The 69,754-nt window shown below is 56.0% G+C and overlaps 2 protein-coding genes and 1 pseudogene across 3 annotated transcripts in view; 1 reads left to right on the top strand and 2 right to left on the bottom strand.

The window, feature by feature from the left end:
- MFNG (MFNG O-fucosylpeptide 3-beta-N-acetylglucosaminyltransferase) overlaps positions 1-20,265 on the bottom strand; it is a 22,651-nt gene extending 2,386 nt beyond the window's left edge. Inside the window, exons 1-6 of one of the 2 annotated variants that reach the window (XM_075550964.1) lie at positions 20,020-20,265; positions 10,821-10,869; positions 10,505-10,607; positions 9,486-9,639; positions 4,727-4,812; positions 2,268-2,433 (exon numbers count right to left, since the gene is read on the bottom strand). In XM_075550964.1, the coding sequence (XP_075407079.1) occupies positions 2,268-2,433; positions 4,727-4,812; positions 9,486-9,639; positions 10,505-10,607; positions 10,821-10,869; positions 20,020-20,265 (804 nt within the window). Of the gene's footprint in view, positions 1-2,267; positions 2,434-4,726; positions 4,813-9,485; positions 9,640-10,504; positions 10,608-10,820; positions 10,870-20,012 lie in introns of both variants that reach the window. The other variant, XM_075550965.1, reaches the window with a different exon arrangement.
- A 5,051-nt stretch (positions 20,266-25,316) lies between these two features.
- CARD10 (caspase recruitment domain family member 10) lies at positions 25,317-55,330 on the bottom strand. The gene is made up of 20 exons (XM_075550962.1): positions 54,987-55,330; positions 54,033-54,170; positions 52,095-52,420; positions 45,460-45,651; positions 44,353-44,508; positions 43,669-43,794; positions 42,962-43,153; positions 41,212-41,346; positions 40,897-41,012; positions 40,202-40,230; positions 39,713-39,836; positions 32,664-32,843; positions 32,170-32,261; positions 31,616-31,859; positions 31,381-31,450; positions 30,129-30,231; positions 27,489-27,647; positions 27,275-27,390; positions 26,657-26,769; positions 25,317-26,408 (listed from the first exon to the last, which is right to left on the bottom strand). The coding sequence occupies exons 1-20, from the start codon at positions 55,219-55,221 to the stop codon at positions 26,171-26,173; spliced, it is 3,084 nt and encodes a 1,027-aa protein (XP_075407077.1). The 5' UTR covers positions 55,222-55,330; the 3' UTR covers positions 25,317-26,170.
- LOC142450535 (U3 small nucleolar ribonucleoprotein IMP4 pseudogene) lies at positions 46,115-47,056 on the top strand (annotated as a pseudogene).
- Positions 55,331-69,754: the final 14,424 nt, after the last annotated feature.

Below are 69,754 nucleotides of genomic sequence, written 5' to 3'. Positions count from 1 at the left end.
ACCCGGGAGGCCCGGACAATACGCTCATCCTACGGATTAAGAAACCAAGGCTCAAAGCAGGTGAGGTCCCCTGTCGGGAACCTTAGACACCTGCGCTAGGACCACGGCTTTCTGCAGCTCACTGGGGGCCTTGGCTAATCCCTCTCCACCCGAGCCTCCACGGTCCCTCAGCTCTGCAGCCTGGCGTGGGGTGGGGAAGACACGGACGCCCCAGAGTACAGTGGTTAAGGAGCGTGGGCTCATGGGATGGCAGGACACGGGGACTGCTGATTTATGAGGTGGTGGGACAGAAGGGCCCTTGGCCTTTGAAGAAATGCTGAGTTAGTAAACCACCTTCCACGGACTGTGCATCAACAAAGGACCATCGGGGTGGTGGTGGTGGTGGTGGTGGTGGTGGTGGTGTGTGTGTGTGTGTGTGTATGATCTGTGGGCAAAAGTACCCTCACAGATGGCGTGCCCACATGCTCAGTGACTAAGCGCTGATTTTTGTCAACAAAAAAACAAACCAACAGTGGCCACCCAAAAGAGGCCACCCAAAGAGACCAACCACCATCAAGTCAGTTCTGACTCATAGCAGCCCTCAAGGGCCCTAGAAGGACGGAATAGAATGCTCCCTAAGGTGTCCCTGGCTCTCAGTCTTTACAGGAGCAGATAGCCTCATCTTACTTCCAAGGGGTGGCTGGTGGGCTTGAACTGCTGACCTTGGGGTTAGCAGTCCAAACGCATAACACACTACACCACCAGCGTCACTCTGAGGCCACCGGGCCAGGGTGTAATGTGCTGTGCCCTGGACTCTCTGTGGCCATGGTTGCTCACCTCCCTGGAGCTCTGTAAAATGAGCCCCATGTGAATGCTGCCTGGACCAGAGAGAGGGCTGGGGGAGCCCAGAGGGAAAGGGGGCTTCCCACCATCTGCCCCAGCCCTGGCTCGAGCCCCTCCTGCAGACTCTGTGGCTTTAATGGGACCAAGCTGTCCCCCTACTCCCACACCCGTTCCAAGCCTGGCTAATCAACACTGATACCAGACCCAGCCAACGAGGAGATGCACCAGCCCTGGGAGGGCCGGGGAGGAGGGTTCTCCTCCCCGGGCTGGGATTGGAGCCTGGAGCCGCCATCTTGGCAGCCTGCAGGGTGAGGATCGGTATGGAAGAGAGTACATAACGAGGACATGGTGTGCCCGAATGCCATCTGAGTGCCTACTGGGCCCAGGCAACCAGGGGAGGCCCGCCTCAGCAGTTCCATTAAGTGAGCAGCTGAACTTCCTTTTCTGGAGGCCCTCTGTGGGCTGTCAGGTGAGTGCGGCCAGCGGTTCAAACCCTGCAGCTGCTCCAAAGGACAGAGATGAGACCGTCTGCTCCCGGGGAGACGTACAGCCTCAGAAACTAGGTAGGGTCTCTGAGTCACCGTCGACTCAGTGGCAGGGAGGATGTTGAGTTTCTGTCCCTTGCCACCAAGGGCCTTCTGGCTCACACAGTCAGACGGAAGACCTCAGGGGGCTCCCAGGCTCACCCCTGGATGGGGCTGGACCCCTGAGTTAGGTGGTAGATGGATGGCCCAACTCCCCCCTCACCTGATATGGTGCCCGAGGGTCTCCATACAGGACAGGCTCCCAAGTAGCATGGGGTGCGAATGAAAAGCAGTGCGCAGTGGGCAGGGAAGCTTCGACGAAGGAGGGGATGTCCCCCTGCCAGAAGGACTGAGGGTGGGGGGCAGGAGGTCGAGGGATAGGACAGTTCTGGGAGCTTGAGGGCAAGCTTTGTCTGTCTCTGGGGGTCCTTCCAAGCTGATGGTGGGGCCAGATCCGGGACTTTAGTATCACAAATGTGGAGCCCTGTGGGTTGGACTGGGAGGGGCCTCCGTTTCTGTACCCACAGGGAGGGCCCAGCCTCACAGTGGAAGTTCACTTCCAGGCTGATTTCAGACACCGGGAAGGAGGGTGGGAGAGAACCTCTGTTCCTTTAGGGCAGTCGATCCCCATGTGGGCAAGACTCCCCCCTGGGGGCACTGGCATGATCCCCAAACCAAACTCGCTGCCACTGAGTTGATGCCAACTCACAGCAACCTCCCAGGACAGGTTTGCCTCACACCTGGGTGTTCCCCAGACTGTAACTCTTGGTAGGAGCAGAAAGCCTGTCTCCTCCTAGGGAGGCTGCAGAAGTAGATGCGGAAAAGTTGATCCACACCAGTGGAGCCCAGAGATGTTAGGGAGCCCTGTCTGCCTCCAACTCTGTTCCCTCCCCACTCCCATCCCTGAGGCTACCAGCTCACCTGCTCCCGGAGCTGGGCCACCCCCAGCAGCTGCAGGGTCTCCAGGTGGGAGTGGAAGAGGGGGCTTGGCTGCAGGTGGCCGCCTAGCTTACACTCGATGATGTAGCCCACCGTGCAGTCATCGGGCAGCTGGATGAGGGCAGAGGTGTCCACGAATCGGTGGCCGCTGAGGGACAGGCGTACTGTGGTCACAGCTCTGAGCCTCTCGACACCCAGAGTCACCCCCCACCCCCTCCCCATGGCTCCCAGAGGGCCTCCCCAGGGCTCAGGAGTCAAAGACCTCAGCAGCTTCGCACCACCACCTTTGAACCAGGGCTGATGATGGTCCTGCCCACCCAGAGCTGTTCATTCATTCATTCATCTGCTTTGAGACACCTATTGGGGTGTTAGGAAGAAACCACACCTGTCTGCAACCGCAGACCTCATTTCAGGCCAAGGGGGCACCTGAGCAGCCAGTTCAGAGGAGGGCTGGTACCAAGTCAGAGGGAGGGTAGGGAGGGGGAGGCGGGCTTCCCAGGGGTAGTGGCAGTTGGAAATGGGAATCTTAGCAGAGGTGCTGGAGTCAGCCAGGTGTCCTAGAGAGGGGGAGCCCAGCTTTCCAGGCCAGGGCCTGAACAGCCCTGATAAGGGAGGGCAGACTGTCCCCTGCACAGGACTCCTGGCCAACGGGACAGAAACCGGCTTCCTGTCCGAGCTGCCCTCAGGGATGCCCTCCGGCAGCCCCTGCCCAGCTGAGGTTGTTGTGGGCTGTGCAGTTGCTGCTGACTCCCAGCAGGCCCTAGAGGGCAGAGGGGACCGCACTCTGAAATCATCTGAAAGCCTAACAGTGCCCCCCCAAAACAGCCTCCCTGCCATGGCATTGGTGCCAACTCACAGCGACTCTACAGGACAGGGTCAAACTGCCCCTGTGGGTTTCTCAGACTGTAGCTCTGTGTGGGAGTAGACCATGCTGTCTTTCTCCCTGGGAAGGGCTGGTGGTTTCACATACTGACCATGAGGATCTCAGCACAACACATCACCCCTCTCCCCCCAGGGCTCCGGCCAGTGTCACAGTCATGTAACTGAACGTCTGCCAGGAGTACCAGCAACTCGAAGGGCTGGTCAGAAAGTAGGGCTTGGTGGCTGCCCAAAGTAAGGAAGGGGGTGCGCATCACTGCCTGGTGCACGGAGAAACGGTCAAACCGGTGCATGCCTTGCTTGTATCTTCTTAACAACAGAGCAAATAAAGAAGGCGATGAAATAACAACGGCCTGTCCAGGCGAGGCGGCCAGGCCCTCGCACTAGCTTTAAGAAGCCCGTGCCTCTCTGCAGCCTGATCTCACACTGAGGTCTCCTGCGGCCCTTGGAATGCCTTTGTCTGGGCCCCTTAGGAAACAGAAGTTTGGTCCTCCCCCAGTTCAAATGCCACCTCTTCCAGGAAGGCTACCAGCCTGTCCCCATCCTAAGGCACTTCTCCCTCCCCTGAGGGCCCCAGACTTGGCCTGCCCCTCCCCCTTGGCATGTAGAGCTGAGGAGGGCTGCAAACAGACCCACGTGCCAGTCCAGAGGTTTCCTCCCCAGCCCTTCCATCAGCCACAGCTGTCCTCGTGCCAGGTCCCTTCTACAGATGAGGGGACTGAGGTCTCAGGAGATTACATGCAGCAGGCTGCCCTAGACAGTGTGTTCCCTGAGACAGCGGGCACAGTCTGCCTGTTCACCACAAGCCCCCAGGTCTGTCTCTGTGGCACAGAAGCACAGTTTCTCCTGAGCTTGCTCCCCAACCCTTCCTGCTGAAAAGCACAACCCCCACATGCACACACAAACACACACACATACATATGCACACAATGACTGAGACACAATTTCTCCTGAGCTTGTACCCCAGCCCTTCCTGCTGAAAAGCCCCCCCCACACACACACACATGTGGCAGATACATAATCTCCTATCAATTTGCAAAGGGGTAGAATCTAGCCTGTCAATCAGGTCGTAGCTTAATGACCTCCTTCGGGGGCGCTAAGGAGATAAATAACTCGCTGGAGGCCAGATACACGGACTCCCTACATCCCTGTTGACAAGACACACACGGCGCTACACTGATGGCAGCCAGGGCCCTGGGGCTGAAGGAGCTACATGGAGACCCACGCCAGTGCTGAGATGCTTCCACTGCCACTGGATCCACAAGACTTCCCACCCAATGGCCTGTGATCTTTCTTCCTATGTTTGGCATCATTGAATGTGCTGCATGAGTCTGCAGAGGAATTTGTAGATTGGTAACGGACATATGGGCTAACAGCAGACTTATGGACATGACCTGGGATGTTTTCTTAATGTAAAATTGCCCTTTGATATAAAGTTCTCTCTTACACACACATGAGTGTCTATGAATTTGTTTCTCTAGTCCACCCATACTAACACAACACACACACACACACACCAGCAGCCGCCCCTGCCCGCCCGCCCACCATGGAACGCTGCCTACCTGGCCCATGGAGCCATCTTCAATGCCAGTTTGCGGTTGATGCAGAAGCCAGCGCCCCCAGTGGCGAACCAGAACTGCACCAGCCTCTAGAGGAGAGGAGGGTCACAGGGTTGGGGAGAGCCTAGGGATGGGGTTGGTCTGAGGTGACAGCCAAGCCACCTCTTATCCCCACCAGCCTGACTCAGAAAGCCCTAATTTCCCATCTTGCTAATTTTGCCTCCGGCCTGGCATCATTATGCCTGTGTTATAGACAAGACAACCGAGGCCAAAAGTCCAATAGCTAATGAAGTCATTGATCAGACTCAACCCTGCCTGCAGTCCAGCTAAAGAAGTGTCACTTTTGTCCCCTGATGGAATGTGGCTCTAGCCAAAGCCTATGACTCCCACCAAACGACCTGTCCCGATGTGGGTCTGGTAAGAAGGTGGGGAAGATACTGATAGGATTCACCTGGAGTAACTGCAAACGGGATTCCCCAGAGTGCCATCCTGCTGGGTATAAGATGAGCCCTTTGAGAAGCAGGAGGAGGAATCTCATTACAGCAAGAGCCAGGAGCGGAGCCTGTCTTCTGGACCCAAGATCCCTGTGCAGGGAGACTCCTGGATCCAGAAGACAGCTACACCATCAGAGAAGCAGCAACAGAACCAGGAGCCAGAGCATGGGACAGAGCGGTGGACGTCCCAACCCACGGAGCAAGATGAAGGCTTCCATGCAGGAGGCTGGCTTGTGGAGTGGGGGCCTCTGGGTGCTTCACTGGGGACGATGGGCTTGCTGACACACGGAAAGGGAGCTAAGTGCCTTCAGCTGAGGTTTACTGAAGGGGGGGGGCTCTAAGCCCTTAATTCAAGGAGCTGGGTTTGCTGACCCAAGGTGCTTGAGTTGCATGCCTTCGGATTGAGGCGTCCAGCAGAGTGCGCTGTCCCTTTGGGCATTTATTAGCAGACCTGAAACTTATGGCATGTCCCGGCAAACAACTAACCTGGGCATTTCTCACTGGCATGACCCCTTGTTAACTTCCTGAATAAACCATTTAGGCGTAGGTTTTGTCTGAGTTTCTATGTAGCTATTGCAATGGATGTTAGAATCCAGAAAGATCAACTGGATAACACTTTTTAAGACAGCACACCTGGAAAGGTCTGTGCCCCACCCCCACCCCACCCCATCCCAACCCAACCCAACCCAACCCAACCCACTGCCATCAAGTCGATGCAGACTCATAGCAAATGATTAGGGCAGGGCAGAACTGCCCTTGTGGCTGGTGAGACTGTTAACTCTCCACAGCAGTAGAAAGCGAGCCTCATCTTTCTCCAGAAGAGTGCCAGGTGGTTTCAAACTGCTGACCTTGCGATTAGCAGCCCAACTCGTAACCACTACGCCACCAGGGCTCCTCCAAGTACACAGTTGGCGCTTAATCAAAGCCTGTCACTTTAGGCCAGTGGTTCTCAGCCTTCCTAATGCTGCGACTCTTTAATATAGTTCCTCATGTTGTGGCGATCCCCCAACCAACCATAAAATTATGTTCACTGCTACTTCATCACTGTCATTTTGCTACTGTGATGAATTGGGCGACCCCTGTGAAAGGGTTGTTAGATCCCCAAAGGGATCTCGACTCACAGGATGAGACCGCTGCTTTAGGCTGAACTACCTTCTCTGGAGTCACAGTGAGAGAAGCGCTGGGCAGGGTGCTAGAATGCCCCCTCCTTTGTCCTGTGCAGCTGGGTAACCTGGACAAGTCACCCCCCTCCTCTCTCAGCCTCAGCCCGGCCACCTGTGAGCACAGACGGCTCTCCAGTTCGAAGCTGGCGGCTCTGCTGGTCAGGAGGCGGCTGGCAGGCAGACTCCACCTGCTTCCTTCTTTCTGAGAAAGGACAGGACTCAGCCAGGCAGGAATTCCAGGCTCCCCAAGGCCTGAAAGGAACCCTGGTGGGCAGTGGTGAGGTGTCGGGCTGCTAATAGAAAGGTCAAAGCCACCAGCCAGTCTGTAGGAGAAAGAAGCAGGTATCTGCGCTGGTAAAGACTTACAGGCTCAGACGCCCTAAACTGAACTCCCTAAGCACCAGCATGCTCGAGGCCATGGGTTTGCTTGGTCTGGGCTTGGGTTTGAGGATCCAACTCACAGACCCATCCAAACCCAGACCCACTGGAATCAGCCATCGACTCCGACTCATAACGATCCTATAGGACAGAGTAGAACCGTCCCCGTGGGTTTCTGAGACGGTCACTCTTTATGAGGAGTGGCTAGTGAGTTCGAACTGGGGACCTTGCCCACAGATAGCCAGGGCTCCTTGGACATGGCAGGAAGTGTCCCCAAAATGCATATTCAGTCAGTGGCTTCAGCTCACAGACAGTGGGACAGAGACAGCCGCACAGGTACACAGGCAGACCTCGCAGATACTGCGGCTTCAGCTCTGGACTTCCACCATGAAGCCGCTGTTGCGATAAAGCAAGCTACACCGGCGGTCTGGGATTCCGGGCCCATACAGAGGAGGCCTGGCGGCATAGTGGATTACACACTGGGCTGCTAACCATAAGGTCAGCAGTTCGAAACCACCAGCTGCTCCTCAGAAGATAAATAGGGCTTTCTACTCCCGTAAAGAGTTAGTCTCAGAAACGCACAGGGGCAGTTCTACCCTGTCCTATAGGGTTGCCATGAGTTGGCATCAACTCGATGGCAGTGAGTTTGGTTTTGTGGGGTTTTATTCTACTCCCTCAGAACCCCCCCGGGGGCAGGTCTACCCTGTCCTCCAAGGTAGCCCTGGGTCAGCGAGGACTCAATGACAGTGCGTGGGGTGCACATGCTATTTCATACTCCATTGCAGTCTTGTGCAGTGTGCAGTAGATTTCTGGAAAAGTGTTGAAGAAGTCCAAATTTCGTTCTCCAACTCCCTTGTAAATCGGTTCTGATGTATGTTGAACACCTTTCAAGTTGCTTTGTTTTGGTTTTGATTATGATTGCCGTTTGTTATCCGTATCTTTATAAATCCCATCATTCGAACATCTGTGAGTGAGTGAGGGACACACAGTGGCACACTGCATAGGCAGACCCAGTGTATGTCGTACAAGGTACTAATGACAAGATATACAGACACCAACACCAGGTTCGTTCAGACCTCTTGTAAGCTGGGGACAACCTGTACTCTCTGACCCTTAGCAGAAAATACCTGCCAAGCCCCATGTTAGGAACGTGAACTTACCACCCACGGCCATCGAGTCGATGCCGACTAACTCACAGCGACCCTACAGGACAGGGTAGAACTGCCCCTGTGGGTTTCCCAGGCTGTAGCTTCCTAGGAGTAGAAAGTCTCATCTGTCTCTCTAGGAGCAGCTGGTGGTTTTGAACGGCTGACCTTGCTGTTAGCAGCCCAACTAGTAGCTGCTACATCCCTGGGGCCTGACATATTGTGGGCATTATCAAAATGGGCCACAGGGCGTGGGAAGCAGAGTTGCCTTTAGAAAACACACAAGCCTGCCAAGTACAACAAAGGGAGGTGCCCCACCGGTCAGCAGTGGGACCCAGGGCATCATGACCCCCGCTTCGCAGACAGGGGGACTGAGGCTCGGGAAGTGAAGCACTTGCTTGAAGTCCCTGCGTTCACACTGGCCCCCCAGCCCAAACTCTGGCCCCTTTTCGCTCCCTAGGGTGCCCTGGGTCCAGAACCCACCTGGACATGTTGGGGTGTTGTCACATTCCAGGGGAGAGTCCTGGGATCCCACTGTGGGTGTCTGGGCCAAGCAGGGCATCGGGACACCTCGTGGGACCTGTTACCACTCAGTTCACAAGTAAGGACATAGACTCTGGAGGGCAGGTGACTTTATGCATGGTCACAGAGCCAGGATGTGGACCTGGCAGTGGGACCAGGAGTCTGGGTTCTGAGCGGTGGTCCCCACCCCTAAAACAAGCTGCTCAAACAGAGGTGAAGGCTGGGTAGGGGAAACCTAGGAGACCCCCCACCCCCACTCACCTGGAATCAGCCCACACACACCTGCCTCCACGCCCAAGCCCCAGGGCACATTACTTAGATATCCAAAGCTGCCTTGCTTCTGAAAAAACAGGCTTGTTTTCCAGTTCCTGGGTCCCTAATGGAGCAGATGGTGGCTGGGGAGGGAGGCCAGACCCACCAAGGCCTCTAGGCATGGACTCTGGGGAGGCCAGCCCAGGAACCACAGGATTCTGGTCACCCTAAACCTGCAGTCTGCTGGATCCTGGTGGGAGGAGGTGAGAATGGGACATATCTAGGGTATACTTAACCTAGAAATAATTGGCTATTTATGCGAAGGTCAGATTTAACTGGGTATCCTGGGTGTGTGCTTATGGTGGTTTGGGGATCTGGCAAGCCTAATTAGTATCCATCCAAGTCTGGGACCGAGCTGACACAAGACCCTGGTGTGTTAATGCAGGTCAGTAGAGACGTCAGCAGGGGGGCAGGACAGCTGGGATCCACCACTTGGCCCACAAGGACTGCAACATTTAACCTCCTGCAAAGCCATGCGAGGGAGCAGGTGGTTGGGCGCCCTGCGTGGGGTTCTCGGACAAGAATCTGCTTTCAGCTGACTGCATCCTGATTCTATGCAGGTGTCTGTATTGCCTGTATTACTAGGGCAACCTCCACAGTCCCACAGAGCTAGGCGCGCCAGGTGAAGCCGGCCTCCGGGAGGTACAGTTAAGGAAGCAAGGGAGCCCAATCAGAGGCCCAGAAGCCCGCTCTCTCCGCCCCCATCCCACCCGGCGGCCAATGGGAAAGGAAGAGGGGCGGGACTGACCGTGCCGTTGCGGGGCCTGGGCTCCGAGGCGTGGATCGGCCTGTTCAGACTGGGTCTGCCCACGTAGACCTCGCGGCCCGGGGCGAAGGTGGCCAGCAGCCGCAGCAGCGCGGGCGGGTTCACGTAGTTGTCATCGTCCACGTGGCAGAACCATCTGTCGAAATGGAAGGGGGAGACCATGGGGCTCGGAAGGTTCTTAGAACCAAAGCCCTCCCCCAGCCAGGGAAGGGGGTGGGGGAACGAGTGAGGAGGAGAGTGGGGCTGCCCCCTAAACCGCTAACTGATAGGACAGAGTAGAACTGCCCCTGTGAGTTTCGGAGAAGGCATGAGAGTAGAAACTCCGTCTTTCTCCCGTGAAGAAGGGATGCTGAATTCCAAGTGAGAACAGAGACCCAGAGAGGCCATGACACCAGCCCAAGGTCACACAGCCAATGTGGCTGGATTTGAACTCAGTCAGGCTGCCCCCTATTGAGCACTGCCCGCCAGGTTCATATGTGGAGCCAGCTCCCAGGAGTCAGCCCCTGCCTAGTTATGCTCACTGGGGCTAGGAGCCCTGGCGATACAGTGATTATGTGTTGGGCTGCAGCTAACCTCAAGGTGGGCAGTTCGAAACCACCAGCCACTCTAAGGGAGAAAGATGAGGCTTTCTACTCCTTAAAGAGTTCCAGTCTCAGAAACTCGCGAGGGCACTTCTACCCTGTCCTGCAGGGTCACTGTGAGTCAGCACTGACTTGATAGGCAAGAGTTTGGAGCCCTGGGACTCGGCTGCTAAGGGAAAGGCCCATCAATGGAACCTACCAGTGGCCCTACGGGAAAGCGGGTGGCAGCCTGTGTCCGCATACTAGGGGCAGTTATGACCTGTCCTATAATGTCATAACTTCACAGCAGTAAGGTGGTTGGCTTTTTTATCGGGGGTGGGGGGGAGACAAATGACTGCCCTGTTAGACCAGACACTGCACCGAGGAACTGGCCTTTGGCAGAGACCACCCCTGTCCCCAGACCCAGGAGCACTTGCTCACCTCCGCCCACTGGCCAAGAAGGCGTCGAACTCAGCAGCCATCTTGCAGGACAGGGCTGGGTGGCTGTGCTCTGCAGAGCAGTTGGTGACCACCAGATGGGGTCCTGGAGAAGGGAAGAGGGGTCAGGGGGCCTGCACACCAGGAGAGCAAGGAGCGGGAGACACCGAGGCCCACCCCACACCCATGCTCCCAGGGAGAAGCCTGCTCCCTTCATTGGCAAAAAGAACTCCCACCTGCAGAGGGGCATAGACCTGGTCCCAGGAGTCCCCAGGCCAGGGCACAGTCTCCACCCACCCACCCCAGGCAAGCCTGTTACCCAGTCGTTCCTGGAGCCCTTCATCCCGGCTGTCCGTGAAGACAAACGTCTGGGGAAAGAGCAGAGGTGTCAGGACTCAGTTCTGCCAAGAGGCCACAGTTGAGTCCCTGCAGGACCGCCTGGCCAGCACACAGCACACAGCAGTGAGGACACACACCCTTCTCAGTCCCATGCTCACAGACAGCACACACCCACTCACCCCAGCATTTATAGACACACACACACACACACACATGCGCGCCATGCCTGCGCCTCCCCCGTCTCACACCTGCCCACCCTTCACAGAGCTGCACCACAGGGCCCAGCCGTGTTCACACCCACGGGCAGAACCACACCCTCTCCTACCCGCCCCCCCCCCCCCAGCACACAGGCGAGTCGCACCCCTCCACAACCACACGTACGCGTACATCCTGGTTGGTGTGGGCCACAGAGTCCCTTCTGACTTGGCAACCCTGCTGGACGGAGCAGACGGCCCCAGGGGGTTCCTGGGTTGTAATCGAAAGGGGAGCAGGTGGCCAGACCTTTCTGCCACGAAGCTACTGGTGGCTTCAAACCGCAGGCACTCCAGCTGGCAGCTGAGTGACACACCAGGGTGCCATCGGGGCTCCTGTCGGTGGTTATTATCTTTAGATGCCACCGAGTCAGTTTCGACTCATAGGGACCTGTGGTCGTTACAAAATCGCCTGTCAACTTTTGGCCTCTCCTAACAATGTGCCCGGAAGACATGAGAAAAGATCTCAATGCCCTCACCTCAAAGAAATGTAGCCTGTCAGTCAGGTCGCAGCCTGAGGGCCTCACTTGGAGGTGCCTCTCTGCAGGCCCTAACCCTCCCCCTCTCTCTGCCTTCACATTCCTGTTGACAAGCCACAGGGAGACTTGCTGAGACCTGCGAGAGCACCCTGTCTCTGCTCCACCTTCCTCTTGAAGATCCACACTCGGAGAGCTAGAGGAGCCACGGGGAGACCCATGCCCGCGCTGAGATGCTTCCACTGCCACTGGATCCACAAGACTTTGAACCCAAGACTTTGGTCGTCCTGCATTTTGCATCATTGCATATGCTGAGTGAGTCTGAAGAGGGATTTTTGGACTAACATTGGACTTATGGACTTGATCTGGACGGAGCTGGGATGTTTTCTCAATAGACAATTGCTCTTTGATAGAAAGCTCTCTCTTACACGTATGTACGAGTGTCTCTGGATTTGTTTGTCTACTCAGCCTGGCCTATCGTGGGACCCCACTTACAGCAGTACAAAGCACTGGTCCTGCACCCACCCGCCTCACCGATGGTCTCGTGTAGTGCACGGATGCAGCCACTGTGCCAATCCACGTGCCCAGGGCCTTCCTGGTTTCACTGCCCCTCTGCTTTACCGAGCATGCTGGTCTTCTTCAGGGACTGGCTCTCCTGACAACGTGCCCGGATAACTAAGAAAAGGTCTCAATTCCCTCACCTCTAAGGAGCACGCGGGATGCGCTTCCTCCAGGACACATCTGTTTGTTCTTCAGACAGTCCACACGGTCTTTGCCATCTGCACTGCCAACAGCGGAACTCGGCGGCAGCCATTCTCCAGTTTTCCTTATTCTTTTGCCAACTGTACATCCACACAGTTCAACCAAACTCACTGCCGACTCACTGCCACCCTGCAGGACAGGGTCAAACTGCCCTGTGGATCTCTGAGACCGTTCTCCCTTCACAGGAGTCTAAAGCCCCACCTTTCTCCCTCGGGGTGGCTAGTGGTTTTGAACCTCTGACTCTGCAGTCAGCAGCCCCATGCGTAACCCGTTATACCACGAGGACTCCTGTCACATTCACATGTATACAACCATGACATGTTGTCCGGAGAAAGACTGGCATTCAACGTCTGTACAGATGACAGCCAAGGAAAACCTATGGGACATTGTTACTCCATCCCCCGGAGTCAGGAAACTACCTCTGTGGAAAGCCCCTGTGTTAGTCCGGGTTGACAAGAGAAACAAATTCATGTGTATAAGGAAGAGCTTTATATCAAAGAGAAATTGTATATTGAGAAAACATCCGAGCCCAGTCCAGATCAAGTCCATAAGTTCAATATTAGTTCATATGTCCGATACTAATTTATATAGTCCTCTTCAGACTCACGCAGCACATGCAATAACGCTGAATGCAGGAAGATTGCAGGTCAGTGGGTGGAAAGTCTTGTGGATCCAGTGGTGGTGGAAACATCTCAGCGCTGGCCGGGGTCTCCACGTGGCTCCTCCAGCTCCAGGACTCTGGTCCATCAGTGTAGCTCCATGTGTCTTGTCAACAGGACTGTGTAGCAGAGAGATTGTGTGTCCCACCTCCAGGGAGGAAGACAGGAATTCCCAGAATCCTCAGGAGACAGCAATGCCCACAGAGGCCACATTGGCTATGACCTGATTGACAGGCTAGACTCCACCGCTTTGCTCAAGTTGACAGGAGATGATGTCACTGCCATAGCCCTCCACACTGGGCTGCCACACCACTCCAGGAGATGGTCACACAAGCCTGCCCTAGAAGCACAGGGTCGTGAAGCATCTCAGGAAGGTCACATGGTATGTTGCGACCCAGCCCAGCTCTCTAGGAGACTAACCAAGCGGTCCCCTAAGGCGCAGATCACCTGAAACAGTTCTGGGTCGGCCACCCACAGATGTGTTTCAGACTAAGTTCTCGGTATGTGTTATTGAATATGGGAGAAATCACAGAATGGCCTCGTGTCTCTCTTTAAAATGAAGCAGAGGAGTTTGCTTTGAAGAAAAACAACAGTGACTGTGGAATGTGTCTCATCAGTCACCTGGCTTGTTGGCTTTTCACGTGTTCTAGATTTTACCGTCCTCAGCGTACGCCTGAGCACACGCTGTGGAGCCCAGAGAGGTGACGTAACCTGCCTAAGGTCACACAGCCAGTGGATCTGGGTGTTAAACCCAGGTCATCCAGCCCCGAGGCAGGGCCTCGCGCTAACCTGGATTGGCCTGTTGGTAAGTGACAGCAACGTCAGACACGAGGTGGGTAGAAATGGCAGAAATCGTGTTATGACTAACCAACGACACTCACTGCCACCGAGTCCTGGGGACTCACTGGGACCCCTGTGGGTTTCTGAAACTGTAACTATTTTCCAAGGAGCTGCTGGTGGTTTGGAAACAGCCACCATGGGGCTCACAGCCCAGCTCCTATCGCCCCTATAAGACTGGGTTTTCTTCACTGCAGGAGAAAGCCTCGTTGCTCTCCCGCAGAGCTATTGGTTTCGAACTGCTGAGCTGGCAGTTAGCAGTGCAATGTGTTACCTGCTGAAATGGCCCTCACTGGGGAACTTCCCCAGGTGCTGTGAGGGCCTGAGGGTTGAGAGAAGGCAGGAGAGAGGGGAACAGGCTGAGGCGGGTAGGACTTGCATCTGGCCTGGCCTGCACAGAGCCTTCCTGTGCCCACACGGGTCCTCTCAGCCAGCGCCCACAGGGAGGGCCTCCCCTGGTCCTTAGACAAGGGTAACTCGGAGAAGATTTCCCATCTGCTTACATTCTCTCAGCTCCCCCAACGTCCACTCAGACCACACCTGTGAAGGGACCTTGCCCTCCTTCCCTGCTCCGAGCCCCCAGCTACAAGGCTCCTCTGCTCCCAAGCCTCTGAATCCTGACCCGGATGCAGCCCTCTGGCTTCAGCCTCAGTTTATTCTCCTATACAGTGGGGGTGAAAGTGGCTGTGTGGGTTAGCGAGGCAGTGTGTGGGAAAGATGAGGGCTTGTTGGGCAGGGAAGCCAGGCTCAGCTCCTTAACTCGGGGAAAATGGAGGCACAGGAGGGCAGATGTCAGGGATGCACACAGCAAGAGAAGAGAGGGGAGCAGCCCTGTTCTGACCCCCACAAAAAAATTCATGGTTAGACTGGAGCATGTGCACAGGTACAGTTAAGAGAGAAGAGCTCACGACACACAGAATCCAGGAACAGGAATGGGAGTAGCGATACCAGGAGGGTAGGGGGAAGGTGGGGACAGGAAGGGAGAAAGGGGGAACCGACCTCAATGATAGACACATGCAGAGAGAGAGAGAGAGAGACGAACAACAGAAGCCTTGGTGAAGGGAGACAGAGGTAGGTAAGATATGAAAATAATAATAATTTATAATTTATCAAGGGGTGACGAGGGTGGGGGTGAGGGGAAAAAGAGGGGCTGATACCAAGGGCTCAAATAGAAAGTAAATGTTTAGAAAACAATGATGGCAAATAGGTACCACTGTGCTTGATACAATTGATGCACACATTGTTCTAAGAGCGGTAAGAGCCCCAACTAAAATGATCTTTTAATTTAAAAAAAAATCATGGTAAGTGTATGTCCAACCAAACACCTCCTAGGGGGCTGGGTTCTTTGTTTCGGAAGCTTAAGATCATGGTTTCATGCTACATCCCAACGGACCTGCTCTTGTTACATGGTGGGCTGCTAACCACAAGTGGGCAATTTGAAACCACCAGCTGCTCCTAGGAAGAAAAACACGGCCTTTGCCCTCTGGAAAGAATGCAGTCTCGGAAACCCACAGGCAGATCTGCTCTGTCCTGTGGAGTCGCTGTGAGTCCGCATCGGCTTGATGGCAGACTGGATGGGTTTGGAGTTTGGGTTCCACCTCCTAGTTCCATGCGCAGCACAGCCTGAGGTGAACCGGTCCCACCTGGAGCAGCAGCAGAGGCGGGAGAGTCAGGACTGGGATGAAATGGATCATGAACGTGGCTCACGATCTCCATGAACAAGGACCTCCTTTGCCACGAGACCAGAACTGGAGGGTGCTCGGCGGTGTGGATCAATGAACCCGCAGGAAATTCTTGATCCAGAGGAGGGAAATGAAGCATGGAATTTGAAATCCTCATGGAGTCCAGGCTTTCTGGAGCCCCCGAGGCTGGGTGAACCCCGGAAACGACGGGTCTTGTGAAAATCGTCAAATGTTAACCCAAACTAACCCCAGAAGTCTCCTTTGAACCAAGCCACCGCTGAACTTGATGGGTGAACAATGTCTGCTCTTTGGAAGGACTGCCTGGGCGGGGTCAGCTGACAATTGACGTGCCAACCAAAACGGTAGCCAGGGAGGTACAGTTGGGAAGAGGAGGCTGAGAGCAGCTGCCCAGCTTGAAGGATGTCCTCAGTGTCCCCCGATGGCACGCGGAGAAACTGCTGAGTTGGGCTATGTTCTCCTCGGGGTGTTCTCAACGATAAAAGAAAACAGGAAAGGGTGGAAGGACGGGAGGACGGAAGGAAGGGAGGACATGGCCAGGGGCCCTAGTTTTCCGCCTGGCGATACTCTCTCTGATTACAAGACTCTCCTGATTCTCTCAGGGCTGTTTTCCTATCAAGTTCAAAGTCACGCAGCACCAGCAACCACCACCCTGCTGCTTACTCTGTTGTTGTTGTTGTTGTTGTTGTTGTTGGCAGGTGCCATCGAGTTGTCCCCACCCGCCGAGACCTTATGCACAGCGGAACAACCCACTGCCCGGTCCTGAGGCCTCAGGTTCCTCTGCCGGGGGCCACTGGTGCAGTCCCTGTGCCTGCCCATCTGCTTGAGGCCCTTCCTCTCTGCCACTGTCCCTCACTTTACCAAGCAAGGTGTCCCTCTCCAGGAACTGGTCTCAGTCTCGCCAGCCTGGCCTCCAAAGAGCACTCCGGCCGTACGACTTCCAAGAGAGGTCGGTGTGTCCTTTCAGCAGTCCGTGGTGTTTGAACCACAATCCGCATGCACAGCCTACTCGAGTACAGTTGTCCCTGCTGCCACCATACTCGGAGTCCAGGTGGTGTAGTGGTTACTCAGTGGGCTGCTAACCACTAGGTCGGTGGTTCAGAACCACCAGGCTCTCCGTGGGAGACCGACGAGGCTGTCTGAGCCTGGAGAGAGTTACCGTCTCAGAAACTCACAAGGGCAGCACTTCCCTGTCATGCAGGGTCTCTCTATGAATCTCTGTGAATCAACTCGATGGCAGTGAGTTGGTTTGGGTTTGGGCCATCATCCTACTGCCTGGCTGATAAAGACGGGTCAGTCGACAGCCATCGCAGTGGTCCCTCCTGCCACGCCCCAGAGCCTGCTCTTAGCCTGAGGTCTGGGTTTCCCTTAAGTGTGTCTCGTCCCTCCTCACTCCCTACCTCTGCTCACGATGACTCTACTTCCTCTCTCCCACCTTCTCACTCCCAGCTCAGACAGCACCTCCATTAGGACGCCTTCCCTGGTTCTCCTGAGCCTGTCCTGTCCCGCCTAGCGACGACGGCCACTCAGATAGTGACACTTAGCTCTTGGTCTGTCCACCAGCCAGTGACAGCCTGGGGGGCACAGGCTTGATGTGAACTGCCTCCTGTCCCGACACCTGGCACCGACAGGGGCTCACCCTCTGGGCCCCACCCCCCGGGTCTGACACCGGGGCTGCCTTCTTTGCCACCGCCCTCAGCAACGCCACCCAGTCTCCCAGATTTGAGCACGACAGCCTGGGCTTCACCCCTAGGCCCTGGGTTCTCAGATCCCACCCTGTGAGCCCCTGCCCAGGCCCCTTCTCCTTGGTCTTCCCCGACTCAGCAGGTGGCAGCTCCCCCACCCCCCTTAACCCTTGTCATCACCTCCCTGTGTCCCCCTACCCCCCAGTCTTTCAGCCGGCACCATCACCTGAGTAAATCCTGTCACCACAGTCAGGCGGTCCAGAAAGCCCCTCTGCTCACCACCTCCATGACCATCTGAGATGGGACTGTCACCTCCGTACATGGGTCCTGCCCCCAGCCCTAGTCTAACTCCTGGGAAGCAGGCCAGGCTTTCTTGCCAGCTCCCTGGGAATCTCGGTCGCCAGGCAGTAGAACGCTGTCCAGTTTGGAGCCTGGGCCAGCGGTTGCTTGAGCACGATAAACTAACGTGGGGCGTGGTGTGGGGGTCAGCAGGTGTCAAGATGTCAGGATGAGGGAAGTGGACCAGGGTTTCCATCCCTGGGTGCCTGGGGTGGGTGCAGGCCTGGGGCCCCTGAGAACCCCCCCCCACCCTCATCCCCCACCCCCACTCCAGGGCTGCATTTGCTTTGTGTCCAAAGAGGCTTAATCCACAATGGTGCAGGCAGTGGGGGAAAACAAAGGGGAGGCAGCCGGCAGAAGTGGGGGAAAGGAGGGAGGCAGGACCATCTGCTGCAGAGAAGGGGAACTGTGGGGCCACTGCTCACCCCCAGGAGCAGAAGACACGCCTCCCAGCCCACCCCCTCGGCTGAGGACAAAAGCTGTACACGAGTCCCAGCTGGCTGCCACAAAAGCCCACCTGCCCCTGCCGCCCTTAACCAAGGGGGCGGACACCAGCGTGGGAGTTAACCAGCTCAGGCTGGCTCCCGATGGCGGCACAGAGGGAAGCCAGGACCCTCTGTCTGCCCGCAGATGGGGAAACTGAGGGGTCTGACCCCAGTTACGGGAGACAAAGGGGGGGCCAAGATGGGGGAGGGAGCATGGTTGTCCTGCCTCCCCTCCCTCTTCTTCCATCCGAGCAACCCCTCTTCTTCCAAATATCAGGGGACTCCAGAATGTTCGAGGTAAACAGCCCACTAGCTTCTCATCCCATTTCCTGTGAACTTTCTGGAGTCCCTCCTGCGCTTGAAAGGACCAGGTTTCTAGGGCCTCCCCTGGTGCTGGAGCCAGCTGGCTGGATTCACCTCCTGCTTACCCTTGCCAAGCCTGGGATTTCTCTTCTGTAAAGTGGGATTATCAATATCCCACCCTCCCAGCCCCACTGAGACTGTTAGTGGGGGTGGACAGGGTAGGTGTGACATGGAATGAAGTATCTGGCTTGCAGCCCCCCAGTCGGAGCCTTGGGATGCAATGGTTACATGCAATGGTTACATACTCCGCTGGCAGTTCTAACCCACTGGCGGCTCCATTGGAGCAAGTCCTGGCTCTCTGTTCCTTGTGGAAATGTCAGTCTAATTACCCCCCTGGGCAGTTCTACCCTGTCGTTTCTGGTCGCTAGGAGCTGGAATTGATTCAACAGTACCGGCCAATCAGATGCTCAGCAGCAGCCATCCCCTGGCTCACTGGTGGCCTCTGGATGGCACAAGGCATGGGGGACTGGGAGGGAGTCCTGGCCAAGACCCATACCCTACTTCACATACCTTGCCAGTTGGACAGGGGGAGATGGGCAGAGGGTGTCTCCATCGGGGGACTTGAGCAGGGCTGGGGCTTGCCTCTCTCCTGCAGGCCAGCCCAGCCTGGGGGCCCACGGGCCCTCCCATCACTAGGTTAGCCCAGCGAACCTGGAGAAGGAATATGGTTCTGGGCCCACCCAGGTCTTCTGTGTAACACTAGTGAGTGTGCTTTCCCCTCTGGTCTCAGTTTCCTCATCCGGGGCCAGGACAAGACGAGACAGGAAAGGACCTTGGGCCACAGGAGGCCGCCCTCCCGGTCCACAGACACAAACAGGAAGGTCTATGGGGAGGGCCACGTTCGGAGGCTTCTGAGGGCGGAGCTAGACCCTGAGGGCCCCAGGAAGCCCTGGGGAGCCCCAAGAAAGGGCCCCCTTGGGAAGGGATCACTCCAGGGTTTGGGGCATGCTCCTTCTACAGGGGACCCTGGCCACGCCCAGGCATCACCTCCTCCCTCCTCGGTCCCAGGAACTCCCAGCCCCTTCTGAAAGCTATCAATTCCTCCCTGAGCCCACTGCCCGAGTTGGGGACAGCATGTGCTGTCTAAATCTGCCCCTCCAGTCCCCCTCTCAGAGGGGGCCCCCAACACCCTCCACTGCTAACTTGAACTTAAGGAGGGTAGCAGTTGTGGGGAGCGAGGGCTGGCGGGGACTCAACTGATCCAAACTGCCCCCCTTGAAAAGCCTAAGCCACTCGCCTTGGTCACAGTGCATCTCACACTGACGTTGATTGCAGGCACACACACATACACACACGCACACACACATACACACACGCACATACACATACACACACGCTCACACACCTCACTCACACAAGCCATGTGCCAGGCTTCCGGCCCCACAGGAAGGGACAAGGGAGGTGAGATGGCAGCCCCACTGGCAGCGCAGCGAGCAGGGCTGTCAGGACGCCCCTCTCCCTTCACACCACCCCTGACCAGCGGGCCTCATCCATGTCTGGGCCTGGTCAGGTGGTGTGACATCCATTGGTGCCAAGCTGAGCAGGTATCAGAACCCCCGAGGGCATGAGCTGGGCATGGTGGAGTGGAAGGATGGGCCCAGGCGGTGGCCGCGGCTCCTCACCTGCTCCCTGGTCCTGGAGACCCACGTGTCCAGCAGCAACTCCAGGCGTGAGCGGTGGAAGGCTCGGGTGGTCTTGATCGCGATGAAAATGTCTCGCATCTGCAGCTCAGGGGTCCCGGGGCGGGGCTCAGGGGTCACCCACACCCCCTGCGGGGCCAGGCTCAAATGGTACCGCAGGGACAGGAGCCCCGTGCACACGAGGCTGAAGAGGGCTCCCGCCAGGACCCTGAAGAGCCGGCGCTGCATGGGGCAGCTCAGCCCAGACACCCCAAGCAGACAGAATTTCTGGCCTGCATCAGGAGAGGCAGCCGGGCCGCTGGTGCTCCGGACGGACCCGTGGCTGAGCCATGCAGCCCGCGGGCCACCAGCCCCCCACCTGCTCCGTGAGCCTCCGCTGCCTGCTGGCTAGGGCTGCCCGGCTCCGCCCCAGTCCCCAGAGCAGCCCCGGGGGCGGGGCGGGCTCTGGGAGCCCCAGAGGTGACTCAAAAAGAGGTACTGGCAGAAGAGGCAGCCTTGCTTGGCCCTGCCAGCTGCTGCGGTGGGGGAGGAGGTGACAACAAGCTTTCTATGCAGAGACAGACGGAGACGGAAGGGAGGGGCCCTCCAGCCTCTGCCCTCCCCAGAGACCTGCCCGCTGGGCTCCATTCAACCCATTATTGTGTGTGTCCTGCTCTACCGGCCCCCCACCCCCACGTTTGCTCAGTTCCTCCTCGGAGCTCATCCCCTCCCCCACCAGGCAGAACTGCATTGGGGCTTGAAGGCTCAGCCCAAGTGTCCCCTCTTCCAGGAAGCCTTCCCTGCTGGCTTCCTTGGCTCTTAATCAGTAAGAGGGTTACTGGCCCCCAGCTACAGCTGAGGACCTAAGGCGCAGAGCTGATACCCCAGCAGCTAGGGGACCACGGGGTTGAAAGCCAGGGGCCTGCGCCCTCCTCGGGGCCACTGGTGTCTCCCAGCCCTGGCTGCCCCATGCCCATCTCCTTTGAAAAGGCCAAGGCAGAATTTATTTTTTAATCATTTGTAACTTCTCATTAGAGCATTTTTTTCCTTGTAAAATTTTTTAATATATTTTTTTAAGAATCACTTTATTAGGGGCTCAGACAGCTCATCACAATCCATCCATTGTGTCATGCACATTTGTACATATGTTGCCATTGTCATTTTCAAACATTTTCTTTCTACTTGAGCCCTTGGTTTCAGCTCATTTCCCCCCTCCCCCATCCTCCCTCATGAACCCCTCATAATTTGTAAATTTTTTTCATGACTTAACATAGACCGCTATCTACCTTCACCCACTTTTCTATTGTCCATCCCCCTGGGAGGGGGTTATATGTAAATCATTGTGATCGGTTCCCTTTTTCTCCCCTACTTTCATTATTGGTCCTGAGGAGGTTATCTGTCCTGGATTCCCTGTGTTTCCAGCTCTTATCTATACCCGTGTACATGCTCTGGTTTAGCGGGATTTGTAAGACAGAATTGGGGTCATGATAGTGGGGGGGGGCGGGGGAGGAAGCATTCAAGACCTAGAGGAAAGTTGTATGTTTCATTGGTGCTATACTGCACCCTGACTGGCTCATCTCTTCCTTATGACCCTTCTGTAAGGGGAGGTCCAATTGTCTATGATGGGCTTTGGGTCTCCACTGGGTGGTACCTCTCATTCACTTTAATATGATTTTTTTGTTCTGGATCTTTGATGCCTGATACCTGATCCTGTTGACACCTCATGATCGCACAGGCTGGTGTGCTTCTTCCATGGGGGCTTTCTTGCTTCTCAGCTAGATGGCCGCTTGTTTATCTTCAAGCCTTTAAGACCCAGATGCTATATCTTTTGATAGCCGGGCATTTGCATATGCATCCATTTTGTCTTCAGAGCTCGTATGTCAGGAAGGTGAGCATCACAGAATGCCGGGTTATTAGAACAAAGTGTTCTTGTGTTGAAGGAGGACTTGAGTAAGGCCCAATGTCTGTCTGCTGCCTTAATACTTAACATATAAATATATGTACATATTGAAATCACCCACTCGCCAGTGCTGACACACAGTAAATGCTCAGTATCTATTAATTCTGTATGGAAATACTGATTTGTTCATTGCATGGGTCAACCATCTAAGGAGAGGAAACAAAATACTCTCCTCCCAAGGAGCCAGGCCCTTCACAGCCCGGCTTCTCAGGACTTCTGTAAGGGTCTACTCCTGATGGGCTGGGAGACTCTGGCCATGTTACTGCACCTCTGAGCTCTGCTTTCATCATCTATAAACGTAAGAAGACCACGGGGTTCAGGACGACTCAATTCCATAGGAACGTGGCCACCTAACACAGGGCCTGGGTGAAGGTGGCTAGGTCACTGAGATCCAACATCTTCACCCTCAGACCAGACACTGGGCCAGGTACATGGGCAGCAAGAGGTATCCTTTCATGAATAAGCATGACCAGCCCCTATGCCCAGGGACTACACAGACCCACCATCCTGCCACAACGTGGCAGAAGCTGACACAGCCCAGGAGAAGGCCCAAGAACCAGGTAGGTGCCCTGGAGACAGTGTCTGAACCAGCTCTCAAAGGACAGGTGATATTAAGATGGGCAAAGCAACTCAGGCTGGGCGATCTGAGAGCCAAGGTATGGCAGTCGAAAAGCTAAGGGTAGGCCATCCATGATACGATTGGTCTCTATCTGCCTGGAGCAACAGGGGATGAAGGGGAGTCAGAAAGAGGAGGAGGATGTGGGATGTGTGGCTAATTGTCTCCATGAACAACTGCTTCCTCTGCCAGGAGACCAAAAGAAATAGATGGTGCCCAACTATCATTAGGGAACGTTTTGACGAAAGATTCCATGGAAGAAGCCTGATCAAAAGGAGGGACATGTAAGACAGAATTTCAAATTCTAATGGACACCAGACTTTCTGGAGACAAACACCTGAAACAACTGACCCGAGATCATCTTTAAACCTTAAACACCCCAAACATCCCGATATCTCCTTAAAACCAAATGCTATCATCTAAGAATGTCTACTTTGGGCATTAGACTCTTTTAAGAACTGTCTCTATGGGAACAATTCGACAACAGTGATGTGCAAGAGGAAGCCAGTGTGGGGAGAGGTCAAACACTTACAGACATCCTCCCCAGGGTAGTTAGTCACCAGACTACAGGGTAGGCCTCTAGGGCAGTTAGTCAGCCAGACTATATGGCAGGTCTCACTCCCTGCTACTGGGGACAATAAACTATTCCTCCTTGAGGCCTGAGACCAAGTGCTCACACCCTACCAATAATGATCTCTATCAATTGAGTCAGGTAACAGGCCAAACTGACTGTGATATCCAAAGTTAAGTTATACACCCATCTTATCAAATGTATACCCCCAATTCCTCCCCTTCCTATTGCATGTATGTCCCTAGACCACCCCTTCTCATTACTGTATTACCTATGGTACCACCCCTCCCTGTGACGTATGTACTCACCTGTGATTAGGGGACTTACACGTCCCTAGAGAATATAAAAAACGTGGGCTAACATTAAAGAAAGACTCTCTCCCTCCATGTGGACCATCGAGTGGGGCTGAGGTGAGCATGCTACCATGAAACGTGTCTGACTCCCATTTATTTCAATACTTCACTTCTATCTCTCATGCTCTCTATGACTTTACTATGATCTTTACTTATTATCGCTGTACAATTGCGCCTACTGGACCCGTAATGCTGTGTTAAGGGCTGGCTTCCCCTGACAAGCCAGAACCCTCCGGGTCAAGTTCATGCTACGGAAGCGCAACCCCTCAGAAAGGAAGGTTGAGAACAGCCGCAGGTGAGCAACGTCCTCGATGTCAGGTAGACACAGCTGGATTGGTCTATGAACAGCTCAGGATACGCCCTGGTGGTGGTAAGGGGGCTCTGCATTGGGCTGCTAATCACAAGGTCAGCACTTCGAAACCACTAGCTGCTCAGAGGAAGAAAGATGAGGTTTTCTACTCTGGTAACAGTTCACAGTCTCAGAAACCCGAGTTCTACCCTGGCCTAGAAGGTCACCATGAGTCAGCATTGGCTCAATGACCAAGAGTGCGCATCTGAGCAACAAAATAATTTCAAAAATAAACTACAAGCATCTCAAAGGAAGTAAGTAGCCAAGGGCAGCCTTAGGGGCCACTAGCTAGAGGGACTACTAGGCATGGGGGGGTGGGGGGCTTGTCACAGAGGTCACCTCCCCAGCCCTGCTCCATGCTCATGATGGGGGGTGGGCTCAAACTCTACTTAAGGTCCCACTAGTTCCCCTGTCCCACCCAATCTGCCCCTGACAGTATCTCCCAGAGAAGTAGAAAGTTCTGAGGTCTGGGCCAATAGCTGCTGCATCCACCCTCCTGGAGCCTGACCACACCTCCATACCAGCCACCAGCCCCGCCCACCCCATTAGATCCCACCCACCCAGGCCACACTGCCTCCAGCCTGCCTCATCTCTTCCTCTGCCCAAAGGTGGGACTGCAGTCCCCCTGACACTCACCATCCCAAGTGCCCAGTGCCACCCCGAAGCGTGGGGCCTGTTTCCAAGCAGACCCCCAGACCCAGCAGCTGGCCTTGCCCCCCATCTCCGATCCTCCACTGCCCAACCCCGACTCAGGCCCTGGCACCTCACCCGCCTTAAAGCAGATCTTTAAGAGCGCCCACAGCTCCTCAGGGTCTCTCACAGACTGAGAGACACGCAGAATTCCTTTGTGGAATCCCCAGCCCCATTTCTCACAGCCTGCCTAGGACCTCCCCCCTTCTCTGCCCCGGCCAAATTCAACCCATTTTCCCCTCTCTGATCCTGTATTGTTCAGGGGCCCTCCCTCCCCACCCCGATGTCCCAGAGCAGGCCCACCATCGGGCTCACCACTGTGGCCAGGGCTGCAGCTGTAGGGCTTTCGAGGAAGATTCCCAACCCCTCCCCATCTCAAGCGGTACCTCCTCCAGTAAGGCCCTCCCCCCACGCCCACATCTGAGGTGAGGTGGCTGTGCTCCCCAATGTTCCTTGTACACCCAGGGGTGCTCCTGCGCTGCCCGGTGCCCCCACTGCAGGGGGACGCTCCAGGAAGGATGCGCAGAGGCTGCAGGGACCGCCCAGCTCTGAGGCCTGTTTGGGTCACCAGGCAGGTAAGGCGATGCCAGCAAAGATGCCCTGCAGCTCAGGAGAGAAACCCCACCCTCCCGTGGGAGGCACAGGACCCAAGAGGGGGGCAGCCTGAAAGGTGGGGGTGTGGGGAGGAGAGGAATGGGAGACAATCGGGGCTCCAGTCCGGGACACCAGCAAACAGACACCAGCTCCGTGACAGTGTTTAATGTTTCCTGTGTATAGCTGCTGAGTTAACCGGCCACCAGCAACCACAAGCTCTACATTCTGATCCAGTCTGGTGATGGGCGGAGCACCAGCTCCTCCCCAGATGCCCTGAGGCAGCACGCATGCGCAGACACACGCACGCGCGCACGACAGGGAGCGGGCATGCTAAGAACACGGCTCTGTGCACGCTTGAGTGTTAGTGCCTGGGGTCACGGGAGCGGGCAGGACATTTACACAGATCCGCCGGCACTCGGGGCAGAGCTGCACACAAGGGCACAGGGACACGTGTGACAGCATCGTGTGCAGGGAGGGAACCAGTGAGCTCATGTGCGCGGGCCGGTACCCGGCAACCGGGCAGCGGACAGGATCCCACACACGGCTGCCTGCACAGACCCCCGCTGCAGGAGGGCCTGGCTGCGTGCGCTCCGGCAAGGACACGAGGGGGACACGTGGTGACACAGGTGGGGTGCAGGGGAAGGTCCAGAGCAACGTGCGCTCCGGCGAGGACGCGAGGGGGACATGTGGAGACGCAGGTGGGGTGCAGGGAAAGGTCCAGAGCAACGTGCGCTCCGGCGAGGATTCGAGGGGGACACGTGGTGACACAGGTGGGGTGCAGGGGAAGGCCCAGAGCAGCAAGAATGGGGACAGCGGAAGCTCTGCCCCCGGGGCTCCCACAGCTCGTCAGGGCCAATGACGAACTCAGGTGGGCACCCAGAGCCCGGTTCCGGCGTCTGAGAGTCCAGAGGCCCAGAAGGCTCAGGGTGGGGAGGCAGACGGGGGCCCAGCACAGGCACCAGGGTCCCCGCCGGCGGCTTCCGTGAAGTGCTGGAGGGCACTGGGGCTTCGGAGGAGCCGCTCAGGCCTCGCTGCTGCCGTTGCGGCCTCCGCCCCCACCACCGCACTCAGCCCACACGAGGCGGGCCTGCTCCTGCAGCACACGGGCCCGCACCACCTTGGCCAGCTCCTCCGCGTGCAGCCAGGCGCTGCTGGGCACCTGCACCCAGGAGCAGGGCAGCCCCCACAGCAGCTGCTCGGAGCCACGGCACTGCCGCAGCAGCTCTGAGTCCCGCAAGCCGGGCCGGCCAAGCAGACCCCTGCAGAGAGGGAGCAGGCATCCGTCAGAGGGACGGGGTACAAAAGGACCCACAAAAGCACAAAAGTGCGGCTAGTCAGAGGAGAGAGGAGAGGAGGGGATGACAGAGAGGGAGATGGAAACAGAAGACGCTGGCACATACACACAATGAGGAGGACGGAGGACAGACAGACAGCTGAACCAACACTGAAACAAACTGCCCTTCCCACCCACCCACCCACGTGCTTGGGGCCTCGCCCACCTGCTCACCTGACTTCCCGGACATTCTTCTCCGTCACCTCCACGTAGATCACAATGGGGTAGATCTCACTGCGCACCAGCTCCCGCACGCCCCGCACCCCCAGCTCCAACAGGCAGTGCTTCTTCTCGGGGGAGGGGACACCCAGGCTCCATTTCAGTCCTGCCCTGAGACCCTCCTCCCCGCCTCCCACGGGTCCATGTCCCACCCTGATAGCGAGGAAAACACTCAGAAGACCTGGGGAGGTCAGTCACCCCACTCCCCGTCCCCCCATCTCTAGGCCTGTCTCCCCATGTGTAGACAGGTTCTGACCTCACCCACACCCTCACAGCTTCCTGGTAGGCATTGGCTAGGGCCAGGGCAAGGATAAGAGAAGGTGGCAGAAGTCACTGGACCCCAGCAGCTCCAGGGAGGCCCACACAGGGTGCACTGCCCTCACCCACCCATTTCACAGGTGAGGAAACTTGAGACGTGCCCAGGCTCTGAACAAGGCCCTTTGCTCGGCTCTGACTCCCACACCCAGGAAGGCAGCCCGCCCCTCCGCCCCGCGCCACCTGTGAGACTGCACCCCACCTGTGAGACTGCACCCCACCTGTGAGACTGCGCGCCACCTGTGAGACGATACACACCTTCCCGACGGACTCCTGGATGGTGCGGATCCTACTGCTCAGGCCAGAGGGGGCAGGCCGGGCCTTGGGGGCTCCAGGGGCAGAGGGTGCGTACTGCTCCTCCCCAGAGAGGCTTTCTGCAGAGGGCAGGAGGAGAGGCAGAAACACAGGCTGGTGGCCTGGCTGCTCCAGTGTCACTCATCCCATCCCCACCCCTCCCCGTGCCATGGCCCACCTGCTGGGCACACGTGGAAATCCAGCCGGGAGCTGGGCAGGTCCAGTAGGTTGCGGATGAGCCGGGGTGCCAGGCATTCGGGAAGCAGCACTACGGGCCGCAGGGCTGACACCAGGAGGGGCCGCACCAGGCTGTAGGGCTTGAGGCTTCGCTCCGGCTCTGGGGCAGGGGAGAGGAAGAAGTAGGCATAGCCTGGCTCCTGACACCCAGAAACCCCATCCTGTCTCCCCCACCCTCTCACACCTACTAAGCCTTCTCACACGCAAAGATGCGCATGTGCTCCCATGTGGGCGCCCCAGCTGAGACCGTAGTAGACGGTAGTAGCCAACACCTCACTGGTCCTCAGCCGCACACTCGCCCCCTACAGGTCATCCTCTACACTGCATGGAGAAAATAAACCCCTCAATGCCATTCAGTCATAGCGACCCTATAGGTCAGGGTAGTCCTGTCCCTGTGGGTTGCTGTAACTCTTCTGAGGAGTAGAAAGCCTGGTCTTTTCCCCTTGGAGTAGCTGATAGTTTCGAACCTCTGACCTTGCAGTTTGCAGCAGTCCAATGCGTAACCACTACGCCACCAGGGCTCCTGTGCAGCCAGAGGGAGGCTTTTTAACTGAAGTCAGATCCTAGGAGTCTTCTCCTTGGGGCACAGGGTTACATGGTGAGCTGCAAACCGCAAAGTCCTAAGCTTGAACCACCAGGTGCTCCACAGGAGAAAGACGGGGCTAGTTGCCGTCTCAGGAACCCACCTGGGGCAGTTGTACCCTGCCCTCGAAGGTCACTAGGAGTTGGCATTGACTTGATGGGAGGGAGCTCGGTTTCTGTGTTTTCAGGGAACCAGTGACTTCCTGTGGTTCTCGGGGGAAAGGCAGCATTGGCCACACGGGTCACGACAGGGAGCTGCCAGAAGCTCAGACCGATTCAAGAGACCACGTGGAACAAGGGGTATCATAGCTGATGTCAGATGGATCCTGGCTCAAAGCAGAGAGTATCCATAATAAACTGTGGATAACCTTGCGGAGAAGGAGAATTTCAGAACACTCCGTTGTCCTTATGTGGAATGTGTACCTAGATCAAAAGGCAGTTGTGTGAACAGAACAAGGGAATGGTGCCGGATTTAAAATCGGGAAAGGTGTGTGCCAGGGCTGTATCCTCTCACCATACTTGTTCAATTTATATGCCGAGCAAATCATCAGAGAAGCTGGATTATATGAAGGAGAATGTGGTAGCAGGGCTTGAGGAAGGCTTATTAACAACCCGTGATATGCAACGGGACCACTAAGAAATATCATGGAGAATAAGTTGAAGTTGTCAAGGATTTTGTGTTGCTTGGATCCATCATCAGTGCTCATGGAAGCAGCAGTCAAGAGAGCAAAAGTCACACCGTAGCAGGTCAATCGGCTGCACAAGACCTCTTTAGCGTATTGAAGTGCAAGGATGTTTCTTTGAGGACTGAGGTGTGCCTGACCCGAGCCATGGGATTCTCCATGACCTCATATGCATGTGAAAGCTGAACACTGAATAAGGAAGACCAAAGAAGAAGAATGGATGCATTGAGTCATGGTGCTGGACAAGAACATGGAAAGTACCATGGACTGCTAAAAGGACAAACATCTCTCTGGGAAGACGTGTGGCCAGAGTGCTCCTTGGAGGCAAGGATGGCACAGGAACCTCAGTAAGGACGGCGCAGGACCATGCAGTGTTTCGTTCTGTTGGGCATGGGGCGCTATGGGTCAGAGCCGACTGGCTGGGCACTAACAGCAGGCGCAGCAACCAGACAGGTGATGATGTAGCATAGTGATTCAGCCTGGGGCCATGGTGAGCCGCCCACTATGTGACCCCACTCATGCCTCCCAGCTTCTCTGTCCGAAAGTGCTGCCTCCAATCACTAGACTCTGGGTGTTCCAAGGCCCACCGGGCTCACCCCGGCACTCCTGGGCTCGGGCAAGCCCTGCTACCCTTGCCTCACCCCCAGACAGCAGGGCCTCTGGTCTGAGTTCCCCATGACCTGCCTCACCCTGTGTGTTGACGTCCCGGGCACAGTTCATTGACTGCAGTCTGCGCCCACGAGAGTAGGCCATGGGGCCCCCTGAGGGACAGAGTTGTACCTGGTGCACTTCCAAGGGGAAGGCTCTCTAAACACACCACACAGTCACATTGCTGGGTCTTTGCAAAAGCTGTGCTCTCCGCCTGAAACAAACTCTTATTCACCCTTGAAGGCCCCAGGTCAAACATCGCCTCTTCCAGGAAGTCTTCCTGTTCACCCTCCAAGTCACGACTCCCTCAGTGAGCTCCCCAGCCCGTGTCCCCCACTCTTGTCTAGGGCCTCATCCTCTGCCCTGATCAGTCCTCTCTGGGAAACTCACCACACAACCCAAGTACAGCTGCTCATAGTCTCTGGGGCAGGGGAAGGTCAGGTGTGTGACCATCCAGCCATGGGCAGACCCTCAATCAATCTCAATCTCTCTCACATACACACAACACACACACACACACACACACACGTACATCTCAGCCATGCCAGTCCATCTGTCCACCAGAGGGAGCCCCGTTCTTTCTAGTGGAACTCCACAGTTGACCCTTCCAGGGACAGCCTCTCAGCCCTCAGGTGATATGCTCTGTACCTTCACACCTGGGCACTCACCTGAGCAGGGTTCCAGCAGCAGCTGCTCTGGGGAGTCCCCGGCAGGACCCCCCAAGGGCTTTGGCTTCACCAGGCGGAGTTGGTCCAGGGCTCGCTTCTTCAGCTGGGAAAGAGGTACGGGTGTGTGCGTTGGGGGGCGGGGGGAGTGACCTGAAAGCTCAGCCCCACCCCATCTTCAGGGAGAGAAAGAACGAAATCGACCTCCCCCAGCCACTGCCTGGGTCAACAGACTTCTGACCAGGGCAGTGCTATGTGCCGCACCCCACCCCCCACCCACAGATGAGGACAATCACCCCTAAGGGCCAGCCAGAGCTGGAGGGGTCTTAGAGACAGGCAGGCCTGCTCCCACTTTATAGACGAGGAGCCTGCAGCCCAGGCACAGGAGACACCTAAGGGTGCATACACACACACACACACACACACCCTCTCCCTCCCTCTGCACAGCAGACTTGGCTTCTGTGGGAAGGTGTCAATCCTGCCTGGGAAGCAGCCTGGTATAGCGTGATAGACTGCAGGGGCTCTGCCCACGAACTAGCCATGTGCCCGCGGACGGGATGAAGCAATGCCTCACTCCTGCCCGTGCCAGCATCACGGCACACAGCGAGCCTCAGACCACCTACCAGTTTCCCACTGGCTTCAAGTCCACTTGACTCACAGCCATCCTCTGAGACCGGGGAGAACTGCCCCTGTGGGCTTCTGAGGCTGTAACTCTATACAGGGGTAGAAAGCCTCCTCTTTCTCCTGCAGAGAGGCTGGTGGTTTCGAACTGCTGATCTTGTAGCTAGCAGCCCAGTGCATAACCACTACCTACGGCACCAGGGCTCCTGTCAACCTACTAGGTAGAGAGCAAAACTGTCCCATTTTACAGATGAGGAAGTCTGTGGTGGTGCCAGTTAGCCTCAGTGGGCATGCTCTCAAGGCCACTCCAGCCCCTCCGCCTCCTGAGTAGTTAACTCTACAGAGAACAACCTCCCCCTAAGCCATGCCCGGCCCCGCCCCCGCCCCCCAAGAATGTGGAAAGGGGCCGTTCTGCAGGGACAGTGGCACTCCAGCATAGCTGACCCTCACAACTGCCCTAGCTCATTTCAAAGTACTAGGGAAACGCATACCTGGCAAATGGTAGATGTTCACTTAAGCCCTGAGAGTGGGGGTGGGGAGAACACACTCCTTCCTCTTTCCCCCACCCCAAGGCTTCCAGAGAACAGATGTCCTCAGGCCCTCCCCTTCTCCTGCCCACACCCAGGGTGCTCACATTGCTGCGGGGACTTCGATGGCGGCTGGAGGGCAGACATTTTTCCTGAACTTCTAGGAGCTGCTGGGCACTAGAAAGAGGCGGGGGGGAAGAGAGGAGGGGCCATGTCATGTGTCCATAGGGCTATGAGGGGCCCCTCTGGGCTCATGGACTGCCCCGAGAATAGAGAAAGTTTGCAGGAAGGTGCCAACCCTGCCACCTGGGCTCCAGCTCCAGGCTGTTAGCTCTGTGTCACCTCTGATAGTTGGGCACGGTGCCTCGGTCCAGGTCCCGCAGCGTGAGGGGGTCCACTCGTGCACAGAACCACTCCTGCCTCCGCTTGTACACCGGGTCCAGCAGCCGCAGGATCTCCTGAGCTTTCACGCACAGGGCGTGGGGGTCGGCCCGCTCGGGCAGGGAGAGGTTGGCGCGAATGTAGAAGGGCTCCGTGCCTGGCCCCTTCACCCAGGCCTCCAGGGCCTCTCGGAAGGTCTGGCAGGCTGGCCGAGGGCGGGACAGGGGCAGCAGAGAGGAGAGAAGAAAGGTGAAGCCAGGGATGGGCTGGTGGACCCCACCGCCCCTCTCAGAGTGAGTCTGAGATCCGGATGGGCTGGGGATTTTCCCAAGGCGACCCAACCCATAAGGAACACAACCAGGACCTGAACCCAAGTCTCTGGACTACTAGCCCAGTGCCTTTTATGTCACTGTCTACTGAGAAGAGGGCAATCTCACAGGAGGCCAGATGGCTGGGGTGACGTTTCCCATCTACCCCCAGGGCCACCCCCAGACACCACACAGAGCCAGGCTTACCCTTGGAGTCTAGCAGGTAGGGGAATGTGGACCCCTGGCTCCAGGGCGAGGGTCTCTGCAGGGTCTCGGCATCCAGGCCAGCAACTTCAGCCCTGGTCTGGGGGAAAACCCAAGCAGGGAGGGACAGAAGTGACTCTCCCAGGTCTAGGCAACTTGGGGGTGGAGTAGGACCCGAGTGTGAGGGAGGCCATGTCTCATAATTCAGACACCCCCACATCAGGGGACATGCCCCACACCCTCAGCTTAGTCAGCCCTCATATCATCAACTGGACTTTCCAGCCTGCCTACCCATCCAGGTCAGGGACGGTCAGTCGGCCCGCCTTCAATCCCACCCTGCCCAATCACAATTTCTACCAACAGTGGCTGGGCAGAGCAGTCGGCAGCTCAATATTGGATCTCCCTCTGCTCAGGCCAATCCCCAGAAGCTCCGCCCAGTGTCCATGATGTGCCAGAGGGCGCCCCGCCCAGAATGATACCCTGGCTCCACCCCCAGCCCAGCGGGGAGGGACCTCACCTCTCGGGGTTCCACTGGGGCAGACCCTGGTCCAGAGAGCACCCGCCGTACCACCGTCCCAGACCAGCTCTCCCCAAGGAATGACTGGCAGTCTGGGCTCTTGTCTTGAGGCTCAGGGCCCCCTAGGGGGTTCCAGCCAGACAATCGGATCGCCAGTGACCTGAGAAGGCAGGAGGAGACCGGAATCAATCCAATGGCACTTCATTCGTTCCTGGAGGAGGGCAGGAAGCGCGAAACTCCCCAGGGCCTTGCATGTGCAGAGCCTCGGCCCTGGGATGCCCTGCCACTCTTCCCTGCCCCACCCGCTGGCTGGTCCTTCCACAGCCAGATCAACAAAAAGGGGCTATTCCCTGAGGAATAAGCCATTGCGCTCAGCTGCTGACTTAAGAGTGAGCGGTTCAAGTCCACCCAGAGGCACTTGTACAAAGGGCCCGGCTTTCGTACAGACTACAGCCCAGAAAACCCCTAGGGAGCAGTCGTACGGGGGCAGGAGGTTCCCGGGAGATGGGTCCAGACTCCACCGCAGCTAACACTAAAAATCAAATGCAAAAAAGGAAAAGTCATTTTTACACCCAACGATAAGACTCTGAAGCCTCTGAGGCAGCCAGGGACAGGTCTGGGGCCGGGAGAGGGGCAGGGTAGGAAATTATAGAGGGCAAGAGGAATACCAGGAGGGGGAAAACCAAAAGCCTCACATTTATATGGGGTTAATGGGATATTATTACTGACTTCATTTCATTGAGATGGCCTGTGGAGCTGTATAGAATATGCTTCTTTAAGAAAATAAGGGAAAAAAAGAAAAAATTTTAAAAAGAAAATAAGACAATAATGTCTGAAGACGAGCGTGAAGACACAGCCTGGAAACCCCAACAGACTCCTTCCCCTCGGAGATCAAAATATGAGTCCGAGCCACTGACAAAGGAAGAAACACGCCGCTGGCATGGGCTTGGAACCGCTAGTGACAAACAAGTTCACTTCAAACAAATGAAAGGAAAAATAAATACCAAGCAAAAATCCTGAGAACCAGCCCGAGGTGGTACCCAGCTCGGTCCCAGTGGCAAACCGTCCCCGCCCCGGTGATTCAGAAAGGGAAGGGTGTTGGTGACTGTCGGAGTGAAAGCCCTGGGGTGAGGGATTCCCGGGTGATGGGGTGCCAGGGCTGCACCTTTCTGGAGAAAAGCTACAGTCACCGTGGCCCCTGCCGCCAGCCTAGGAATCCGCAGAGCGGGAAGGATATGAGTCCGGCAGCTTTCCTGAGGAGCAGGGAACTCGGGCCTTGAGGAACCCTGGTCTCAGACCCCATCCCCTGGCTCTCACTACCTCCTCCTCGGCCACAGACCAGTCACAGAGAACCACAAAGGGGGACTGAGGCTGGACGCCAGGGCTGGGGCTCCTTCGGGCTGGGGATCTGCCCAGCTGGCTTGGCTATCTGCCCTGTGGCCGTAGCTCAGGCCTTGGTGGCTATGAGGGGCCTGGAGGTCTGACCCTTGGAGGCCAGTCGGGGCCACGCCACTCACCCAGACCTGCCTCCAAATGCAGCCCTGAGCGCCCTGGACTCAGAGCCGAGGGGCTGCTGGATTCTTGAGGCAGCATTCCGTCAGGTGAGGACGGCCTGGTCGCCCAGTGCAGGGTGACAGAGGGTCTAAGAACATGCAGGTGGATCAGAAGGCTGGGGGGAGGGGGTTCACATGGCAGGCCTGCCCCTCAGGGGTATGCAGTTAACTGACCGGACTGCCCCTCTGCACTGGCTCTTGGTGGCAGGTCAGAGAAAGCACACACCAGGCCCACACCAGTGGCATGGGGGAAGTCTCGTGACCATGACTGTCATCCCATCCAAGCGTCTCACTGTGGGTTGTGGTCAGAAAACCTAAGCAGCAACAACGCAGAGGTCACCGAAAGGGGATCTGGGATCAGGCTCCCTTAAGTTTCTGTCCCTCTGAGTACCCATTGGCACCCACCCACCAGGGCACAGTCAGTACACCACACAGCATAGCCCTACTGGCATCTCAAGATTCCGGGCAGGCCCGCTCTCTCCAGCCCTCGGTTTCCCACGACCTTCACACTCACAGAGGATCCGTCACAGCCATCCCCACCCTGCCCAGATCTCCCTGAGGGAGCCAAGTGTCCACCAAGCCTCCAGGGCCCCTGCCCTTGGCATTCTCAAGAGTGCCCAGCAGTCAGCTGCGGGTAGGGTGCAGGGCCTTTGCAGGCCAGCAGGGGGCTAGTGAGAGTTGTGGAAGGGAGCTGCCCTCCCAGTACTCCCCCAGCTGGCCAGTGAGGGCTCTCAGCACTGCCACCAATTGGGTCAGGAGGTCAAGTCACAGGCAGATCTGCCCCCACTTCCTGCCCACTGCCGCAGGGTATGGTGGGAAGATTTCTTGGCAGTATAGGAGGAGGCTTTAAAAAGTTCACGGGGAAAATAAATAAATAAATAAAACGTTCACGGAAAAATCCCATTATCTTTTCATTCCCATTGTCCAGTTAGAGGTCGCTTCTGGAAAGCAAGGTAACCTCAGTCCTAACCCAGTCCAGCCCCACCAGCCCCTGCCAGCCCAGCCAAGGTGACCCCAGTGTGAGTGAGTCACCCCCCCAGCCATAAGAACGCCCACAGGGCAGATCACGTGTCTTGAGCCCAAACCCAAGGGTTCAACCTCCTGTCTAGCCACCCCTCCCACCACCCCACCCGGAGGCCCAGTCACCCTCAGGGTCTGGTTCTCTCGGCTTCCAAGTCACATGCACACGCTGTTCCCTCTGCCAGGACGCCCCTCTCTACAAGGCTGCCCACCTTGTTCTCAGTACTTCCTCTCCCTGCTTTCTCCAGGAAGCCCACCGTGATCAGCCTGGCTGAGGCATGGGGCAGATGGTAGTCAGGTAATGACCCCACTCTCATCATCCGGGGTCCTAACCTACCTAAGCCCTCTGTGAGCAGAGGGGTGGCCAGAGGAGTTGGCAGGGGCCGAGGGGAAGTGACGGGCAGAACCCAGAAAAGGGACAGGCATGAGACACTCGGTGGTGACTGGGCATCTGTCTAAAGCAGGCGCAGAACCCCCCAACTGCACCACACTGCCCGGTGGCCTTGCAACCCGACAGATTCCTGACCCAGCGCCTCAGTTTCTCCATCCGTATCCTGAAGCTACAAAGACCAGTCCTGGCAGCTCCCAGTCTCTTCTCATCCGGAACAAAAAAAGGAATGAGGAAACCAAGGGGCTGATGAGACTAGTCCACAGGACGAGCCGTGTGTCCCAAACGGGAGAGGCGGCTGGGGGGCCCTGCTCTCTGGGAGGGGTCCTGGGATGATCCTGGGGGGCTGTGAAAGCCTGCTAGGTGATGGGTTATGGAATAGAGCACAAAAGTGTTTAATTTTCAGGGAAGCACTGAGTCTTTTTTTCTGGAGAGGGGGAGGTAGATCAAATAAGTTTGGGAACCTATGGTTTACATAAGCCGTGGCCTCATCTACCCCAAGGCCAGAAGAATTAGACGGGGTCCAGGTACCATGAGACTACCTTCATCAGACCACAATAGACGTAACCCTAAAAGGAGAGAAAAACATGAACAGAACTCCAATTCCAAAAAAGCCCAGACAACAGGCCGACTCAGACTAGAGGCCTCTCCGAGATGATCCCCCTTCAATGGTCCACAGACCAGGAACCAAAATTACCCGTGTCACCTTTTACCTACATACCAGACTGGCTCATAAAATAAAGACAATGACCAGTGAGGACCACGCACCTTTGAAAAATCATCTGTACAAGACCAAATGGTCGACAATTCCGAGAACAAGGAGGAAAGAGGGCAGGAAATTGTTTGCACAGTACTTGTGAGTAAGAATCTATCTGCTGCTATATGAACTTCACTCAAAAAAAATGGGGTAAAATGCCGTTCTAAAAGCTCTTTAGAACTCGGGCTCTGGTGCTCGTCCCTCCTCCAGGTTTGGAGTTCATTACTGACAATCCTTAGATCACACAGGCGGGTGTGGTCTTAGAGCTGACACTTCACTTAGAGGGTTGCTTGTTTTGAGGGGAAAAACAACACCACAATCTTTAAGACCACAGATGTGATTTCTTCCAGTAGCCAGGCTCCATCTGATTTCCTTCACCCCACTTTGCTATAGCACTCCTATCTTCAGTCATCTCCTCATGAAGGGGGCTATCGTGTCACAAAAACTAATTGTTCTTACATTGGGGCTACAGTCAAGGAGTTCAAAACCCACTCATTCACATATCTACGGTTCAGTTTGCAGAACATTACGGGTGATGGCGGAAGCCCCAAATCCACTTGCTGGGTCCCCACATGGATTGGGTGTCCAGTGAACCCCGTGACCACAGTCTAGGAAGGTGAATGACCTCAGCCTCAGTCAAAGTGGATTTGGGAGCTGTCGTGGGGCTGGAAAGTAACACCGCATCCCGAGATTTCCTTTTTGACCCATTCTGAGTTTATTCTGGTTTCTCAATAGTTCCTGCTTTCTTTTTGATGGAGCTTTCTCTGTTTCAGTTGTTCGTTGTTGCTGGGTCCTTTTTTGCTGTTTGTCTTTGTTTGACATGTTTTTTCTGTACAGGGAAGTCAGGATGGGTGGATCCATAAAGACAGCAACTGGATGAAAAATTACTTGGGGGTACAGAAAGGGAGGTGGGAGGGAAATGGGGAGTCAACAGCAAAGAGCACAGGATGGGGGAAGAAATGGCCCAGAGTTGATACGTGGTGAGGAATGACCAATCCTTAACGCGGCTGAACTATCAAATGGTATGTGTTAATGATCTCAATGAAATGAGCTTTTAAAACATTGACGGTTGCTCTCAGTTAAATAAGAGTATCGTGAAGAGCTAACGTGCAGTAACCACGCAGGCCCAGGAGCCTGGATGGTGCCATTGGGTAAACGGTGGGCTGCTAGCTGTAAGGTAGGCAGGTCAAACCCACCAGCCACCCCAAGGGAGAAAGATGAGGCTGTCTGCTCCCACTACGATTCAGAGCCTCATAAACCCCCTCCTACAGCTATGGCTGCTGAGTCGGAATGTACTCCATGGTGTTGCGTAGGTCTCATCACCCAGACAAGGAGCCCTGGTGGCCTATGGTTAAGCACCTGGCTGCTATGGAAAGGTCAATGGTTCAAATTCACCCAGGGGCTGAAAGGCCTGGAGAAACACGCCCACAAAGATTTCGGCTTAGGAAACCTCCTGGGGTAGTTCTACCCTGTCCTCTAGGATCACTAGGAGTGGGGACCGACTCAGTGGGACACAACATGAGCCTGGCTGAAGACAGGCAGGCACAGTTCAGATCCCCACGAGGGACCTAGGGGCAGGTACTACTGCGAGACCCATTTTACAGAGCAGGAAACCGAGGCGTGGGAAGACTCAGTGACTTAGTCACAAGACAGCCAGCCTCGGGGGTGGGCTCCTAAGCCAGCTCTCCCCACAGTCCTTGAAGCACCCCACTCGGGTACCAACAGTTAGGTCCCCATGTATGCATCGCTCCTTCCCGAAACTCCCTCCTCCTGGGGCATGGCCTCACAAGTGGGGGCTGGGACAGTCTCCTGCCCACTGGGCTGCATCCCAGAGGCCCGTGGACAGCAGCCAGGGCCCCTGTTGTGGCCGGGCTGGAGGAAGGGCCTGGGGAGGCAGGCAGGAAGGGAGGTGCCTCCTCCCCTTCCCCCAACAGCACGTCCTGCGCTGAGAAACAATGTCACACTGGCCAGGCAATCAGAGAGGTGGGGGCAGGGACCAGGCCAAGCTGCTTCCAGGAGGGAGCTGGCCCTGCCGCACATGCTCCTGGCTGTGTTGGCCCCGCTCTTTCTGGATGCCAGCAATCCCCATGAGCTCTGCCATGCAGTGCTTCCCAGGCCCTGGTCTGCAAGCCTCTTCTATCAGTTCCTGCCAGACCTTGTTTCAGGTACCCCCCCAGCTGGGCAACCTTGGCCAGGGTACCTCCCTTTCCTTCTCCCTAACAAGAATAATGCGATTTAATTCCCACATCCCCAGACAGAGGGAGTGCTGTGGAGCAGCTGGGAACGGCTGGCCTTGGGTTTGAGGCTAGTTGACGCCGCCCAGCTCTCCCAAAGTCCAAAGCCAAAGTCCACCCTTTCCCTGCAGGGCAGAGTCTGAGGTGGCCTGGGTCAGCCTTTCCCCTCACTGGTCCCGTGCTCTACTGTGCCCGCCTGGGAGCCGCTGACCAGGAGGCCGTACCTTGACCCTGAATAACAGAGTCCAGCCCGCCCTGGGAGCTGAGGTGTTTCAGGAGAGTCACGGGGCAGAGACCAGCCCGAGCTCACACACAGCGCACAGCGCACGGCTTGGCTGGACAGTTCAGTTCAAGCCTGTTGGGAACTCCCAGCTGGGGAGACAGGCCTGTCCAGCGGGGCTGAAGATACAGGGGGTAGCTGGGTACTAAGCGTCTTCTGGGTACCCTGGTGGGGCCGTGGCACGAAGCCCTCGGCTGCTAACCTAAAGGTCAGGGGCTCACACCCACCAGGGGCTTTGCCTACGGGACAAAGACAGACAGAAACCCCATGATGAGGACCAACTGGAGGGCAATGGGCTGGGTCGTCTTGTTGGCCTATGTGCGGCAGGAGCCCCGGTATGGGGCTGGGTATGGAGTGGGTTACGTGGTGCTGGGCTGCTCACCACAGGGTCAGCGGTTCAAGTGCATCAGTCGCTCCGCAGGAGGACAATGAGGCTGTGTGACCTTAAAGATCGACAACCTGAAAACACCCCGGTAGCAGCTCTCCTTTAGGCTGAGTCAGCAGCGGTGGGGCTGGGGGTGGGTATGCGTTTGGTGCCTGGCAGAGCAGGAAGCTTAATTTCTCGGAACCTTGAACTCCCACCGATAGCCTTTAACCTATGGGGAAACTGAGGCCCAGAGAGGTAGCATGACCAGCCCACGTCACACAGACCATGAAAAGCAGTGGTGACAGGATTGAAACCCAAGGTCTGTATGTGTCCAAAGACATCACTGCTCTGGCACAGACTTCGTTGCTCCCTCCACCTCAACCCTGCTCACCAAGCTCCCAACGTCGCTCGACCCCAGATGCTACAGTACCTGTTAAAGAGGTCCAGGCCGCAGCCCCTGGCCAGGAGGCCATCCGGCTTTCCCAAGGGCCACACACTGTCTGAGGAGGAGGAGGAGGACAAGCCTGGGGACCAGGGCTTGAGTGTCACACTCCCTGGAATGGGGGAGAAAGGGTGAAGAAGCTCAGAGAGGGTCCTGAGAAAGGGGAAATGGGGAGACCTGAGCACACAGCCACGACAGGAGCGAAGCCCCTGGGGGCCTCGGTAGGTTGAGGTCCCCACTGGGCTCAGAGCTGCCCAGGTGCCTTCAGAGTGAGACCGTGCTTCCCCGGGGAGGGGGAAGAGAAGAGGACCTGAAAAGGGGCCTGTACGGCAGTCTGACGGGGGCTGGGCTCGGGGCCGCAAGCAGGAACCAAATGCTGGGGGCACAGGGTGGCTGCTGGCCTTTCCCAGCTTCACCCCAGCCAAAGCAGGTGCACGCCCCCAGAGGAGCCCTCCCCCCACAGTCCTCTAGAGTTACCTGTGATATCAGACATACTGCTGAAGGACCTGGCAGAGAAGGGATCAGAGGAACAGGTCAGGTGCGGCAGGCCCTCTGTGCGCTCCCTCCTGTTCTGGGACCACTACCAGGTCCCGTGGCCCCAAGTCAGGCAGGGGCCTTGACACCCTGCTTCCCCAGACTCACAGGGCCAGAAGTTAACCCTCAGGCCATGGCTGCAGACCTAGCCTGTCCCAGGCCCCCTCACCACCCCCATAAACCTTACTCTACCCCCATCTCACTCTCACCTTGGAACCTGAATGGCCACTGTGGTTCTGGGGTCCACCTCCCCACCCCCCACCTGGGCATCCTCATGTCTCTAAGACCTCCTGGTGCCTTCCAGAGAGAGCAGCGACAGGCAGGCAGTTGTGGCCACCAGCGGGCTGATGAACCTGGAGCTGGCTTCCCTGATCCCTAATCCTGACCAGAGCGGTTTCCCCTGGGGGATCCTCAAGGCTGGATTTCCAGCAGTTCTCCAGCCTGTCGTAACCCTGACCTTGGCCCTCCCAGGACTCATGGGGCCTGGTGTCCAGCATTCTGTCTGCCAAGGTCAGCAGAGAGCGGTGGCTGCCCAGACAGGGCTCTGCAGAGGGCAAGTGGAAGGTGGTCCTCCAGGGAGAAGCAGCCCTGCCTCCCCAGGTCCCTCCTGCTCCCCGGGGTAGGGGGTACCCGAGCACCTCTTTGCAGGCGCGGGGTCCTCCTCACGCTGCCGGCGTAGAATGGAGCCAGCACTGGGGGGGAAGGGCAGGATGGAAAGCCGGTTGATCTCCTTCTCGCTGTCCGTGGCCTCTTCCTGTAATGCCAATCACGGCCCAGTCACCTCAATGGCCAGCACCACAGAGACCTCAAGGACAAGGGGGAGCCCACTGCCCACACAGGGACACCCCAGCTCCCCTGGCCCCCTAGGCTCAGCACCGCGCTGACTCTGCATGGGACCGCACTTGATGTCTCCAGCAGCCCACCCACCAGTCTGCGGCAGGTGGGCGTCTTACCGAGGTGTGGGGCTCAGATCCCCCTGCGGCCACCGCCTCTCCCGCTGCATCCAGGGCCGCCAGGGGGGAGGTGAAGTCACTGAGGCTCCAGGTGCTGCTAAGGTTGGAGCACAGGGAGTGGGAGGAGGTACAGGCCTGGGAGGAGAGAGGAGGGGTGAGCAGGGCCGGCCCAGCCCAACACAGCCACCGTCTAGACCCAGGACACAGGCTCAGGGAACCAGCTGGTGGCCCTGGGCACTCAGTCTGAAGGACCAATGCAGACAAGCTAGCACGTGACAACCATGACCCCAAAAGGCAGTGAGAGCAGAATCTCTGGGTGGGGAGCACGGTTGCTCTCTGGCCCTAACCAAAAGGGGGTACCTTGGAAGAAAAGTCTAGTACCGCCTCCCAAAAACCAGGCCCTGATAACCCGGTGGACTCCCATAAACTCGATCTCCACGAGCACGCGTAGACGCAGCACCTGCTGGTTAACTGGTGACAGTCCTGGATGTGGCAGCTGGGGGCAGTGCCCGAGACCAGAGGGAGAGGGCCTAGGGCCTGGGAGGGCTAGTCAAACTCAGGGTCTGGGCTGAGAAGGCAAAGCTAAGTGCATGCCAAGTGGGTCAATGAGAAGAGGCTGTTCCAGGTAGAAGGAAGAGCATGTGCTAAGCCCCCGAGACAGGATTGTGGCAGATTCTAGGACTGATGGCACAGTGGGCGGCTAACCTCAGGATCAGCAGTTCAAAACCACAGGCTGCTATGCAGGAGAAAGATAAGGCTGTCCGCTCCTCTCATGATTTACAGCCTCGACAACCCACGAGGGCAGTTCTGCTCTGTCCTATCTAGTCAGAATCAACTGGGGGACAATGTGTGTGAGGATTAAAAAGCCAATTTGGTTGGGAATAAGGGAGGGTGGGTGTGCTAAGGGGCCATCTGATGCAAGCTAGACAGAACGGGAGCTCCAGCCCTGCTGGTAGAGTGGGGTACGTGCTGGGCTGCTAACAAGGTGAGCAGTTCGAAAACACTAGTTGCTCCACAGGAGAAAGATAAGGCTTTCTATTCCCTTAAAGTGTTATAGTCTCGGAAAACCCTGGGGCAGTTCTGCCTGGTCCTATAGGGTCACATTATGAGTCAGAATTGACTCAAGGCAGTGAGCTTCTTTGTCTGTCTGTGTATTTGTTTGTTTAGGGGCAAGCCACTCCCTCTAGAGCTGGCCGGCTGTGGGATGCTGGGCGAGCCCCTGGCCTCTGGGACAATGAGGGAACTGGACTAGCTGGACTCCAAGGAGCTCTGAGGCCCTGTGTCTATTCTGCATTCCAAAATGCTCAGCCACCTCACATGGCCAGGACACACACATGCTCGCTCTCTCTCGTTCACTCACTCACTCACTCACTCACTCACTCACTCACTAAAAGTATCACTGCCCTGGAGCCATCCCAGAAACCCAGAAGCCCACAGATTGTTCACTCCATGACATGACAAGGCATCTCCAACCCAGCCTAGGTCCTGGGGCTCCTACCAGGGCCCTTGCCTGCCTCATCCTGCCAGAGACCAGGCTGTTCCTGACTTGGGATGAGGACAATATCAAGGCCCACGTTTCCTTCCCTTCCCGGCAGGACCTGCAGGCTTCCAGCCCAGGGCTCCCCCTGAGCATGTCCTCACCCCCAGCTCTTCTCCACCCCACCCCACCCCCGCCCAGAGCTCCTGCCAGGCCCTGGGTCCTCTCTAATTCCCAGGACAAGTCCAGGACCCTCTGCTCCGACCTTCTGACCTTGAGGCAGGGGCCGCCCTGGACCCGCTGCAGCTGTGCTTCCAGCAGGGACTTGGTGCCCTCCAGGCTGGTGAGTGTGGTCAGCAGCTCATCCCGCTCCACCTCCAGGCCCCGCACCTGCTTGCGGTACTGGTCCTTCTCAATGAGGCTCTGCGAGTACTGCAGCTGGACCCGGTCCCGGCTCTGGATGGCCTGGGGGCAGGGGGCAGGGAGGAAGTTGGGGATTGGCAGCCAAGGAGCCACGCTGGCTCAGCTGCCCTGGCCTCCCCACCTGGTGATAGGGCGACAGCAGCCAGAGCTGTGGTGGTCAGCGGGGCTGAGTCTGCTCCGACTCCTGGCAACCTTCCAAGTCACCCATCCCAGGACCTCAGCTGGAGACGAGGCCAGGAGACGGGGGTGGGAGTCAGAATTTGTGAGAAGCTTTTCATCGGCAAGTATCTGCCAGCACCACCCCTGTGCAGGCCTTGTCCTAGACCCAACAGAATGAAGCACTTGGAAGTGAAGGGCACAGGGACCAAGGCAGTCACAGCCGCATAAGCACGGGTGCGTTCCAGGTACCAGATCTGTGTTTCTCCTGGGCTCCCTGCCCTACCCTAAGCCATCAGTGGACTGGGGGGCCTTTTCTACAATTCCAGTCCTGCCCACTGCTCTTGCACCCCTGAGAGATGGCAGAGCCACACATGCACACACGCGGCAGCCAGCCTCACCTGGTCCCGCTCCTTCTCGATCTCTTCCAGCTGCGCCAGGACAGTGGCCATGCGATGCTTGTACAGGTCACAGTCCTTCTGCAGTGTGCGGTGCTTCAACCGCAGGTCCTCCATCTCCTGCAGGTACTGTGGGTAGGACTGGCTGGTTGGACCACAGTGCCAGCCACGGAGCCCAAGTGTGTGTGTGCATGGCGGTGGGGAGGTTACCCAGCAGGTGACCACATTCCCATGAGAGAGACCAGGCTCTAGGGGCAGGTAGCCTTGAGCCCAATTTCAATCAGCCAGCTGGACCTCAGTTGTCCAATCCAGCGAGTGGGTAAATAATAAGCTACTTCCACTCTCCTGGCTACTGCGAGGCAGTCTACCAGCTCGCTATCCCTTCCCTGGGCTCTCCAGAGCTCCTCTGTACAGCACCCAAACAACGAGCTCTCTTCATGTGCATGTCAGCCCCCATCTCCCCTGTTGGACTGTCCCCCACATGGAAGCGGCCACCTTTGCTGTGCTCGCCGATGTACCCCTGGGCACCCAGAACATTTGATTAAGCATTTGAGGATGGGTGAATGGCTACTTCTTAGCACAGGGTCTGGCACCCAGTAGGTAGCTCAAGGATTCCTACGCAGGGGCTGGGCTGCTAGCAGAAGGAAGGTGGGGGCCGTCAGGTGGGGAAGGGGCACGGGGAGCGACCTTGTCCCGCAGCTCCTCCGCCCACTGCAGCTCCCCCTGCACAGCATGCAGCTTCTGGCACAGCTCCTGCCGGCTGTCCTGTGCCTCGCGACAGTCGTGCTCCAAGATGTCCAGGAGGATGCGCTCCGAGCCCGGGGCTCCCGGCCGGCCTGCCTCCTAGGGGTCAGAAGTCAGGGCTGCATTGAGTGTGGGGAGGAAAAGGGAGCCGGAAACCCTGAGCCCTGTGCCCTGTCCCACCAGGCCTTGACCTGGGGAGACCTGGAGCTGCACCAGCCCCACCCAGCCTCCAGGAAGCATGGGGACCCGTGATGCAGGAGGGTGTGTGCAGGAGGGTGTGCTCCTAACAAGTTGGGTCAGGACCATATTTTTAACTCGATCCAAGCCCTGCTCTTTCTTGGCCCCCACCCAATGCTTAAAGCTAGCAAAAGGGCAGCCCATCCCAAAGCTTGAGTCTGGCCCCGGAAGTGGCCCCTGGGTCCAAGGACCAGCCCCCAATCGCACACCCCAGCCAGGGAACCCACAACCGCACAAAATACAGCAGGCCCCCACTTCCCAGGCCCCCACTTCCTGGGTTGGTAAGAGGAGTTCTGAGCAGGAGGCAGGCCTGCCAGGCCACCAAGCCAGGTTGGGTCACCCAGAGCTCAGGGGGCTCTCAGATGGCTGGCACCCATGTGCATCAGAGTAGAACTAGGCTGCTATTTGGGGGAAGGAGCCTGCCATGTCTTTCTTCCCCAGCACCTCGAGGTCCAGCCTCTAGCTGCTAGCCTTCTGTTTCGAAACTGAGCACTTAACTGTTTGTACCACCCAAAGACTCCTCCTCCAGGGTCACAGACTACCCAAAAAACCAAAGGAAAGCTGGGGACCCTCGTGCCAGAAAAGCACTCACGCACAAGAAAGGAGGTGTATAGTTTCTGGGGATTCAGAGACTTCTGAGAGGCGGACCCCAGACTCGGACCCCAGACCGGAGAGGGTACACAGCGGGATGCTGACCAGACCTCAGACCCCCCACTTCTGGAATCCTCACCTGTCCAGGCCTTAGGGAGATGGAGTAAGGAATGGGAGGAGCCCCAGCAAGCACCCCCAACACCCCACCTGCCACCCAGGTACCTGCCGCAGGCCCTCCTGCAGCTCCTGCAGGGATGTGGTCAGTCGCTGGTTCTCTGCCCGCAGCTCCGAGACCAGGTCCATGCCCTCTGGTTCCCTCTCCTTCTCCTCAGCCCCAGGGTGCGGCCCCCGAGTCCTGCGCAGCAGGGTGCACTCCTCCTCCAGGCGGCTCACCTTGAGCTTGAGCTGATCCACCTGCAGCCCAGGACAGGGGTCAGCCCGGGGGACACACTAGCAGCCACCAGCTGGGCCAGCTCCCTCACTCCTCCCAGATTCCTGAGGGGCCAGAAGAGGCATCCTCCCCCAGACTGAACTTTGGAGAAGGGACAGCCTGGGTGAGCACAAAGGGAGGGTGGGTTGCAGCGAGGTCAAGGACACCCCGCTTCAAGGACTTGGGGGTGGATAGGATATGTCACAGCAAGCTTGCCTGCCCAACAATCCTGCAGACCCCAAGGCTGCCTGGGTTTTGTTTCCTTTTTCTAACTCTTCCTGTCACTAACAGGCACTGGATACAAAGTTGCATTGCAGGGCTACTGAGCGGGGCTGAGGATGGAGAAGGGGATCCCAATCAGGATATAGTGGGATTAGAAGATGCAACAAGAAATGCTGAAGGGAAAAATCCACATGTTCAGAAACCCACGTGGAAGGGGCGCTCAGGATGCTGTACCGGGAGGCTCGCCTGAGCCCACAAGTACCTGTACCTGTACCACAAGACCCCCAATGAAGCGCAGCGAACTGCCCAGGAGAAGAAGGAGCGGCTCCGGCGTGCTCAAAGAGAACTGCCTGATTCCCACTGAGTGAGGCTGTAGCGCTACATGGGTCCCTGGAGTTTGATGAGGCTGGTGGTGAAGGGGTAACCAGCCATGCGGATGATGAATATCGATGGGCAGGGCTTACAGACCCCAAGGTCATGACCACCACCTCCCGAGATCCCAGTTCCCGCCTCAAGATGTTTGCAAAGCAACCGAAACTGGTGTTCCCAGGTGCACAGCGCATGAACCGAGGCTGGCATGAGGTGGGCGCGCTGGTGCGAGCCTGCAAAGCCAATGGAGTAACCAACTTGCTGGTGGTTCACAAGCACCGTGGCATGCCAGCGGGGCTCATTATCAGCCCCCTGCCGTTCAGCCCCACTGCACACTTCACCCTTTGCAACGTCGTCATGCGGCACGATGTCCCTGACCTGGGCACAATGTCAGAAGCCAAGCCCCACCTCATTATGCACGGTTTCTCCTCCCGCCTGGGCAAGCGGGTCTCTGACACCCTGAAGTACCTGTTCCCTGTCCCCAAAGATGACAGCCGCAGGATCATCATCACCTTTGCAAACCAGGATGACGCCATCTCGTTCCGACACCACACCTAGCAGAAGGCGGACCACCACAATGTGGAGCTGACTGAAGCTGGACCTCGCTTTGAGCTAAAGTTGTGCATGATTCGCCTGGGCACGTCGGAACAGGAGGCTACCACGGATGTTGAGCGGCGCTGGCCCCCATACCCCCACGCAAGAGGGTCTTCGTGGGTGCTGACTGAGCTCTGTTTATTGGTCAGAGACGTGGGCTTGCAGCACAGAAAATGGCATTGTTACAGACTCGTGGACGTGTAGCTATGTATCTTTATTTTTTAGGTCAGTTTATTGGGACCTCGTACAGCTCTTATCACAATCCATACATCCATCCATTGTGAGCTATGGGTTCTGTAGGAGGAATCAAAATAAATCCTGTTTGCCACTTAAAAAAAAAGCTGAAGGGAAAAAATATACCAAGAAGAGGAAAAAGATGTGGAAGAAAAGTTTTTACAGTGAAAGGATGACTTAAAAACCCAAACTCCCTGCCGCCCCGGGGATCCCAGCTCACGGCGATTCTACGGGGCAGGGGAGATGTGCCCTGTGGGTTTCTGAGACTGTAACTTTTATTTTTTAAGATAATTTTATTGGGATCTCTGACAGCTCTTTTAACAATCCATACATTAGTTGTATCAAGCAAATTTATACACATGTTGCCATTTGAACCCTTGGTATCAGCTCCTCTTTTTTCCCTCCCTCCACCTCCTCACCCTCATGACCCCTTGATAAATTATGAATGATCATTTTCATATCTTACACTGACCACTGTCTCCCTTCCCCCATGGTTTCTGTTGTTCGTGCCCCTCGGGGTGGGGGGGTGGTTATGTGTCGATCATTGCAATCGGTTCCCCCTCCCTCCTCTCCTCTCCCCATCTTGCAACCTCCTGGTAGGGATATTCCCTCTTCTGTTCCTGAGGAGTTTCTCTGGCCTGGATTCCGTGTGCCGTGAGCTCTTATCTGTACCAGTGGACATGCTCCGGTCCAGGCAGAACTGAAGGGCAGGATTGGGATCATGATGTGGGGTTGAGGGAGCCTCAAGGAACCAGAGGAATATTGTGTGTTTCATCGGTGCTCTACTGTGCCCTGGTTGAGGCATCCCTTCCTTGTGACCCTTCTGGGAGGGGAAGTCCCATGGTCTACAGAGATCACTCAATGGGAGTAGAAGTCTCTTTTCTGCCACGAGCGGCAGGCGTGGTCACTGTGGGCCTTGTGGGTAGCAGCCCAACTCGGAACGCACAGCGCCTCCGGGGCTCCTTCGTCAAAGGATTCGCTGGAGGTTCGGGGTTTGCGTGTTTGTTTCTAAAATGAAATCAGGGGTTTCAATGGCATGAAAAGCTGAGCCCCGAACACTTACCACTTTGCTAACGACAGCAGGGAGGCAGGGGGGAGGCCAAGCATTGTGACTGTGAACTGTACCATGAGAAACCCCGGGGAGGGCCCGGGTGCTCCTGAGCCTCCCAGCCGTGCGATCACAGGTACAGTGACCAGACGCCCACGTTGCCCAGCTTGGTGTCATTGTCGGGGGACGTGTTTGTGATGCCAGTGTGGTTTTTTTTAAACGTAGATATTATGTATTAAGATGTGTCTCACATGCGTGGTATGAAAACCCTTCAAGGTGGGATTTATAAAACAAAAACAAGATAGGATGCAAGAGGATGCTGATGAGAAAAGGCATCAAAACACAAGGAGAAACGAGGTCCTCACACAACATCAGACCCGGCCTACAAGGGGTCTCAGGGGAGTGGGCCTCTGGCATCAAGTGGGGGCCACCTGTCCAGTCCACGGGCCGAGTATCAGGGTGTCGGAGGGGAAGGAGGGCTGGACCATGGACAGGAGGCATCAGGGGTCTGCCTCTGACTTCATGTGTCCTTGGGCAGCTCACGAGTCCACCCTGTCCCTGGGCCTCCTCGGCCATACGGGGGACGGGGCAGTGGCTCTGAGAGCACACATTTTCTAAGCTCAACACACACTGTCGGATAGCCTGGAGTCTCATCCCCCGGGAAGAAATCCTTATCAGAGCCTTGCCTGGGAACGCCTGTGTCTGCACCAGTACCACGGGGCCCTGCCAGGCCACACTGCCAAGGGCAACTTGAAAGGTTAGATGAGACTGCGGCTCGGGGGCTGTGTGTTTATCCTCCTGGTGGTGGAGCCGTGTGTGTGTGTGTGTGTGTGTGTGTGTGTGTGTGTGAGAGAGAGAGAGAGAAAGAGAGAGAGAGAAGGGGGGGAAGTTGGAATGGTTGTGCCACTTAAAAGCATGCCAGCAGTGTCACACACTTGTCCCTGCAGAGTTGGGGCCTGTCCTGTGGTGCGTACTTGCGTGGGCACAGACAGACACACACACACAGACACACAAAACAGGCCCAGTCGATCCCAGCCCGATGCCTGCCTCCCAAAGTTATCTGCAAGAACCCAATGAGGGAGCGGGTGGACAGATGCCTCAGGCTATGGTACAGCTGAGTGCTGCCAGGGGCTGACTGTCATCACAGAACCCCGGCTGTCACCAGTTCAGTCAGTGTAGAGGCGGCCCGGCTGACGTAGTGCACTCAGGGTGGAGGGCTACAAGCAGTAGCAGGTGGCCAGGAACGTGAAGCCAGCGTTGGCAAAAGTCGCCCTAGCCAGGCGTAACGGTACTGCGCTCTGACGCACCCAGGGTCTGTCTGGTGACCCCGGAGAGTCCCTGGCCGCTATTGGAAAATGGCTCACAGCCCCCACTGCAGGCAGGAGGCTGAGGCAGGCAGCGTCAGGAACGAGGGAGCCATCCGCCCCTCCTCTGCAGAGGACTCCAGAGAAATCCATGACTCCGCATTCCTTTCCCCTCACAAAATATGCTTTGTGAGCGTTGAGGCGGACAGCTAGTGAGGGCCAGCGTGGCCACACCCTCCCAGCAGGCTGCAGCCGCATGCAACCACAGCCGCCTTGCCCTCCCCTGGGGGAGCAGGGGACAGGGCACCAGGCGTCGGCATCGCCGCCGCACACCCAAAAAGGAGGATGTATTTAATCCTGGCGTACAAACTCACTTAGCACAAAATTACAGCGCACGTGCCTGAAGTTTATGTTGCTGAGAAATACCAGCTCATTAAGTTTGCACCTTATAAAACACGGTATTAAATCCCAGCCACAGGCACACCTGCGGGATGCGGGGTGGGGGGGTGGGGGCAGGCCCAAGCTGCTGAGGCGGTGCCGTCAGCTGCTGCGTGAAGAACCAGCTGCCGTGCCTTTGTTCGTGTGTGGCGGCAAAGCTCCAAGAAGAGAAGGCCACTGTTCCGGGGTGATGAAGCCCACCGAGACAGGCCCTCCTCCAATTCAGCAGTGTCCCCACGGAGCCCCCTCCCCAGCTTGCTGGGGGTTCAATCCCACCCAGTGGAGGCGCCTTAGACCGAGTCATAGGCTCAGCAACCCTGCAGAGCCGCTGCTCCTGCTTCTCCACCCTGCCCGCGGAGCTGAGTTTGAAGGAGAGGAATCTTATCGATTCATTTCATATCATTTTCTCCCTCATCCTCTTCCCTGCCCCTCCCCCCCCACCCACACACACACACTCCTTCCGCAAAGAGAGATGTAGCCCTTGTGTGATTCTAGAAGCAGCCTAGCCAACCCCCAGCCAATGTGCTCTTCTGACGTCCAGAACAGACCCTGGGCACCCAGCACACTCAGATTCTCCCCCCAGGGCATACCCTGACCCCCACCAGTCAGGCACCACCTCAGGGGCCTCAGCTTCCTCATCCATAAATGGAGGGTATAGCAGCACCCCTCCTCCGACCCCCACGACCTGGGAAACTTATGAGGGTCATAGCACCCTTGGGAAGCTCACTTCAAAGAAGAGGAAACTGAGGCACAGGGAGGAAATCCTGGCCCGTGTCACTGTCCAGTCACCACAGCAACAGCCTGGACCCTGAGCCTGATGGCCACTGCGGCCCTCAGGCGACTTCCACTTCACACCAAACACCACACCGACGACCCCCCAGGCAACAGCCTCACATGCGCCTCTGCACCCCAAACTGCCTACTTACCCCCTCAAGCAAGATCAGCGGCCCGAGCCCTTCCACAGTCACCCCTAGCGCCGGCTCATTTCTCCCAGACACCAACCTGCCCCACATGGACACAGCAGTGTGCCCACTGTCACCGTGGTCACACACCGCAGCCACTGGCCAGGCTGCGGGGGAGAGGAGCAGGGCTACACATTCCACAGCCCCCAGAGTGGAGCTCATACGTCACTTTTCCCTTGGCACACACTCGCTCATTAGCAACCTGGGGCAACTCCCCACGACAGTACATACCACACTCCCCCACGCCAAGGCCAGTTAGCCCAATGAGTCCAGCCGGGTCGGGCCCAGCTTCTAAGAGACCGGGCCCCACTTGCTGTCCAAGGGGAAGGAGGGAGAGTCCACCCCCCGGAAAGGGAGCGAGCAGAATGACGGCCCTGTTAGCCAGAGCGGCACCACGAGGACCCGGCTCAAATCGGGGCTGTGCCCCCGGCGCTCTGCACGACCTGAGCAAGTCCCTTCTGTGTCTGCGTGGACTGTTCAGGGAATAGCATGCGCAGTGAGGAGGCGAGGCGCTGCGTGGAAACGGCGTGGCGCGCAGTCAGCCCTGGCTGATGAACCCGTCCACAAGCCCGGCTAGTCGCCACACACATTTTGGGCTCCGGGGACGCACAACCAGGGTTTCTTAACGCAGGCCCCTGGACCATTTGGGGCCGGATGGTTTTGGGTGGTGGAAGGCTGTCTTTTAAAACCCATGGGATGAGTAGGCACAGCTCTGGCCTCTCTTTCAAGGTGCTGGGTAGCACGGTCCCCTCCTCTCCCCACGGTGAAAACCACACGTTTTCAGATATGGGCAAATGTTTCCACGGGGCAAAACGGCTCCAACTTGGGAACTGCTGTTAAACACCAATGAATGTTAGCAGCCTCCCCATGTTACAGACCAGAAAAGCGAGGCGCAAGGGACTTGCTCCTAGTCCAACAACCAGAACATGGTGACTGTGGGATATGAACTGACCAGTCAGCTTGGAAAAACTCAGACTCACTGCCTGAAGTCCATTCCGACTCATAGCAACCCTAGAGGACAGGGTAGAACTGTCCTGGAAGGTTTCCAAGATGGTAACTCTTTACTGGAATAGAAAGCCTCATCTCTCTCCTGTAAAGCGGCCGATGGGTTCGAACTGCTGACCTTGTGGTTAGCATCCCAATACATAACCCGCCACGCCACCAGGATTCCATGAGTGGGCTACTATAGCGCCATTATTTTCTGCAGAGACTTGCCCCTCTCTGCCTGTCCACCCACCCACTCAACCAGGGCTTACCGCCAGCTGCAGGTCCCGGCTCCGGAGCACAGCCGAGTTCTTCTCCTCGCTGAGCTGTGCCAGGCGCATGGCGATCATGTAGTTCTCATCCTTGAGACGCAGCAGCTCCAGGCTGCCGGCTTCCCAGTCCTCCCGCAGCCGCTGGCAGCGCTCCTGGGCCTGCTGTTGCTCCCGCAGCCGCTGCTCCAGCCCTGCCCGTTCTTCCTCCAGCAACCGGCCCCTGGCCTGCAGCTGCTGCTCCCGCTGCAGTTGGCCCTTTCGGGCCTCCCGCAGTCGCCGCACCTCTGTCATCAGGAACTGGGTCAAGCCCTCGGGTCCCTCTTCATCTATGTGGTTGGGCGTGGAGGGTTTGCAGGAGACAGGAAATCCAGGTCGGGTAAATGAAATGCAAGGGGATAGCAGACGTTACAGAAAAACACAAACCATAGACATGCTAGAAGAAAACTCTGGACTATGTTTTCATAATGCTGAGGGTGGGGGAGACCTTCCTACACAGGCCACAAAATCCAGGAGCCCTCAACGATGGGCAAATCCCTAATCCATACGGGCGGAAAAAAGGGAACCTCTGAGTGATGACAGATACAATCAACAAAGTTAAAAGACAACGATGGAGCCAATGGAAACATTCATAAGATATAGAACAGAGGCTCTGTCACTTACAATCTATAATATAAAGAGTGCCTACAAATCAATAAGGAAAAACGGTAAGCAACCTAACAGCAATAGGCAAAAGCTATCAATATCTCACAATATAAATGTCTAATCAACAAAGGAAAATATGCTCACACTCCTCAGCGACGATAGCAATAGCCACTAACGTTTGCTGACTTCATCCTCTGCGTTAGATTCATGAACACACTTATTTAAGCTGCATGCCAAGGCTGTAAGCGTAGTACTATAGTTACACCCACTTTGAAAGACAGAAACTAAGACTCAAAAAAGGTCATTGGCCCAAGATTCGCTAGCCAGTAAGCAGTGAACTGCATCTCTCAGGCACAAATTTAAAGCAGTGATACATATTATATTTTCTTATACTGGTCAAAATACTTTCAAGTGATACTCAGTTTATAAGAATAGAGCAGAGGAGGCTCTCACACACTGCTGGTGGGAAGTACATTGGTTTCACATTTAAAACACACATACTCATGAACTATACTTCTCAGCATCCCTGTTATGGTTAATATTATATGTCACTTTGGTCAGGCTTTGGTTTGGCGATCTGATGTAAAGAGTTTCCCTGGGGGCTGGTTTCCATCCAATATAGGAAGATATGCTGGCCAAGCTCCCTTGAACCTGTATCCAACTCATCATCTGTAAGGGGATCCTCAGTGCTGGATTCCCTCAACCCCATCTATGAGTCTACAAACGCAAAGAAAAAGGGGTCTCTCCTAACTCTGGCAGCAGTGCAGAGCTGGGGGAAGAAGCGCAGGGCTGCTTAGAAGCCCTTTTCTATTTCTCTTGAGCTCTTCTTTAACTCGCTGCCATTGAGTCAGTGCTGACTCACAGCGGCCCCCTGTGGGTTTCTGAGGCTGCAGCTGTTTACAGGAGTAGAAAGCCCAGTCTCTGCCCCCTACCCCCAGGAGGTACAGGTGGTTTGGGTGTTTTCGAACTGCTGACCATGTGGATAACCTGTCAATTTCCACATGTGTGTGCGTTTTATCTTCTGATGCTAAAGTCTCCTGCGGTGTTTGACTATTTTACACAAGAAACATATCCCTAAATCGGAGTGAGTGCCCCCAATACATATACGTCTGAGAATATTTGTTTTTTGAGGAAGAGAGTCAGGTTAAGCCTGGGGGCCAGCTGGGTTAGGACGCCAGCCTCATGTGCCGTGAGACCTTGGGCAGGCTGCATCAGCTCTCTCTGTGCCTCAGTTCCCCCTGTTTGTTAAGCAGGCATAATGGGAGTGCCCCCCAAAGTTGGGGTGAGGAGCCTCACCCAGGATCATGGAGCAGCGCTGGGCGGCCTCCTGGCCGGTCAGCAGGGTGAAGTGCTCAGGGTAGTAGAACTCCAGGGCTTCCAGGAAGGCCTCGTAGCCCCTCTTGCCCCGGCAGCGCAAGATGTCCATCAGGCGGCCTGGGGAGTATTGGTAGAGAATCAGGATCACCAGAGGTCAAGGTGGGGGCTCCCCCCACCACCACCTGGCCACTTCTTCCCTGGGGGCCTGCATTCCCTACATTTTTATGTCAATGACACACAGACACAGGGGCCTGTTTGAACACATCAGGGAGGGGAGCTGTCTGCATAGCCAGGAGATCCCTGGGGGCTCTCTGGCTCTCTCTCTCTCTCTCTCTCTCTCTCTCTCTCTCTCTCTCTCTCTCTCTCTCTCTCTCTCTCTCTCTCTCTCTCTCTCACACACACACACACACACACACACACACTCACACACACCATGTGTCAGAAAATGCAGCCTTGGACCCAGCCTGTGACGTTAACGCACAGCACAGAGAAAGCCCCATTCAGCCCCAAAGCAAAGAAGTATTTTTCTCTCAGATGCAGAAGGCATCCTCAGACCGACAAACCTGTGCGAGAGGGGCTTGGGTGACCCCGAAATGACTTGGGGCACTTGAGGAAAAAGGAGCCCTGGAGGGTGTGGGGCCCAGGAGGGGGGGAGGCAGACAGAAACCAGAGGATCAGAGGGTACGGCGGCCACATGCAAGTCCGGCTCTCACGAGGGCCCAGGAAGTGGGCAGAAACCCCCAAAGGCAGGCAAAACCCTGGCGCCAGTGTGGGCACGGAGTTCCCGCGGGGCAGCTGGCTGGTGGGCACAGCCAGCCTGCCGGCCCGAGACAGAGGTAGCGCCGGCGGCCCTGGGAAGCTGACCCCTGGTCTCGCTCCAGGGCGGCCACGGGAGGACAGCCCGGCCGGCCCTGCAGTGGGCGCCCGGCTCACCGGTGCGGTTCACGCGGCACGGGAAGCGGTAGGTGCTCAGGACCTCCTCCTCGTCCTGCTCGTCGATGACCCGGCACTGGCGCAGATACGGCGTGAGCTTGGCTGGGTTCAGGGCGCGCGTCAGCTTGTGCCGGACGCCCTCGATGCGCTCCCACAGCGCGTCCTCCTCCGCCTCGGACCCCGAGCCCGCGCCGGCCTCCTCCACGGGCTCCCCGGCCTCGGCCCGGCCCGGCATGGCCGCGTCCTTGGGCTCTGCGGGCGGAGGCGCGCGGGGATCAGCCGGCTCCGGGGCCTCGGAGGGGCGTCGCCCCGCGGCCCCTGCCCGCGCCCCGCGCCCCAGACTCACCCCGCGCACCGGACTCGCCCTGCGCCCCGGACTCGCCCTGCGCGCCGCCGCCGCCGCCGCCTCGGGCTCCCGGCTCTGCGCTCGGGCGGCGGCTCCGCCGGCGCAGGGGGGCGGCGCCCCCGACTCCGCCCCTGTCCCCGAGGCCACCGGGGCTGCCCGGGCCGCCCCACATCGCCGCCGAGCCCGGGCCCGCGTCCACCGCCGCTGTCCGCAGGTTCGCCCGCACGCCCGCCCCCGGCCGTCCGGCCGCGCCTCCCCCCCGCTTCCTGTTTCCCGCCGGCGCTCCCGGCCCGGCCCGGCGCGGCGGGGACCCCGAGCCCGCCCACACCTGCCGGCCCGGCGTCGCGGGGCGGGGCCTGGAGGCCGGAGCCACCTGGGGACGCGCGCCCGCTCCCCGGGCCCGGCGGGCACTGAGTGCGGGCGCCCGACTACGCCCGACCGCACGGACTCAGCACCAGCCCCGTCACCCCAGCTATGCATGCACCTGGCGAGCGCGCGCGCGCGCACACACACACCAAGACCCCCCTTCACCCCCTGCACTGGGCGTCGGGTTCCACCTGCTCCTTCCCCCAGGAAATGACCATCCAGACCTCCCTGTTTCAGGAACCCCTCCCCACGGCTGTGGGGAGTCCTGCCGGGAGCAGAGAGACCTAATCCCTGCCTGGCTGCTGCCCCCCTGGCGGCCAAACTGACCTCAGACCAACCCCTGACTGGGCAGCACAGGGCAGAGGTCATGCCTACCTGTTCGGAAGGGAGAGTCTGCTTCCAGGCTTCCATGGCTCACTCTTCTCTATAAAGAAAGCCCCCGCGGGGAACTTGGGGATCAGGAGCCTGAGATTTCCCCAAAGAGGTTCCCTCTGACCTCAGAGATGCAGGGGTAGGGGTGGGGGGAGGGGTTCGATGGAAATTCGTGATTGCTTACTCTGATGAGGGTTGTGGCCGTGTTCCTATCTGCCGGCAAGAGATTCCATCTTGCGGGGCATTAGATACTGCCCACAGCGTCTGCTGGATGGAGGTGAGGGGCAGAGGGCACGTCGTGCACAGGCGGGAGGCCCCCCCAAACCCTTTCCAGACCTGCTGAAGCAGCTGCAGGAGGACTGACACTCCCTCCCCACGCCAAAAAAAAAAAAAAGTTGGTTCATTAATTGTGACAAATGCCTCCTACTAATGTAAAACGGTAATGAGTGGGGAAACTAAGAAAGAAAGAAAAAAGTAAGCGTTTTCCACGGGCAGAGGCTCTGAGAAGTCCTGCGATCAAGACACGGCCATTCCCTGGCCTCCTGAAGCCCAGAGGCTCTTTTGTTTTTGTTTTTGTTGTCAGCGGGAGGGAGCAAGCAGCAAGCGCAGATTCCTCAATGCACAGAGGAGGAAGCAGGGGCGCAGAAAGGGCAAGACACTTGTCTCAGTGCACAGTGAGGCGGCCAGGGTGAGGTCAGAGCCCGTCCCTCCCAAGCTCTGAGGGACCTGCCACCCACCCACCCATCCACCCACCCACCCACAGGCACCTCCCCTTTCTGGACCTCGGCCGCCTGCTGCCCTCCCACAGGGAGCAGCTCCTCCCGCCTGCCCCTTTGTCAGCGTTGTTCTCTTGGCTCGGAGAGCAGAATGGAAGCTTTGGAAAAGGAGTCTGCGGTTAATCATTTTCTCATCAAGAAGCCTCAGCAGGGCCTGGAGATAAGGCAAGGAAACAGAGGGACAGCAGATAAGTGAAGGGGAAGTGAGGGGCGCTGGGTGGGGCTCAGACCCGTGGGTGCCCGTCTCTCCTGGAGAGGTTGTGCAATTGCTATGGTCACCACACTCACCCTGACACACACACTCACATGTATCCACTCACACACAGTCTCTTTCTCACAAGACAATACACAGTCATACACACACTCACACAATCGCACACTTCCAGACACACCTACCAGGGTCACACACATTCAGGTATGGCCACCCCCACATGGCTGTGCCCGCTCCCACACACAGACACGCATCCGGCCACATACACTTACACTCATTGGTGGTCACACACTCCCACTGGCTCACCTGCTCAAGGACACACACCCGCAGGCACACGCGCATACTCACACAGGCTCGGGCTCACGCGCGTGAACACCCAGTAGCACACACACAAACACATACTTGCCCGCTGTGGCCATTGAGCCGGGCGAGGGCCCTCCCAGTGCGATGCGGTGGGTGAACCTCTATGTCCCCGGCGCCCACAGAACGAGGCTGGAAGCCGGTAATTGAGCCTTACCTGAGTTATTGTGCTCTTGTGGGTCTGCTGCCTTCATCTTTCACCCTGCATCCATGCCAGGAAGGCAGGCGCCTGGGTGGGAGAGGAGGGGTCTGGATCTCAGAGGAGGATGTGAAGAACTCTGCCCTGCCCCAGGCGTGCCTGTGAGCATTGTCCTTCCCTAAGCTCAGGGTCCCTTCTCTGCTAGAGCCAAGGGCTGCCTGGCAACACAAAAGGTGTTCCAGGAAACCGGCTCTGGCCTTAGCTGTGTCCCTGTCTCAGTTTCTACCTCCACAAATGGGAAGAAAAACTGCCCCCTCAGGGGCCTTGGGAGCCCCCTCTGAGAGCAGACCCACAGCTGACGGGTAGGGAGGCTGAGTGGCTTGTCCCAGCCCTAGCCCTGCCATGGTAAGGATGGCAGAGGGGCCAGTACAGTGGCTAGAACTTTAGGGTCTCCCATAGCCCACCGTACCCACCTCCAGCTCCCACACGCCTCAGAAAGTGAGGCTAAGGGGCCCAGCTGCCCACTTCCTCTCCCTGCCCACTTCTGAGAGTCCTGCCCTCTTCCTGCCTCGCTGGGAGAGCCAGTTGGAGAAGCACCTCTCAGATTGCTCCCCTTTCCACCTGAAGCCCTCCACCACCACCACCACCACCACCACCACACCTCCATCCTCACCTCCCACCCCTTCCTCATGGGGCTACAGGTGATGGATAGCCCATTCCCCACTCTGCAGTCCAGGACAACTCTTTAAAACTCAATGGTCTCTCCCTTCTTAACACCTCCCACCCCACCCCCCACCCCCCACAGCAGTTCCCCACTAGAGTGGAGTTTGGGAATAAAATGCCAACTTTGCCCCCAGGTGCTGCCCACAGCCCACTCGACTCCTGCCACTTACGCTCCAGTCTCCTCTCTTCTTGGACCCTGTCTCGGCACTCCTCCTGGCTGCTCCTGCCGTCTGGGATGTTTGTCCCCAGCTCCTGGTAGGGAGCACTCCTAGTAGCCATTGGGGTCTCAGATGAGTGCCCCTCCCTTAGGACGAGACCCACACACCCCCACCCTCAGACCCCTGACAGAGCTCTCTCTACTTGGCTTCCAAGCGCGGTGCTTAAGAGCCATCTTCGGTCAGCAGGAACAGGCCAGAAATGTTCTAGAAAAGGGGTTGGCAAATTTGAGAGGGAAGAGATAAGCCTGTCCCTCACAACAATTTAAAAGTTATTCAAGAGTCATAAAAAATATTTTGTACAAACAAATGAAATCACCATGATCTGAATGATAAGCTTTGACAATTTTTCAAGTTGACTTTAGAGCCACGTGTACAAACTGAAAGAGTGGCTGGTGGCTCTCAAGCTGTAGTTTGCTTAGCCCTGTTCTAGGAGCAGTGAGACGGGGGTGGCAGGAGGGAGGGGGTGAGGGGTCGGGACCAGGACTTTGGCTTTCCCTTTGTCAGTCACAAAACAACAATCCAGTTGTCGTCTCCCCAAAATGACCTCAATCCCCACAGGAGCAGGGATCCCCTTTTCCTTTGTTTCAGGGTGTCCTGAGCCTAGCACCTTCCCGGTTTTTCACTGGCAGCCCAGCAGCTTGGCCCTTGGTTGATCTTACCCACTGGACGATACATCTGGACACCCGGTGGTGACCCTGGGCTCCCCACCCTGGCCCCCACACTGAACTGGCCTTCACCAATGTCTCGGGTTCACTTTAGGGGGCTGTATGGCCTCCTGCCAGCACTGCCCCGAGGCCTGTGCCCAGCGGGCCCCTGCCAGAGATGCAGCTGTTTCCTTCCCTCCACCTTTCCCAACCCTCTGACTTGAGGTACATGCTGCCCTTTTTTTGTTTTGTTTTTTAATAATTTTAACGGCATATACTTCACATATCATACAATTGAATCATTCATTCATATTAAGAAGAGTTGTGCTACCATCACCTCAATCAATTTCAGACCATTTACTTCTTGTTTGCGTTCAGTTTCTCCCCATCTTCCCCTCCTATGCTCCTAGGTAATTGTTAATCCAGTTACTGACTCTATAGATTTCCCTACCTTGGATTAAGTATACAGGAGATCATATAACACACAAACAGGAAGCGCGCGCGCACACACACACACACACATACATACCCACACACCGAAAAAAAAAACCTATACAAAAAAATCAATCAAAACAGAAAAGATTAAAAACTAAAGTAATTTAAAAATGGGTGGGTCAAAAGGGAGATCAAAGAATAAGGTATGACAGTTTAGCCTAGCTACACCTGCCCTAAAGGACTTTACAATGTTCTCTGAGATAGCCAGCCTATTCACAGAGGAGATTCACCAGAGACTAGATTTGATCTATGAGTAGACCCTGCAAACGGAGATTTGGCATCCACTACCATCCGTACCCTTCTGAAAACTGGGTGTTCATCATTTAAACTCTGATACCATTCCCTCCTTCAGATTTGGATTTTATTATTTATAATCCTTGGATCACACAGGGTGTTGTGTGTCTTCCTGTGAACTTAGTCGACGCCTCATTTAGATGGCTGCTTGTTTGAAGATAAACCTTTCAGACCCCACGTGCCACTTTTTCTGATGGCCAGGAACCATCTGGTTTCTCCATCTCACTCTGCTGTGGAACTCATATCTTCAGTGATCTCTTCATGAGGGCAAGTATGAGTATGTCCCAAGAACTAATTGGTCATAGATTGAGGCCACAATAAAGTGTGAGCCCCAAACCCATCCATATGCCTGTGGTTTATATGTCTCTGGATCACTTCAGAGACATCATGATCACTTTATGATAGAAAATGAGATCAATCATCAATCATCCCCCTGTGGCAAAAAGTCATTCTACTGATAGTGTCATTAATTTAATCAATGGTATAGAATTAAAACACAGTTGAGAAAAAGGACATTATACAAGTATAGGGTGGCTTCAGACTGTGTTACATGAATCATTGACTTGTACAGATTAAAGTCTTAAGTGGCTGGACACTTTACACACACAATGGGGTTGGTGATAGGACGAAACGTTTAATAGCCCTTGTTCTCCAAGGGAGAACCATGCTTCCCAGACTAATCCATGTCATAAGAAAGCAATGAGGGCATTAAAATAGTAAATATATGATAGCTCCAGCCACTTTTCCTTGAGTACCCTCAAAGCCAGAGATCTGAACCACATAGTCAAACAACTTCCAATTCCATAACCTCAGGATAGTGCTCATCTGCCCAGTGTGGCCCTCACAAGAAATGGACATTACCCTTGCATTCCCCTCCCTGCTACCCAGGTCCCCATGGCCCTTCCTGGGTCCCATTCCAGGAGGGTGGTCCAATCACAGGAGTCGGGTTGGGGAAGATGCATAGAGCTACCATTTTACATTAATTAGGGAAACTGAGACCTGAGTCTAGGGCCCCAGGAAGCAAAGCCAAATAAAAACCCAAACTCACAGCCATGGAGTTGATGCCGATTCAGAGAACAGGGTGGAACTGTCCCATAGAACAGGGTGGAACTGCCCCATAGAACAGGGGAGAACTGCCCCATAGAACAGGGTGGAACTGCCCCATAGAACAGGGGAAAACTGCCCCATAGAACAGGGTGGAACTGCCTCATAGAACAGGGTGGAACTGCCCTATAGAACAGGGTGGAACTGCCCTATAGAATGGAGAACTGCTCCATATAACGGGGGAGAACTGCCCCATAGAACAGGGTGGAACTGTCCCATAGAACAGGGGAGAATTTCCCCATAGAGTGGGGGAAAACTGCCCCTGTAGAACAGAGGAGAGCAGCCCCATAAAACAGAGAAGAACTGCCCCATAGAACAGGGGAGAACTTCCCCATAGAACAAGGGAGAACTGCCCCCATAGAACAGGGTGGAACTGCCCCATAGAACAGGGTGGAACTGCCCCATAGAACAGGGTGGAACTACCCCATAGAACAGGGTAGAACTACCCCATAGAACAGTGGAGAACTGCCCCATACAGGGGGAGGACTGTCTCATGGAACGGGGGAGAACTGCCCCATAGAACAGGGTGGAACTACCCCATAGAACAGGGGAGAACTGCCCCATAGAACAGGGTGGAACTACCCGATAGAACAGGGTGGAACTACCTGATAGAACAGGGAAGACTGCCCCATAGAACAAGGGAGAAATGTCCCATAGAACAGGGTGGAACTGCCCTATAGAACTGGGGCAAACTATCCTATAGAACGGGAGAACTGCCCCATAGAATGGGGGAGAAGTGCCCCATAGAATAGGGTGGAACTACCTGATAGAACAGGGTGGAACTGCCTCATAGAACAGAGAAGACTACCCCATAGAATAGGGGAGAACTGCCCCATAGAACAGGGTGGAACTACCCCCATAGAACAGGGGAGAACTGCCCCATAGAATGGGGGAGAAGTATCCCATAGAACGGGGTGGAACTACCCTATAGAACAGGGAGGATTGCCCCATAGAACAAGGGAGAAATGTCCCATAGAACAGGGTGGAACTTCCCCATAGAATGGGGGAGAAGTATCCCATAGAACGGGGTGGAACTACCCTATAGAACAGGGAGGATTGCCCCATAGAACAAGGGAGAAATGTCCCATAGAACAGGGTGGAACTGCCCCATAGAACAGGGGAGAACTGCCGCCATAGACCAGGGGGAGAACTGTCCCCATAGACCAGGGGGAGAACTGTCCCCATAGACCAGGGGGAGAACTACCCCATAGAACAGGGTGGAACTTCCCATAGAACAGGAGAGAACTGCCCACATAGAACGGGGAGAACTGCCCCATAGAACAAGGTAGAACTCCCCTGTGAGTTTCCAAGGTGTTAGGAGTGGAAAGCCTCATCTTTCTCCCATGGAGCGACTGGTAGTTTCGAACTGCTAACCTTTCCAACCACTGCCCAATGGGTAACCATGACACCACTAGGGCTCCTTCCGGGAAGCAAAGGAAGGGAAAAGCAGCAGGAGTTCTGGGGCCCCAGCAGTGCAGGGAGAGGGAGAGGGAGAGGAGGGGGCCCGTTACAGAGAGAGCACCGCAGGAGCCTGGGGCTGGGCTGAGGGATGCAGGGCAGGCCCTGGGGAGGGGCACAGCTCCTGGGGCAGTCAGGAATGGAACAGGCTGGAAGACACAGGGGTAGTCCAGGGCTCAAAGCTGGGGTTTCTCTGGCCTGGCCGCCCTTCCCTGTGCCACCGTCCTGCAGCCATGATGCCAGTCTGCTCTGTGACTCTACTGCCCAAGGACACCAGTAGGCTAAGAAGGAAAGCCTCGGAGCTGCTGCTCCCGGCCTGGCCAGTTGCCAACCTTCCTCCTCAGAGAGGATGATGCTTCCATCAGGCCCCCATACAAGCTAGAGCCACAGCTGGAATCTCCCGGGAAGACTTCCCAGGAGAGGAGGCAGCCTCCCAGGAATGCCACCTGAATCCCTGGAATCCAGAGAAAGGCCCTTGGAATCACCAGCGTGAGTCATCAGGAAAGGCCGGGCCTGGGGGCCCTGTGTCTGAGTCACTGGGGCCCTGCAGACTGCCATGTCTTTCCTAGCCCCAGCTTGGGGACCCTGTGGTCACATAGGGCCGGATTCAAATTCCAGCTCACCGCTTCCTTGAGGTCATGACTCTGGGTGGGCCTCCCTGGCCCAGGCAGAGAGGTGAGGACAATAACAGCAGCATCTGTGCCAAGTCGGTGACAATCACACGCATATTTCTGATCGCTTACTGTGCACCAGCTAGCTCCCCAAATCCGCTTAGCAAACCTGTGGGGTTGGTCGGTCTTCCTTCTCATTTCACTTTTCAAATCGGGACACCAAGGTTTGGAGAGGCTACACAGGTAGGGCCGTGGAGCTGAAAAAGTAATTAAAAAAAAACACTCACAACTGCCATTGAGCCCATACCGTCTCATGGTGACCCTAGCCGGCAAGGTAGCGCTGACCCCGCTGGGTTTTCAAACCTGGTCTTTCTCTGTGGAGCAGCTGGTGGGTTCAAACAGTTCACCTTGCGGGTGGGCAGGTCAATGTGTAACCACAAGGCCGCCAGACCAGGGCTCCTGACTGTGGGGCGAGGGAGCCCGGGGGGTGCAGTGTTTCCATGTTGGGATGCTAACCCATTGGAAAGGAGCAGCCCCTCTGCGGGAGAAACTCCCACAGAGTTACCGTCTCGGAAACCCTCAGGGACAGGTCTACCCTGTCCTATAGGGTTGCTATGAGTCAGCGTGACTTGATGGTAGAGAGTGAGAGAGTGCAGGACCTGATGGTTGGGCTTGTGTTAAATAGAAGTCTGGACTTGCCCTGCCCTGGCCCCCAGCCTGCCTCTGGCTGACCCTCCCTCCCTTGCCAGCCTAGTTCTTAAGCCAGTGCCTGAGCCCAGCACGGTGTGCGACCCTGGGGCAGGCCCTGCCCTGGGAACGACCACTCCAAGCTGTGGGTTCCTCGGTTTGCAGCGATTAAAGGAGGTGACCCTCCACACCATCGGTCCAGGAGCATCAAAAAAACAAAGGCTCAGGCCAGAGGGGGAGGATGTCGAGGCAGGAAAAACACAGAGGCCCTGTTTCCTCTCGCTTGCTTTAATGTGTACCAGTCCAAGCCATCTTGCCTGTGTGTAGTATTGGCCATGACTCAGCGGCACCGCTCATCCTCTGCCCCCCTACCCCCCAGGAGAGGAGCTGAGTGAGCGGCCCCTCCCAGAAGGCCGGGAAATACTTCTTTCTCACTCTCGTTTTGGAGGGAGCACGTACTCGGTGCTACACTCCTTCCATCTCCCGCAATCCCAGGGGGTGGACCTGCTCGTCCAGCTACAGCTCAGGAAGCCGAGACCCATGTCAGGGTAGGGACAGAGTCTGTCACCAGCGTGGGCTTCACCCCGCCCTCAGGAAACTCGAGCATCCTCCACAGTGACAAGGACACCTGGGGGATGGCCACCTCCCTTTGTGGCTTCGCTGCCTCCACCTGTGCCATAGGGAGTGGTCTCAGTCGGAATGCATGAATGAGTCGGGCCCAGGGCATGAACTTCCGCCAGCGTGCACACGCTCTGAGCCCGCCCCTGATGGAGCAGAGATAGAGAGCCAGAGGCAGATGTAGACCTGATAGAGTCACAGCCCGGGCTGGGGACACAGACGTTGCTGTGGACGTTAGGTGCCATCAAGTGAAGTCCAGCTCACAATGACTCGATGAACAACAGCACGAAGGACCGCACCGTGTGATATTGCGTCTGTGCCCTGCAGTGAGGAGTCCACTGCCCAGGAGTCCATCCTGTCTCATACAAGGCTTCCGACCGTTAAAGCTTTATAGAAGCCAAAAGTCTCACCTTTCTCCCACAGTGGATTCAAACCACTGGCCTTGCAGCTGGCAGCCCAGAGGAATGAATCTAATGAATCATCACTCCAAGTGGAATGTAAACCAGAAACTCACTGCCATGGGGTAGAACTGTCCCTCTGGGTGTCTGAGACTCTAACTCAGCAGTTCTCAACCTGTGGGTCGTTTGAAAATAATTTTATGCTTGGGCGGGGGGGGGGGTTGTCACCACAACATGAGGAACTGTGTGAAAGGGTGGCGGCAGGAGGAAGGTTGAGAATCACTGTTCTAACTATTTACAGGAGTAGGAAACTGTATCTTGCTCCCGAGGATCGGCTGGTGGTTTTGAACTGCTGCCCTTACTATAAGTAGCCCAATGTGTAACCCACTGCGCCACCAGAGCTCCTAAAAGTGGAACATAGGGCGAAAGGGCTTTATTAGGAGGCGAGCCAATGAAGCATCCTACAGCAACGAAAATTGCTTGCTGAATGCGTGCCTGACTCCAATTTCCAAGTGATATTTATACTAATTTATTCTAACAACATTAATCACACATCGTATGCAGGTGGGATAGAATTCTTACAAGACACGACAGGCTCCCGGAAGCCCTAAGATGCAGTAAATCCAGAAAACATGGTGAGTACACAACAGAAGCATTCTAGAATCCATTATCTTGACGTCTACTTTCCAACTGATTGCTCTACTGTTCTACAGTGACCGAGAAAGCTGGAGGGGTCAATGTGACTCCAAGCAGAATTCAAACAGTAATTAACATTCCAAATTCTTGTCAGAATCCCGGGAAACAGTCAAAACATCCAGTGATAAATGGATTTTGAAGGCGGTGATGCAGAAACATGGCTGATTGCAATCGAAATGGCTACAGACTTGCTCCCAAGTCTGAGTCCCAAGTCACACTCAGGCCCCGCAGCCATCCTCCCAGCGGTCATTGTCTCTGAGACCACTGTTGCAGGAACCCTTGTGTCCCCCCACCTCCATGAGGGTCTTCTCCTCCTTGTCAGACCCTCTTCTCTCCCAAACACAAAGTCCTTCTCCAGGCCCTGGTCCCTGCGGAGAACATGTCCAAAGGACTTTCCACAATGTCACTTCCAAGGAGCATGCTGGCTTGACTTTGTCCACCACACATTTCTTTCTTGAACTTCCTTGACAAGACTCTTAAGTCAAAGGTACTGGTATTTCTGCAGTCCTCCTGACTCACGGGGCAGCTTTCATAGGCACGTGGATTGATGGGGGGGGTGGGGAGGAAGGAACATGGTTTCGGTCTATGTAGCTATAGATGTAGATATAGCTGAAGGGGGGTTACCTAATTCATGGGGGAAATCCCATTGTCTTTTTGTCTCTGGTTTTCCCTCCACATTTTGGAAGCCCCTACCTACCTACCTACTCGGTGCTCCCTTGTTCCTCTGAGTGAGGATGACAGGACTGTGCGCCCACAAAGGGTGAAATCTGCAGGGGAGCTCCGATGCTGAGCCAGGATGATGCTCAGTGCACCCCTACCGGAGCGCTCAGCTCCACCTTTGGGTTGGCAACCAACCTCAGCACCTGTGTGTCACCAGGGCTCCGTATTGTACACCCAACAAGGGAACGATAGCATAAACAACCATAACTAGGAGGGGGCAGGATGACAAGACGTGGAAGCAAGTATAAAAGAACGGATTATTATCGGTGCCGGCTCACTGCGACCCCGCGCGCACGTGACTGAGTGAGACGCAGCCTGGTCCTGCTCCATCCTCCCACTGGATGCTCTGTTGGCCATGGCGGTGGCCAATGTGTCCATCCATATCATTAAGGAATTTCCTCTTTTGTGTTGACTTGATCGAGCATGACCTTCTCCAGGGACCGGCCCGTCCCAGCAGCATGTCCAAAGTACACCCGTCTCACCTTTTACTTCAAGGAATGAGTTCTTTTTTTTTAATTTAATTAATTAAAACATGCCCTTTGAAAGCCGTATGACTCGAAATTTCCAGGCGAAAGGTAAGATTGGCAGGCTGGATAGAAAATGGCAAGCCCTTTATTTAGACCTCTATAAATGCCCTTTGCCTCCTAGAGGTTTAGATAAAGGCATGCACATATGTAAATATATCTATATATGAGGGTGTGGAAATTGATCTATGTGCATATATGTATAGGTTTAGTATTAAGGTAGCAGATGGACATTGGGCCTCCACTCAAGTATTCCCTCAATGCAAGAACACTTTGTTCTATTAAACTGGCATTCCATGATGCTCACCTTCCCGACACAATCGCTGAAGGCAAAGTGGGTAGATGAGCAAATATGGTAAAGAAAGCTGATGGTGCCCGGCTATCAAAAGATACAGCATCTGGGGTCTTAAAGGCTTCAAGATAAACAAGCAACCAGCTAGTTCAGAAGCAACAAAGCCCACATGAAAGAAGCACACCAGTCTGTGATCACGAGGTGTCGAAGGGATCAGGCATCATTCAAACAAAAAATCATATCATTGTGAATGAGGGGGAGTGTGGAGTGGAGACCCAAGACCCATCTGTAGGCAATTGAATATCCCCTTAGGGAAGGGTCCAAGGAGGAGACGAGCCAGTCAGGGTTCAGTGTAGCAAAGATGAAAACATACAACCTTCCTCTAGTTCCTAAGTGCTTCCTTCTCCCCACCCCCACCCCCCACCACCACTATCATGATCCTAATTCTACCTTACAAATCTGGCTAGACCAGAGGATGTACACTGGTACAGACAGGAACTGGAAACACAGGGAATCCAGGGCGCATGATCCCTTCTGGACCAGTGGTGAGAGTGGTGATACCGGGAGGGTGGAAGGAGGGTGGGGTGGAAAGGGGGAACCGATTATAGGGATCTACATATAACCTCCTTCCTGGGAGACGGACAACAGAAAAGTGGGTGAAGGGAGATGTCGGACAGTATAAGATATGACAAAATAATAATTTATAAATTATCAAGGGTTCATGAGGGAGGTGGGAGCGGGGAGGGAGGGGGGGAAATGAGGAGCTGATGCCAGGGGCTTGGGTGGAGAGCGGATGTTTTGAGAATGATGAGGGCAAAGAATGTACAAATGTGCTTTACACAATGGATGTATGTATGGATTGTGATAAGAGTTGTATGAGCCCCTAATAAATTGATTTTTTTTTAATGGCAAGTCCCAGCTATGGCAACGCCACTTCTCAGAGACATCCTTTGGACGAGGGAAGGCTGGAGAGGAAAGGAGAGACTGAGCTCCCACACCCAAACAGTAACCAAAGCAGGCAGCTGTGGCCGGCCCAAGGCTAGAGGGCAGAGGATCCCTTTATGATCTTAAAGGGGTGGCATGGTGGTTAGGCCTTGGGCCGCTCCCTGCAAGGTCAACAGTTTGAAACCATTAGCCGCTCCATGAGAGAAAGAGTTAGTCTTGGAAACTCACAGGGGCAGTTCTACTCAACTTGGTGGAAATGAGTTAGCTATAAGTTAAAGGGGGGATATCAACAGGAAGATATTAAACTCCTGAGCCTGTGGTGCCCCATAGCAGTGTATCTGTGTGTAAGGAGAGGTTCATGGAACTGACGGGAGGAACGGCCAATCTTTCGTCATGATGGGCATACATCCTCAATACATTGCTATGGCTTTAGCAAAGCCACTCGGTACAGGCTCTGTTAGGGTTTGAATTGTGTCCTCCAGAAGTAGATGTTGAATCCCAATCTGGAGAAAGGTGAAGCTAGGGGGTGAATAAGAGAAATGTGGGTGAAGGGAAACAACAGACAGTGTAAGATACGAAATAGTAATAGCAATATATAATTGGTCAAGGATTCACAAGGATGGGAGGGGGAAAAAAGAGGAGCTTATACCAAGGACTCGAGTAGAAAATATTTTGGAAATGATGATGGCAACATAGGTACAGATATGTTTGAGACAACTGATGTATGGGATGTTGTAAGAGCTCCCAAACAAAATGATTTAAAAATAAAGTGACGCTTTCTACTCCCTTAAGGATTTATTCCTTGATGACAGAAGACCACAGAAGCAGCAGTACGTTTGGGTGGTGGAGCTGGAGAAGACTGTTGGAGGCCCCAGGCACTGCTGAAAGAACACACAGCTCTGTCTCGGAAGAAGTATGCTCCTTAGAGGCAAGTATGGCGAGACTTTGTCTCACATACTTTGGACATGTGATCAGAAGAGACCGGTCCTTGGAGAAGGACATCCTGCTGGGTAACAGAAGAGAGGGCAGCGGAAGAGAGGAAGGCCCTTGGTGAGATGGACGGACACAGGGCTGACATGATGGCTCAAGCACAGAACAATTGTGAGGCGGGTGCGGGGCCGGGCAGTGTTGGGTCCCGTGGCACACGGGGTCCCTGTGTGCCAGGACAGACTCGATGTCACCTTCCAGCAACAACATAGAGCAGCGGTTCTCAACCTTCCTCAGGCCGCGACCCTTTCAGACAGTGCCTCCTGTGGTGGTGACCCCCAACCTTAAAAATTATATTCGTTGCTACTTCATCACTGTCATTTTGCTACTGTTATGAATTGTCACGTAAATATCTGATAGGCAGGATGTATTTTCATTGTTACAAATGGAACATCACGAAAGCATAGTGATTCATCACCAAAACTAGATGCCATTATAACTGTGGAATATTTGTTTCTAATGACAAATAAATGAAATGTTGTCTGGAAGCACGGGTCACAGTCTTCACGCCGGGTACTCGTAGGTGGGTGTATCTTCATGTGGGTGAACCCCCCTGGAGACAGGTAGAGGAGTGGTGTCTGGGTTCCTAAGACCATAGGAAGTAGGTGTTTTCTGATGGTCTTAGGTGACCCCTGTGAAAGGGTCGTTCGACCTCCAAAGGGGTCGAGACCTGCAGGTTGAGAACCGCTGGCATAGAGCGCCCATCTTGTGAACCTGCAGGGGCAGCTCCCCTGTGCCCTGTCGAGTCACTGAGTCAGACGGAATCAAGTCCGTGGCAATGAAT

Source organism: Tenrec ecaudatus, chromosome 6 (genome assembly GCF_050624435.1).
Source record: "Tenrec ecaudatus isolate mTenEca1 chromosome 6, mTenEca1.hap1, whole genome shotgun sequence".
Classification (NCBI taxonomy): domain Eukaryota; kingdom Metazoa; phylum Chordata; class Mammalia; order Afrosoricida; family Tenrecidae; genus Tenrec; species Tenrec ecaudatus.
Note: the sequence above shows the minus strand (reverse complement) of the source record. Positions and strands in the feature narration are given on the sequence as shown.

What these genes read in the sequence shown, in the direction of transcription:
- CARD10 (XM_075550962.1), bottom strand. Translation starts at nt 55,221, where the DNA reads ATGCCGGGCCGGGCCGAGGCCGGGGAGCCCGTGGAGGAGGCCGGCGCG. An exon ending in GCCGGGACCTGCAGCTGGCG is followed by an intron (nt 45,652 to 52,094) that starts GTAAGCCCTGGT and finishes CCTGGGCTGCAG; the next exon opens with GTGGATCAGCTCAAGCTCAA. An exon ending in CTACCTGCTAGACTCCAAGG is followed by an intron (nt 31,860 to 32,169) that starts GTAAGCCTGGCT and finishes GCCCTCGGCCAG; the next exon opens with CCTGCCAGACCTTCCGAGAG.